Here is a 71,614-nt window from a genome sequence, read left to right as displayed (position 1 = left end):
ACCAGCCTCATCGCCATGGGCATGCTCCACAGAAAGAGGCTCCAATCTCCCTCCAAGAAGCCTTCCTTCGCCAAAAATCTCAATTCTCTCCAACTCCTCGCCGAGGGATGGTTCAAGCTTCCCGGCAGCAAGAACATCCCACCGGACGGCACCGGCGCCGACGAAGCCGACGCCGAGATCCGCGCACGGATGGAGGATCTCCTCGACGCCAAGCACCGAGAGGATCCGTTCTCCGACTACTTCGCCGAAGAGTCTCCGGCGTATTGGTCGGGAGGAGACAACGAGAAAGGCAACAACTCCGGCGACGACAAGTCGTCGGCGGGCGGCGGGATGCAGAAGCCTATAAAGGGAATCCTCAAGTGCCCATCGACAACGTTGAACCGGAGCGAGTCGTGTAGGTCGCCGGTGGGGGCTCTATCGACAACGTTGAATCGGAGCGAGTCGTGTAGGTCGCCGGTGGGGACTTTATCGCCGTCGCCGAGTCAGAAACTGAAAAGGGCAAATTCAAAAGGGTGCAACGTAAGGTTTAACTTCCAATAGCCATAGGTGGCTAGTTGATTAAATGATTAGGCAACAATATCACTTTCCTTAATTTGCTCTCGTCTATGTAGAGTTGCTGCATTTTTTTTTCTAACTGTTCCTTTATATTTTCAAACACATTACCGAAAAAATAAATGTTCTACTAGTTGTTATGGAACGTGCGCATGGTACGTTGATTTATGTAGTTTGTTTTATTTTTGAGGAACAGATTAATGTGTTTGGCTAAGAGAAGAGTTTTGTAATCTGTAATTTCTATACGTTATGATTTATATTAATCATAGAATTATCTTTAGTAGAATGTCTTTTTTTTTGTTCGAAACACAATAAGAGTAAAAGTGGGTACTGTATTACCGAATTGGCGAATCCCAATTTTCATTGAAGGATGCTTTAAAGGCCCATTTCATTGAACTGAGTAGGTGTGTTTTACTAAAGGCCCATTTTCAACTCACTGGGTCCAAATAAGTGTAGCATAATTAGACCAACAAATAAATGGTTAAAGAAGGTACTATGGAAATGAAGATTCACAAAAGTACGTCATTAAGAATGTAATCTTAATGATTTATCACAAGAAACTTATTAAGGTCCCTACCAATTAAATAAAGTGGTGCCTCAATTTCAAAATTTATATATGTGTTTAAGGACTTTTAATTGATTATGTTTTCTTCCAAAAATAATATAAGTGTGCATTAGTCAATATATGAAATATTATTAAGGATCAAAAAACCAAAAATCATAAAATTGGATATAGAAACTGATTTGAAAAAAAAAAGAGGTAAAGAATTATGATGAATCCGCGAATTTCTGATGTTAGTAAATGCTGGTAGAGAATAAAGACTACGACACAATGAATTTACGTGGTTCGATTTACTGAAGTAAATCTACGTCCACGGGAAGAAGGGAGGGCAAGATTGTATTGCTTGATCTGGGATTACAGCTTACAACACAGACTTGCTATATGATATTTTATCTCTAGAGAGCTTAACCTTTTTCTATCAGCTCTAAGTTCTATTTATATATTGAACTAAGATCGTGGCTTGCAGCCCCACTAACAAGATCGTGGGTGAGCAATAACTGCTCAATAACTGCTTCGTACCACTAAATAGATCGTGGGTATAGTGGAGGTCGTGGAGGCCTTTCATGAGTCCACTAACTCCTAGTTCGGTCGAATGCTGAGACCGAACTGCTGGACTTTACCGATCAGCTCTTGCCGATCTGAGAGGAGAGCTTGACTGGTCGGCTTTTACCGAGCTGTAGGCTGAGTCCGAACTCTTTGGTCGTGCCGAACTCTTTGGTGCCGAACAGATACTCTTTCTTGGGCTCTGGGCTGATGGGCCGTCACTGTTATTGGGCTTGCCATTAGGGTTTAGTTCGTACCCCATCACTACCCCCCCCGAAAAGCGAAGTGAATCACTTCGGCGAGGTGAGTCACTTCGGCATTCTGGATAACGGTAAGGGGGAGGCTGACGTCAGGGGACGTGCCTTGCGCGTGCCTGCATTAAATGCGACAGTAAAATCCGGCCGTTGAATCCTGAAAAGGTGGGATTCGAAACGGCGCAACGATTTCGAAATCTTTCCCGAATCTGATAAATATGCTCTTTCTTCCTCATTTGAACACTTTTGCTGTTGCGTCTTCTATACTCTCTCTTTCTCGAGAAATTTTCTTCCGCTTTCAAGAGCTTCCTCAGACTTCCTTCACCTTCAAAAAGTAAGAAAAATGGCTTCTATTTCTTCTTCGGAGTCGGGTAGCGGTAGGAGAGGCGGTAAGGGGTCTTCTGGCCGGAAAGAGTCCGGGGAGAAGACCGTAGAGTATTTCCATAGTATTTTGAGTAAGGATACTGTGATATCCCTACCCGAAAAATACTTTTTTCCTGGGGGGAAGGCGGTGGTACCTGACGGTGATCATAGGGCTGACTCCCCGCCGGAGGGTTACGCCACCGTGTACGAGGCCTGCTTAGAATGCGGGCTTCGTTTCCCCCTCCCTTCTGCCTTTATAGATTTACTAGATTTTTTTCAGCTTCCTTTAGGCCAGGTGACTCCGAACTCTTGGAGGCACTTGTCGGCCTTCGCTGCCGAACTCCGTAGGTTAGGAAGGGATTTGTCTTTGAAGGCGATCCTTAAATTCTTTCAATTTAAGAGGAAGGGGTCTTGGTTCTACTTGATCCCTGTACAGCCCTTTAGGGCCTTTTGTAAAACGAAGTGGCCGAAGTGGCAAAACCGCTTCTTCTACTATGATAGGACCGCGGCTCCTAGTTTTCCCTGGAGAGGGCCGAAGTCCGTTATCCGTCATCCTCGGCCTGAACCGTTGGACGAGCTCGATGGCGAGCTCAACAAGATTCCCATAGTTAGGAAACAATACACGGAGTCTGAGCTCGTCAAGGGCGACGTCATGTTCGACATCTCGTCTTCGGACGAAGAGGCCGAGGGTGAGGCTTTCTCTTTCTTTATGCTCTACTGCTTTAACGAAGAAAATCTGACTTTGTTTTTTTTTTATTTTTTGACAGTGAACTTGCTGAACAAGGCCGTCCGCAAATCCTCCGAGCTTGTGGGGCCGGAGAGGCAGAGAGCCCCTCGGTCGGCGTCTGAAGCCGAAAAGAATCCGAAGAGGCAAAAAACCTCTTCTTCGGATCCGAAAGAGCCGGAGCCGTCTTCGGCTAAAGGGAAGGGGAAAATTCATGAGTCCCCAAGAGTGCCGGGGAAAGACCTGGTCATCTCCGAGGTGGTTGCAGACATCCCGGAACACGTCCCTGAGCCTTTTCAATGGCCGACGAATTTTGTGGAGGTAAGCTTTCTGACTTGGCTTCTTTTCCACATTTTTTGATGGCCCTTCTGTTGACTTTTTTCCTTGTTCATCTTCAGAGAGCGAAGCTCGTCTCCGTGGAGCTCTCCAAAGCATCCCACGACTACGAGGAGATGCAGAAGAAGTTGCATCTTGCTCGTAGTCTGGCCGAACAGGCTGAGGCCAAATTTGAGAGGGCCCGAGCTGCTAGGATCTCGGCTCAGGATGAAGCTCGGTCAGCCAAAAACCAGCTCATCATCCTGCGAGAGCAGACGAAGCACCGGGAGGCTCAGAAGGAGGCAGCCGCCGTGGCTGCCCAGGGGGAGGCTCTCCGTGTTTACACGGAGAAACTCTTTTTGAGCAGCCAGTTCTCGGCCTTTGTCGGTAGTCTGGTAAGGCTAATTACCGATAAGGGCGAGCAGGGGGCCGACGTCGTGCTGCCTCTGTACAGCCGAGAGATAGCAGCTCGGCTTCAGAATCTGCCGCTCCTTGAGGAGCTCGCTTCATCCTCGGTCCTGCTTTCTGCAGACCGAGTCCGGAGTTGTCGAGCTGATCGGGACGAGAACCTGGAGGCTATCTTTGCCTCCGTGGGACCCGTTTCACCCGCTTCGACTTACAACGGAGAGGGTGAGGCCGAGCCGCTGGAGCGGGAGGCCGAAGTCGAGCGGGCCGGTCATCCGGAGAAGGAAGCCGATCAGGAGGCGGAGGCGAGGCCGGCAGGATGCGAGGCCGAGGCTGAGGTAGCTCAGGAGAAAGAAGCTGAACCAGGCCGAGGAGCCGGAGACGAAGCTGGCGGAGTATGATTTCGTCTCCCTTCTCTTAGTCTAGTTTCTTCCTTGTAAAATGGCCTTGAAGCCCTCCTAGTGTAGAAAATTTTCCTTGTGAATGAAAAATTCTCTACACTTGTCTTCGTATAGCTTTTCGTACTCGCCTTTATTCCTGTTGTATTTTACTATCTGCTCGGTACAGCTGCCGAACTAATATAGCTGCTTTGTACTCAAGGAGATGGAGATACTTCACTGGAAACGGCTGTACTCTTCGGCTTTAGACGAAGCTGAGAAAAGAGCTATAGCCGATCAGACGAAGAATGACGAGCTTCTGGCTCGTTTAGTGAAGCTGGAGGCCGATAATAAGGACTTAGAGTCCGATAAGAAGGATCTGGAGGCCGAGCTGAATACGACCATTGCTGAGAGGACTGCGTACGAGGATTACATCCGTGTGCGCGGGGGAGTGACCATATCAGATGTTCAGAGTCGAGTTGACGAACTGTGGGAGGAATATCATGTACTCCGGAGGAACAATGCGCTGGAGAGCTCGGCTTGCCAACAAGTTGTGAAATCATTACGGCGCTGGGCTTCTCGGTACGACATCATTCTTTCCCGGCGTCCCTCAATCGGGAGATTCCTTAGGCATTTCCCGCCAACAGATGCTCGCACTCCAGATCAAGCCTCTGGTTCCCTTGTTCAAAATCCTACTTCCAGTCAACAACGAGCTCCGGAACAGCCGGAAACGTCAAGACGAGAACGGGCTCAGGAGCAACCGGAATCGTCAAGACAGGGACGGACTGAAATTCGCCGAGGAGTTGTGACTATGAGCGAGCAAGATCAGCAGATGCTTATTGCAGAGACTCTTCATCGCCGAGGGGTTAGAGCTTCTCGGGCTCGGGGAAGAGGCGTTGGGTCGAGGATAGCATTTCGTCGACCTGCTTATTCTTCATCTGCTAGGAGCAACCGAACTCGGCTTCCAGAGGATTTTGCAGATAGGTGGCTTAACTTTAGCAACCGCGGACAGTAGAATAGTCCTTTGTAATGGCGTAATGCCTTCTCGTAGGGGAGCTGAATTGTCTGCCGAACGAGATTTAATAAATGAAATTTTTTCCTTTCGCTTTTATCACTGCTTACTTACAGTTCTGCGAAACAATTTCATCGTGCTCGTCCTCGGTCTTATGAAGTGAGCTTCTTTGATCGGACTCGTCTTTGATCTTATGAAGGAAACTTCTTTGACCGGACTTGGTTTGTGTTCTAATTTGGCGATTTTTGTCGCCGGGATCGAACTTTCCCTTGTCCTAATTCGGCGAGTTTTATCGCGTGGATCGGACTTTCCCAGTTAACCGAAGTGGTCTTATGAAGTAAACCTCTTTGACTGGACATGGTCGTCCTCGGTCTTATGAAGTAAACTTCTTTGACCGAACTTGGTCGTCCTAATTCGGCGAGGTTTATCGCATGGATCGGACTTTCCCTTATTGCAGTTCGTTTCAGACGAAGTGCTTATTTCTTAAGCCGAATTATGGTCTTGTATCTTCCTGAGAATCTTGGACTCACAATCGTTGGCTTATTGTAGTTCGTTTCAGACGAACTGCTTGTTAAGCTGAATTGTGGTCTTATATCCTCCTTAGAAGCTTGGACTCACAATAGTCTTTAATAATCGATCTAAAAAGGGGATCAGTCTTTGAAGAACGATATACCTTGGTACCATTTGTAAGAGACGACAAGCACATAGAGACAAAACACATAGAGAAAAAATGAAAAAGACGAAAGAAAAAAAAACTTTAAACTTTTTTTAAAAAACGACAAGTAAAAGGTACAAGTAAAAAACAAACAAATAAAAACATGTACCCCTATGACCGAACTAGACACAAGACAGACTGACCGGACTTTGTCTCTTACAAGTGGAACTTCTTGAGGTTGGAGACGTGCCATGTTCGGGGTACTTGTTCTCCTGACATGTGAGTCAATTTATAAGACCCTTTGCCGAGGACTTCTGACACCCGATACGGACCCTCCCATGTGGGCTCAAGTTTGCCCAGCTTTTCTGCTCGGCTTACTTCGTTGTTTCTCAAGACGAGATCTCCCACTTGAAATTGAAGCTTTTTCGCCCTTTGGTTATAATACCGGGCTACTTGCTCCTTATACTTGGCTGCTTTTATGCACGCCAACTCTCTTCTTTCTTCGGCGAGATCTAGTTCTGCTCTCAGTCCGTCGTCATTCATTTCTGAGGAGAAATTTAGAGTTCGGGGACTGGGTACGCCGATCTCCACCGGAATTACGGCTTCAGTGCCGTACACCAGACTATACGGAGTTTCACCGTTGGAGGTTTTGGGTGTGGTTCGGTAGGACCATAGGACTTGAGGGAGATTTTCTACCCATTGTCCTTTGGCTTGTTCTAACCGAGCTTTTAACCCTTTCACCAGAATCCGGTTCGTTACTTCCGTTTGTCCGTTTGCTTGGGGATGGGAGACCGAAGTGAACCGCTGTTGAATGTTCAGCTCTTGGCACCAATTCTTGAACGTCTTGTCGGTGAACTGAGTCCCATTATCCGAAATGAGGATGTGGGGTATGCCAAATCGGCACACTATGTTCTTCCAGACGAAGTCCAATGCCTTTGAGCTCGTTATCGTAGCTAATGGTTCAGCCTCCACCCACTTCGTGAAGTAGTCCACGGCAACGATAAGGAATTTCATTTGCCGAGGAGCTTGAGGAAGTGGTCCCACTATGTCTATGCCCCATTGCATGAAAGGCCAAGGGCTTTGCATAGTGTATAGATCGGTCTGCGGCATCCTTGGGACATTTGCATGAATTTGGCACTTCGTACACTTCTTGACGAGCTGCACTGCCTCTTGTACCATGGTTGGCCAATAATATCCCCATCTCAGAACTTTTTTAGCTAAAGCTCTGGCTCCGATGTGGCTACCGCACGATCCTTCATGAACTTCTCTGAGGATGTAGTCCGTCTCTTCTGGTCCTACGCACCGCAATAACGGCTGGAGGTAAGACTTTCTAAAGAGAACTCCTTCATGAAGTTCGTACCGAAGTGCTCGGCACGTGATCTTCCGAGCTTCTCTCTTATCCTCGGGCAATTGTCCTTGATCCAGATACTGCAAGATCGGCGTCATCCAGTTCGGCGAGCTGGATACTGAATGTACCTCGGCTTCATCAATGCTTCGATGCATTAATTCTTCCGCCTTTGAGCTCGGATCTGAGGCCAACTTACTTAAGGTATCTGCTCGGCTATTTTCCGCTCTGGGAATGCGGATTATCCGAAAATAGGAGAAACTTCGGCTGATGCTTTGCGCTTTGTCCAAATACTTCTTCATTCTCTCGTCACGAGCTTCACTTGTACCCAACATGTGATTTACTATGACTTGTGAATCACAATGGACTTTGAGAGATTTGACGAGCAGACTTTGCGCTAACTGGAGTCCGGCCAGGAGGGCTTCGTACTCGGCTTCATTATTAGTAGTGGGGAATAGGAACCGAAGTGAGTAGGCTACCTCGTGTCCGTCGGGAGCGACAAGTAAAATACCAGCTCCACTTCCCATCTTGTTCGAAGCTCCATCTACGAACCCGCTCCAGCAGTCCGGCGGCTCTACTTCGGATTCCAAGGGCTGTGCTAGTTCGGCACTGGCAGAATTCTTCTGTTCGGCAATAACAGGAATTGCTTGATCGAACTTCGCTTCTGCAAGAAAATCTGCCAAGGCTTGTCCCTTGATGGCTTTCCGAGGTAGATATTCAATTGTGTGCTCTCCCAACTCTATAGCCCACTTGGCGATTCTGCCTGATGCTTCTGGTTTGGTCAACACTTGCCGAAGTGGCAGATCAGTTAAGACGCATACCTTGTGAGCATAGAAGTATGGCCGCAGTCTCCTTGCTGCATTTACTAATGCCAGAGCAATCTTTTCCAGAGGTTGATACCTGGTTTCTGGACCTCTTAATGCTCGGCTTGTAAAGTAGATGGGAAGCTGCTTTAGGCCTTCTTCTCGTACAAGCACCGCGCTGATGGTTTGATCCGATGCCGCTAAGTATAAGAATATTACTTCGGCTTCGGTTGGAGCAGAGAGAATAGGAAGCTCGGCTAGATAACTTTTGAGCTCGTCAAAGGCCTTTTTCTGCTCGGCTCCCCACTCGAACTTTGGTGCCTTTTTCAACACCGTGAAGAACGGCAGTTGCTTTTCGGCTGCTTGAGAAAGGAATCGATTCAGTGCGGCTAGACATCCGGTTAGCCTTTGCACGTCATGTATGGACTTCGGCATCGCCATGTTTTGAACAACTTGAACTTTTGAGGGGTTTGCCTTGAGTCCGTCCTTTGAAACCCAACAACCCAGAAACTTTCCCGAATCTACCAAAAAGGTACACTTTTGGGGATTAAGTTTGAGGTTGGCTTTCTTGAGCACGTTGAGAGTGGACTTGAGGTTGTGCTCGTACTCCGAAGTGCTTTTGCTTTTGACGACTATATCGTCAACATACACTTCGACCTCCTTTCCAATCAGGTGCTGAAAAAGCTTGTCTACCATCCTTTGATAAGTGGCTCCGGCATTCTTTAAACCGAATGGCATCTTTTTATAAGCGAAAATGCCGAAATCAGTAATGAAGGCCGTTTTTGAAGCGTCAATCTCATCCATTAAAACTTGATGGTATCCTTTGTACAGATCAAGAAAACAAAAAATTTCAAAGCCTATCAAAGCTTCTACTTTTTTATCTATGTTCGGAAGGGGATAGCAATCTTTGGGACAGTGCTTATTTAGATCGGTGAAATCTATGCACCTCCGCCATCCTCCTTCCTTTTTCTTGATCATGACAGGATTGGCCACCCACGAAGGATACTTCACTTCGAATAACACATCCGCCTTCAATAATTGACGGACTTCGTCATGGATGACTTGACTTCGTTCTGCCGCAAAGAGTCTTTGCTTCTGTTTTATCGGCCGGACTGAAGGATCAATATTTAACCGATGAGTGATTACCTCGGGGGGCACTCCGGTCATGTCCAACGGAGACCATGCAAAGACGTCTTTATACTCCTTGAGGAGCTGGATGGTTTTTTCCCGAAGTAGGGGCGTTCCCGCGAAGCCGATCTTAACCGTTCTGGATGGATCGTCTTCGTACAGCTGAATTGTCATCGAGTTCGGCTCCGGTATGACTTCGGTCATCGCCTCTGACTCCGGCTGCTGTGATTGCTATGCTTGGTGGTGCCGATCTGACTGCTCGGCACTTCTAAGCGCAATTTGCAGACATTCCTTTGCTCTCTTTTGGTCACCTCGGATGACCGCTATCCCTCCTTTAGTAGGGATCTTGATGGTGAGGTGATAAGTGGAGCAAACGGCCCGAACTGTGTTGAGCCAGTCTCTTCCCAGGATGATGTTGTACGGGGACCGAGCTTTCACCACGAAAAACTCAATCATCGTACTGGAGCTAGTAGGCGCTTTCCCCACCGTGATCGGAAGGCTGATAATACCTTCAGGGCGGGTGTCCTCCTGGGCGAAGCTCTTCAGGGGAAGCGGAGCCGGACTGAGCCGAGCTGGGTCCACTTCTAGTTTGTCAAAGCACTCTTTAAAAAGAATGCTAACCGACGCTCCTGTATCCACAAACACCCTGTGGATCAGTTTGTTTGCCACTCCGGCTTGGATGACAATGGCGTCTTGGTGAGGAGAGATGGCCGGGACGGGATCAGCATCCGAGAACGTAATCACTTCGTCCTGCTTCAGCCTTTTATGCGTTGGCTCCTCTCGATTGGAGCCTCTGCGCTCTGACTTCAGGGACGACTTGGTCTTCCCGGCAGGGAGAGCGTCAATAGTCTGGATTACTCCATCATATTGCGGCTCGTCATCGTCTTCGGGATCCGGCTGCCTTTTCGGATCCTGAGGAGCGCAGTTCGCACCACTCTGCTTCTTATTCTTCTTTGGCTGCTTGCTTTGGTATTTTTTCAATGTCCCTGCCTTCACAAGAACATCGATACCTGCAGCCAAGTTTCTGCACTCCTCAGTATCGTGACCGTGGTCTTGATGGTAGGAGCAGTAGCTATCCTGTGGTCGGCGCGCGGCTGATTTCGTCATCCGCTTTGGCTTTTCGAATAGGTCAGAGTGCAGTTCGAAAATTTCCGCTCTCGGCTTGTTCAGCGGTACGAACTGAGCGGGCGGCTTCTCGGGATTGAGACGGGGTCCCAATCTGTCTTGCACCGGAGCCCTTTGAATTCTTTCAAATGGAGTCCGGCGAGGATGCCCCTGATCGCTATGATCGGGCTTCCTTCTGTCTCCTCGGGTCGATGAGCTGTCTAACGACCGTTTGCGACGGTCTGCCTCATCGGCCCGGGAGTACTGGTCCGCAATGTCCCACATTTCCTGAGCTGTCTGCGGACCGCACTCAACGAGCTTCCTGTAGAGAGCTCCGGGCAGGATTCCATTTTGGAATGCCGAGATGACAAGCAGATCGTTGAGATCGTCTACTTGCAGGCATTCCTTGTGGAATCTTGTCATAAAGTCGCTGATTTTTTCGTCGCGACCTTGACGAATGGAAAGCAGCTGAGCCGAAGTGATTCGGGCTTCCGCTTTCTGAAAGAACCTCCTGTGGAAGGCATCCATTAGATCTCGGTAAGATCTGATGCTGCCCTGGGGGAGGCTATCGAACCACCTTCTCGCGTTCCCGATGAGCAGCTCGGGAAACAGCTTGCACATGTGGACCTCGTTGAGACCCTGGTTCGCCATGTTATATTGATAGCGCCCCAAGAAATCGTGAGGGTCCACGAGCCCGTCGTAAGTCATCGACGGAGTTCGGTAGTTCTGTGGTAGGGGAGTTCGGGTGATGTCGTCCGAGAACGGAGTCTTCAGTGCTCCGTACACGGCGAATCCGATATCTCGTCGGTATGGAGGAGATTGAGTTCTCCTGTGATTCCGGTACCGAGGAGGAACTGGAACATGTTGGGGACGGGGATTCTTTCTCCTGGGAGATGCGACACTACTGCGGTAGTGACTTTCTTGTGCGGAGGGAGAAGGAGAATCCGCCGTTTTCGTCTCCGGCTGCTTTTGGCTTTTTTGCAGGAAGGTTAAGAATTCCTCCTGCTTCGCCGCCAAAAACTGCTTGACAGCCTCATTCAAATCGGGCTGCTGGGAAGACTCAGTGGGACGATTTTTGGAGCGGCTTGTTCCTTCGCCATGAGAACTGGTGGTGGATTTATCCCTAGGCTGTTTTCCAGACCTATGGGATGGATTGGCTTCCTCCTGGTTCTCACGGGCAGGAATACGGGTACTCTGCGATCTGGTATGCATTTTTTGGGTGGAAAAAATGGATCAAAAATTCGCTTTATCACAAATTTTGTTCTCTGTTTCCCACAGACGGCGCCAGTGATGAATCCGCGAATTTCTGATGTTAGTAAATGCTGGTAGAGAATAAAGACTACGACACAATGAATTTACGTGGTTCGATTTACTGAAGTAAATCTACGTCCACGGGAAGAAGGGAGGGCAAGATTGTATTGCTTGATCTGGGATTACAGCTTACAACACAGACTTGCTATATGATATTTTATCTCTAGAGAGCTTAACCTTTTTCTATCAGCTCTAAGTTCTATTTATATATTGAACTAAGATCGTGGCTTGCAGCCCCACTAACAAGATCGTGGGTGAGCAATAACTGCTCAATAACTGCTTCGTACCACTAAATAGATCGTGGGTATAGTGGAGGTCGTGGAGGCCTTTCATGAGTCCACTAACTCCTAGTTCGGTCGAATGCTGAGACCGAACTGCTGGACTTTACCGATCAGCTCTTGCCGATCTGAGAGGAGAGCTTGACTGGTCGGCTTTTACCGAGCTGTAGGCTGAGTCCGAACTCTTTGGTCGTGCCGAACTCTTTGGTGCCGAACAGATACTCTTTCTTGGGCTCTGGGCTGATGGGCCGTCACTGTTATTGGGCTTGCCATTAGGGTTTAGTTCGTACCCCATCAAATTACGTGACAAAAATCATCCCCTAATAATATAGTATACTGTACAGTTACAACATCACAATCTTAACTAACTCAGTGACAATTATCTACCTGCCTCATAAAAGTGAAAGAGTAATCCAACTACGTGACTACATTCCATTCGCTTATATGTTGAAATAATAAACGAAGCATATAATACTCCATTGGTCTCTAAATTAGACAATATTTAAAATGTAAACGGTTTTAATACACAATTAATAAAGCAAGAGCGAGATAAAAAGAAAAAGTTATTGAAGTATTATTAGTAATGAATGAAACTCACCTCATTATTAGAGAGAAAAAAGTTACTTTAAATATAAATTATTTATTTTTAAGAGACGGGGGAGTATATAATAATGAACCCTCGTAAACGATGTGGAGTTATTTTGTCATTTTGGTACGTTACAGAGTAGTTGAGTCATTTCTTTTTTTATTAAAAGTCAACACATTTATTCCCACTTACTTTTTTTTCTCTCTTACTTTATTCTATCTACTTTTCTTATCTCTTACTTTATTATCTTTTTATTTAATACATTACACACATTTTTCTTAATCTCCGTGCCAAAAGCAATGCATCAACTACTATGGAACATATGGATTAGTACGTTTTAAAAATAGTGATTAACCGGATTATATATTATTATAAAACTAACAATTGATTAAAATATATTTATTCTAGCAAAAATTATTAGTATAAAAATCGAAACTAACAAATTGTAATTTGTAAATTAGATTTGTGAAATTAACACATCAAATTATAAATTGATAAATGTACAATTTACTACTACTATTATTATTATAAAATTATGATAAGAGCATCCAGAATAGGGCGCCCTATAGCCCGCCCTATAGGGCGTCCTATCATCCGTTACATCAGCATATTATCCTCCACCACATCCACCTGTAGTGGGACGTCCTATAGCTCGTCATATAGTTTTAACTTCTATTTTATATTTATTTTTTATGTTTACAAATATATCAATTAGCAAAAATAAATATAAAAACACCACAAATTAAAGGCAAATTCAATTGTGATAATTTATTATCTTTTTTTATATTTTGTGTTTGCAAATATGGAAAATTGTCGGAATTCATTATTGAATTTAGAGAGAAATTGAGATGGGGAAGAGAGTGGAGTGAAATGAAGTACAAAAATTGGTGATATATATAGAAGAAAATACAAAAAAAAAATTTGTGTTGCATCGTCCGGACCTATCGTCTGAACCCCCGCAATGGGGCAAAGGATAGTCCGGAGGGTGCACAAATTGCATGATCATCCACGGACGATGGATAGGGTGCGGAGGATGGGGCGAGCATCGTCCGCCCACCTGCAGTGGCGGACGATAGAGCGGAGGATGCATCGTGCGGCAGTAACGGATCCACATTGGAACAAAGGGGTACAAAAGTGTACCCCAAATTAACTTGGTGTAGTTAGTGTTGCGGTATCCTTCTCCGTCTTTTACAGTAGAGACCTGAGTTTGATACTCCTTGCCAGCAGCGCCTCTTTTATTTTTTGAAGCTTTATTTTTGCCGCTTTACTTTTTGCTTTCTAAGATTTTCTGTTTACCAATCATATGTAATTTTTATACTCCATATTTTATCATTTTAGTTTTATTTAAAATATTCTATTTCGTTTAAAACCAACATAATTATATACTCCTACATATTTTTTTGTTTCCAAAAAACTGGACGCATTTTTATATATTTATTATTTTAGTTTTTTAATATTTTAATAGACTTTAATTCTCTTCTAATGCATTTTATTCATCATAATATAACTTCTCTTTCCGATTTTCTTCTAATATAAATTTATGTGATATTTTTTATAATAAAAATAAAATTATACATTTTGAGTGAGAAAACAAATTAAATTAAATAAAAAACAATTGGTCAGATTTTGATGCTTCGAATGATTATAGTTATATATCGCACCCCGAACAAAAATTCTTGGATCCGCCTCTGTCGTACCTGCTATCCTCCGCCTCAGTATGGATGCTCTAAATAGTGGGCATTGCAATAATAAATAAAGGAATGTACGAAAATGTGTGACGATTAAATAATGAGGCCAATCTGGAAAATAAAAGTACAAAAATAGCATCAGCTACGCTATATTTATAGCCACTAAATAAGCTTCTAGAGAAGGGGCAGACACAGTCAATGCCCTCTGTTTTAAAGCAGGGTTTTCATTTTTCGTGACAAATCTGACATTACATTTAATAGAATACCATTTTCATTTCATTTTATTAACGAGATGATTTTCCTGTTGGATAATTTCTTAATTCCGACAGTTTCACTATTTTATCCTCTTCATGGATTAGTTGGGAAAAATTCAACATAAAAGTCTGCGCTATTATCAAAATTGCCCGTTTGAGAAGTTTTGGTGAGGTTCAGATTGTCCTACTTTTACGACTTCCAAAAGTTGTATAAACAGCAATAGCGAAATATACTTCATATATAGCTTTTGCATAATGCATGTCTCTATATTTAGTATGTTAGTGGACAGACAAACTTTTCAGGTAATTACATAAATTTACTTGATAATTATTTCACTGCTCTCTACAAAAAATATACAGTAGGAGTTAGTTATCAACGTGGTGCCATTAATTCCTATACTTGATAAGATACATATCATTTATCTCAATCTGTTTCAAACCATAAATCAAGCAAGCTTCTTTTATTTAATTATTCTAAAATTGTGTATGTATATATATCATAAATACAATCAAATCTTATTTGCAGATATGGTATGTTACAGCCTTAATGTATAATTTCCATTATTTATTGAACTGTTTCTCCCTGTATTTATATACTCTAATTTCTTAGAAATATATATACATGAATACTAACAGATTATTTACCTTTTTCAGGATTAAATTGCATTGGAAACATAGTTATTACTTTAGAAAATTGCTTAGCAAGAAAGATTGGTGTATTTATTAAACTCTCTCCCCTCTCTCTCTCCCTGTCTCTCTCTCTCAATCTGTGTCTCTATCTCTATCATCATCTCGTTCACTCTCTCTCTCTCTCTATCTCCATCTCTTACCCCATAAATTTGTTTATCTGGATTTCTCTGTCTCTCTATCCTGTTTTTCATTTTTTAATTTGTGATCTGATTATCTTCCATTTACCTTTGCATTTTAATTTACAGAAAATTGTGATATTAGTTGAATAAGGATTTCAATAGCATGAGATAAGATCTATGAAATAAAGATACCGATACAAATAATTAAATGGATTCATCATCATTATTTCTTACTTACAGAATCATAATACATAAAAATGTGATTATATTTCCTTGCATACCTGGGAATTATATTATAGAAAATTCACTCATTTCAAGCATTGGGAAAAGGGATTTCTTCTTGATTGTCTCATTTTCACAGTTTCACATGTGGAATAAAATTATTTTCTAAACTACTTTAATATAACAGTGACAAAGAAATAGCAAGAATAATAAAATAAAATAAAAATACACAGCAGTTTCTCATTTCCTGCCCAAAAGGGTATTATAGTAACTTCCACCAACTGCCACTTTTAAGTAGTATAGATTTGTATCTATTTATTTTAAATTTTTCTATAAAATTAAGTGGATTTATTTTTTATTAATACTAATATTCAGGGACGGACTAAAAAAGAAAGAGTTTATATTTTTTAGAAACGGAAGGAGATTTTTTTTCTTCAATTCTCTTTTATTTATCAAATTTTATAAAAACAACATACAGTTCACTATCAAAAATATGTGTTATGGACGGAAGGAGTATTTTGAGTTCAATTATTCTTAAAAGCATGGATATCAATGTAGCCTAAAACTTTCAACTAAAATTTTAGCTTAATAATTTTTTTTTCATCAAATTACCCCTCATCAAATTTACCCGCAACCCAAATAGCTTACCCAGAACTAGATGGGTAAAACTTTCAACATTGACACCTCGATTATGATTTTAATAAAATAAATAGCTTCACAGAATAAAATAAAATGAATACTCTAATTTATATTTATTATATACTCCACGTACTTTAGCTTTATTAATAAAATTGGAAATAATAATAGATATAGAATTGAAAATGTTAAATTGACTATAAGAAATCATCCTAATTCAAAAACACCATTTAATGTATCGAAATGGATTTATATTTCTCTGTTCTACAATCTTAAGCTATTCATATGTGCAACTCAAAATTTATGAAACATCATTACTATCAAATGCAATTTTTTAAAAAAATCTTTCATTATTAATTGTAAGTACTCCTATATATGTGTTTTTGAGTTTAATATTTATTCTCAAATTCTTCCAATCAAATATTAGAATATAATATGAGTGTTTTTTTTCAATATGTATTGAAGAAATAATATACTTATTTCTTTTTGGAATTTTCTACTTGCAATGAATTTTATATTATTATATAATCTATATCTTCAATTTTTATACTCTATGCTTATATATTAATTAGAAATATATGGTCCTTAAGAATGAAGAAACACATGTTAATTTTTATCATAAACTGTTATGTTTTTTAGAAAATCAAATTCCAAATTACATTTGCTAGATATATGTTGAGATTCATAGATGACCATTTTGACTTTGAAAATATTGTTCTCTCCGTCTCGAGTCAAAACTTTTAGGCACGAAGATTAAGAAATTGTATTGAAAAGTAAACTAAGTTGAGTCAAAAATTTTAGACATGAAGATTAAGAAATTGTATTAAAAAGTAAGAAAGAGGAATAAAGAAGAAAAGATAAAGAGAGAGTAAAGTAGGTGATAGAATAAAGTAGAAGTGATTGAATGTTTTATTTTTTTTTAAAATTAGTTGGGACATCCCAAAAAGGAATATGACTCAACTTAATTAGGACGGAATATTTACTTATGTGATTCTACTAAACCTTTTTACACTCTCCATTCAATAGAAATAGGCCGAATTTCCTTTTTATTCCCTCACATAGAAATTTCATATCCATTTATATAAACATTTTTCTCCCTTTTTACTTTACGGTTTATGAGCCTCACCATCCAATACAGTTTTTCAACTATTTATTCTCCTCTTCTCTTATTTTAAATCATCAATAGTATGGGCAATCATAATTTAAAAAGCGGGGAAGTTCATAAAAAGTTAGTTTATTTTAGCGACACAGCATTATTATATCAACAGGCAAAAGCCTTGTATATATTTTTTTTGTCTAAAAGGGACAATAATGAGAGGATAAATTTCGAAATAAAAAGACTGTACTGCGTTGTATTTATAATGTCCTTTTGGTGGTTGATCGAACTCATGACATGGTATTTCCAGAGCATTATTACCATAAATTCTATACGTAATTACTTTGGATTTTCCATTTCCCGTACATTCTTCGATAAATATTAAAAGATTGCTAATATATGTTATTGAGAAAATAGCACTGGCAGTTTTCACATTATATAAAGAATAGTTGATGAACTACACTGCCTTCGTCCCTCCATTATGTGTCCTACTATTCCGAACATGCCCGACAACCACCATGTCCGTCGGAAAAGAGCTTAAATAGTTACTAGTATAATGTTAGAAATTGAAGTGCAGGCAGAATCAAGATTTTTTTTTTCTAATTAAGCATGAAAATTCCACAAAATCCATATAACCAAAATTGTGTAAACTAGGGGAGGCAAATCATGAGTGTCGGGTCGTTATCGTGTCGACACGATAACGACACGAACACGATAACAACAAACACGAACACGACCCGCTACCCTCAGACACGAACACGACAAGAACCCATTAACGACACGAACCACTTCGGGTCAACACGACACGATAACAACACGTACATGAGATGACACGATAACGACTCAATAACAACACGACCTGATAACGGTTAAACCTATTAAAAACATCCAATTGCTAATTAAAAAATCTGATCTAAACATTAAAACATCAATAATTTCTTAGTAACAAAATCCAACAAAAATCCAACAAAATTTAACAAAAATGAAAATAATAAGAATTAATAATATTATAATATTATTTCTTAACGGATAACACGAACCCGACACGAACACGACACGAAATTTTCGTGTCCTTAACAGGTCGACCCGATAAGGACACGAACCCAATAAACTCTGACTCAAACCCATTAATTTCGTGCTGGTTCGTGTCGTGTTATCGTGTCGTGTCAAAAATTGTCAGCCCTAGTGTAAACGTGAGACAAAAGAATAAATTGACAGAGGTCGATCATATGTTACTATTGTGATATGACACGATATACTATATTATATTTACTCCTATAACACATTTTTACATGCATCAAAGATGGTAATGAACCCAAGAGATTGCGATAGTATTTATATCACATTTAGCTTACTGTCACATTTAGTATTTATGGTAGTAGTATTTAGTAATTAAGACTAGTGTGGCCCTTTTGGTAGTACAAATACGTCGCTTTCATATTCATAACTAATAGTAACAATTAATTATTTGAAGTGTTGTCACTTCAAAAGCGATTGGTTATAAAGAGAACGGCTAGTATATATTTATAGGGCAGTTCCAGCTCTTTGTTTACAACCTCTGTCGGCATAGTAATCTCCCATTTAATTAAATACTTACTATATATTGACTATCTTTATTTCGTGTAAAAGCTCTATCTCGAACGATGGAGTAATATGCAATATTGTCATTTTAAAAAACAATATGCAGTATTGAGAAAATTGAAGATGAAGAAGTTGGTACAAAAATATCGAAATAAATTAAAAGTTCCAATGTCAGTGTGTGTGCATATGATCAGAGAGAAAGAAATGATTCAAAATTAACAAACTAGAATAAAGCTTTAAAATATAGTATAAGTATTTGAATTAAGTACCTTTCAAGTTTTAAAGGTTAAACTTGGAGAATTGGTATAGATATGTCATTAGTTATATTTTGTTGAAGTAATTTTTTTTAAAAACGAATGCTCAAAATGAAACGCATATACTATATTGGAACAGAAAGAGTATAGTACAATATAATTTATTTCTCTAGTGGTCAATTCGAACTCCAATAGTACTCTCTCCGCTTGATAATCACAGAGGTGTTTTATTTTTTATATTCAGTTTAGAAGGAAGTACATTTTCATATCTTAATTAAACTAGCTAACATTGATCAACACTTGCATCTAGATTAACTTGCAATAAAATTTTAGTTTTGACAAATTCATAAGGTTTCAACTAGGACTTAAATGTTGAGATAATTAGTGCTAATATAGGTGAGCGTGGGCATGCGATGATATAGTGAGAGAGAGAGAGAGAAGGAGGGTTTCGGGAATGCCCGCGAAAAAGTGGAGGGGGTCTGAGCTCTCTGCTAAAAAGCCCTTTCTCATCTCTACTTGTCTTTTTGATGCCATTCTTTTCCAACTTTCTCTCTCCTCCCTTCTAATTATTTATTCCTCCATTATTTATCTTATAAATTTTCTTTACTTTTTACCATTATATTTCATTTTATCTATTTCACTAATTATTACTCCCTATTTATTTGAAATAATAATGAAATCATATCTTTGCTGTTTGTAATTTAAATTTAGATCACTACTACTCCATTAAAGTAGTTCTAAAATAATATAGTCTCAATATTTTCATAAGTTATTTCAATTATATTTTTGAAACACACTATTTTTAGGTGCATATGTGCTGAATAATAAGTAGTAAATTATTTATCTTAAAACTATGTTTATGTAAGACTATTTTGTTAGTACTCTTTTTTCTATACTTCGATTTGACATTTTCTTCTTCTTTTCTAAAACTTATTAAATTCTTTCTTTGTAGCAATATTTCTTCGATTGGTACTCCAATTTCAGTCCCTACTAGGCGTCCAAACTTTGACATTTTACTAGGCATTTTACTAGGCATTCAATAATAAGTAGTAAATTATTTATTTTATGGTTCTGCGGCGGCCTATTGTGAGCCACCGACACCTCTGCGGCGGTAAAAAATGCTAGTACTCCGTAGTATTTTTTTTAAAAAAATTTTAATTTATTTTGTGATGATGTGGCATAAGAGTTTTTTGTGGCTGTGCTGACTAGGCGGACAAGTTTTTTTAGCTATGGCGTGACTATTCCGCCTCATTGTGGAATGTGGATACTCTAAAGGCTGGATCGGTCGACCACCCTGATCCAGTGATCCAGACTAAGTTGGTCGTCAGTAGTAGTGGCAAAGTTTTACTAATAATTTATAATTGTGAATATAAGTTGTTGAATGAAATTGGAATGATGAAATATCTAGTACTAGTAAGATACTATAAGATGCGTGATGAGTTTTGCAACGACGGAAACCAGCTTTTTGTGAAAGATTTACATTTATGGATTACACAACTTCCAAATCTTTATATTAATAGTGCTATGATTAGTACTTTAATTTAGCATGCATCGGTCACTAAATTTCTCTAGTAGTACTCCTATTTACCACTTGGTACATTTGTAAAACGTTTTTCAACTACCTATTAAATACTTGAAGACAAAATTTATGATTGCAAATTTCTAATGCATGGTTTCAGCGCTTCATTCTGTTAAATAAAGACAAATGTAATTTAAGTTTAACTGAATCAAATATTTCTAGTAAACAAAGATAAATGTCATTTTCACTATGCCTCTCTCATTTAGTTGAGTCATTTAGATATCTGCCCCATTGCATACATAGACTCATTTATTAACAATTACTAAATCGAAGTGTCGTTTATTAAAAAATAAATAAAATTCTGGAGCCTCGTGATAACATAAAAAGCATATGCTTTCGCTCGAAACTTTTCTATCTTCATTTTGGACCACTTTAAAGTTTAAACAACTGAATCATCACTTCTATTTGTGTCTAGTGATGTTGCTGTAAGCATTTATATATCTACAGATACACCTCAAATGAAATTTCTTGACTTTTAAAGTTTAAGCCTTTCGGAACATTATTGGTGCAAATAAAGATCAAAATTTTTATTTCTAATAGAAAAATAAATAAAATTGTAAAGAAAAATAAGGGTTAATTGGTTGTTATACGTACAAAACCAAAATTGGATTACTTAGTCGTCACTATATATATTCCTTAACAACGAATAAAAAAAAATCGTGTGGAATGGATAAGTCGAACGTTTCGAAAAAAACAAAAATAGCTTTGAGTGGAAAAGTAATTTAATAAGTATTCATTTGATAACAACATGCATGCTGAAATTTGGTCAAAGACATGATTATGTGGATGGTTAAGGTAAAGTTAATGTGAAATCATGACAACTAATAGAACAGAATGATTCTTAAGCATAATTAGATTTCCATAAAATTTGCTTTAAACGAGACTGCACGTAAGTTCAATTTGCGGCTAACACTTTCATCATTACATATGCCGATCTGTCAACCCCTAAATTGCTTTCTTGTATGTATCACTACTATTATTTTGATTGTTTCCTTAAAATTTGGCCAATACTTTATAATTTGTCATCATGAAATTTTGTTTCTTTTTGTTTTAGGTAAGCTCCTGTTTAAGAATAATGTCCAAATATGCATCTGAGTTAGTCAAATTTTTAAATGTGGATGATTTTTTAGGATTTAAACTACCCATAATATTCAAACAATTGTTGAAGTATAAAAACCTAATACAGTAGTATTAAAATTAGAGGCACTACTAGTACTAACAGTGTAACCCAGCCATGCATTCATGTTATTTAAATATGCAAAAAAGGTTTTCGATCAAACTCTTCCAATTGATGTTTCAATAATTTTATAAATTAGTTGATTAATTTTCACGAGTAAGAAAAGAAAAAATAAAATTGAAATTCAGTTTGTGTCGCACATATATGTTCAAAACTTTGTAATCGAGTTTTTGGTATTTTGTATGGAATCATTATGCAATTAACTCATGTCATCACAATTGATGAAACGTAAGAATATTCATTCACTTAAGATCCTGAGCCTCTGCTATATGCAGTACATATATTAGGATTATCGATTGCATTAGCTTCTAATTTCCATCATTATCCAAGGTGGGATGAATTTGTAATTCAATAATTTACTTCAATGTCCAATACAATCGGAAAATATAGGATACCAGTACTTGAGTCCCTTATCCTTAACTGATTATACGAAAGAAGTTATTGCTGAATTAGGTACATGATTAATTTTGTTATATTTCAAATGAATAACTTAGTACATTGATATAGTTATACACGGCAGATTGAATATAGTGTTTCCCAAACAACTAGAATTATTCATAAACATCCACCTAGGATGTATGAAAATGTAGAATAAATTACTAGTAGTACTCTACTAGACATGATAATATAAATATTTTAATCTCAGTAGTAAGACCTTTGTCTTCTTAATAAGGTTAATTAATGATTCCTCTCAAATCTACAATGCTACCGCCTCGTACGGGTAGATGTATTTTTAATAAATAATTGAACGACCATACTAATAATTTTAATGACATGAATCTCCAATCTTGTCGTTGCCCTATATTTCAATTATTTTTCTCAGAAACCGTGAAATTGAGATCAGTGAATAATTATTGGTTGATCCAAGCGAATTGTCGAGCTCCGAGTTTTTCCATATAAGTATTTCTTTTTTATGTATTAGTACTAGGTTATTTAGTATTCTGGTGTAATGACGTATGTGCCCTTATCGTAATGTCCTGCTTGGGTTATATATAGAAATATATGTAGGCCAATTTCGGTAAACTTCCCCTATTTGAAAGTAAAGAATATTCTGCCGTTCATTTACCCCTAACCATATAAAAATTACTAGATCCGGGCGGTGATGCAAATAGAAGCTTATAAAATGTTGAATTGTGTCACTATAATTAGTGTTTCCTTTTCCACTTTTTTTAATACAGTTTTACAGACTTAATAACTGACGATATCTTAAAAATGGCAAGTGTAAATGAAGGCTTTTGGAAGACGAGGGGCAGTCTTGACTTTACCCACCAGGAGCGACATGGGGCATCCTAAATTGTCAATTTATTGCAAGGCTTTATTATTTGCTAGTTAAAGAGCTCTTTTTCCTCAGTGTGTGCAGTGAATTAAAAGCATGAATGCGCTGATGCGATTTCAGAGCGCGTGTAAAGCGTGCTTTTCTTTCATGTGATCCGTGAGCAGGATCATTTTTGCTAGTATTTCCTTTTTCAGACACCAGCCAAATGCTTGTACAATTTATTAAGTTCATTATTTTTAACTATATGTGTATATATCTATCATTATTGTGACGAACGAGTTTATTTTACAAATTTTGAAATATTTTGGAATATACTAGTTTAGTACTTTATCCGTTTATAATAGTAGAGTCATTTTGGCATTTTGATACATTCCATAGTAGTGGCATCATTTCCTTTTTTTAGTAAAATTCAACATATTTCTTCTCACTTAATTTACTTTCACTTACTATAATCTCTCTACATCTGTCCACCTTTTTCATTTTTTTCATTTATTGCATTACTTAACTCAGTTAACATAATTTTTATTAAATCGAATGCAGAAAAGAAAAAATAGTACTTAAATAATTTGATACTCTATAAATCCAGAATGTAAGAATAGAAGGTTTGGAAAGGCGCGTGGGGAAGAAAGCTATCCGAAAAAGGATAAAAGAAGTATGTCTATGTTGGGTCATTATCAGTTGGGCCTTGTGTAGTAACCCGTTTTGTCCGGGTTACTATCCTAACAATTCATTGCCCCGCTCTGACAACTAACTTCCTCTTTTCTCCTCCCTCTTTCTCTATAATTACCACCATATCCTTTTCTTTTTCCTTTCCCCTATTTAATTTTGAAGCCGGGGGTATTTCTGTCCTTTAACCGTTACTAATAAATCTAATCCCAACAATATTATGTAGCGATTAATGATTAATGCACTAGGTGGGGCCGCTCTTTTTTTCTACTTCTAAAAATTCCTTTACCTCCCTCCTTTTGCATTGCTTTGTCTGTATCCCTATTTCTTTTTCGGTAACATTTTTTACATGTTTTATTTGCTCATTTGTGCCTCCAAATTCAATCCACTCTGTATTGATATTTAAGATGATATTATATTGAGTTGAAACTATATAATAGTAGCTATTTGTTAGTAGGGCTGGGGAAAAATAGCGGAATATCGAAATACCGGTCTTATCGTACCAAAAAAATACCGAAAATATCAAATTTTCGATATACCGTAATTTTCGGTACAGTATGATACCTTACCGAAAGATTTTGGTAAGGTAACGGTATGAATTTTCATATACCGGGGTATACCGCGGCATATCGAAATTTGGTATATACCGTAAATTAAGGTATATACCTTACAATATAAATATAAATTAAGGTATTTTTAAATTATAAAATATATTGAGAAATATAAATTTAATTATGAATAAATTATATTTAATATATTTTTTAAATTATAAAATATAAATAATATTCTAAAAACTCAAATATTTTATTTACATTGATGTTGAAAGTGAGGTATACTGCAAAAGTACGGTATACCGAACTTCGGTAAGGTATACCGAAAATGAGGTACGGTATTGATATGGAAATTCGTCATACCGAAAATAAGGTATACCGAAGTTCGGTATACCGAAAATTTTGGTGAGGTAAAGATATGATATTTTCGCATACCAAATTTACGGTAAGATATACGGTATAGTGGTTTCGATAAGGTATACCGTACCTACACACCCCTATTTGTTATGACCTTCCCTATTGTCGGCTTGCGGGCATCTCTCTAGAGGGCTTTTATGGACCTTAATCTAATCATAGCTCTGCTCGACCAAATTTATAATAATAAAAATAATAACAATAATAAAACACGTGATGCATATTAATATCGTAAAATTAGATAATGGGGCATCAATGCAGTTCATATTTGGTTATTCAATTATAGTTGACATATTTTGAATATTATCGAAAATAAATCGAACTTTAATATAAAGAGGAAATTCTCATTTATTTATACTCCTATTTTTTTTAACAAAATTAATAGTTTTGCCTAGACTCCTGCTCATAGTTGATTTGGAATATTGCCCAGTTCAATTTTAGAAGTTTTTTAAATTGAAAAAATTGTGTGATCCAAACTCTCTTTTTCGATCTTATGATGATTTATTAGTTTTTCGAGAATTTTTATAAATTCCAGAATCAAGAATATTAACGTTATTGACTTGGTGAGAAATTGCAGCAATTTTTTATATTTTGTTTTATTTTTCATACAATTAAAAACTCTTAAGATATTTTATATCACAACATCTCATGTGCACAATTTGGTTGCAACAAAATACAAGGTGGTAAAGGAATCAAAAAATTGGGACCATCTTTTCCTACTGAAAATATGGCCTAATTGCCATCCTTAGGGCATCATTAACTCCGGCCCGGTTTCAGGCCCCAAGTCCCCTCCACGTCATCATTCCTCTACAGTTGCGGCCCAGGCCCCAACTGCTCTAACCCTACAGGCCACAACCTGGGCCGCAACTAATAAATGACATTATTCACAACTTCAACATATTTGACTCGTAAATGCAATTCGTTGAACAATTCAAACCGGGAAAATAAATTGTTCATTCGAAAAAAGAAATTACAAATCCTAGAAAAAAAATACAAATGCAAAAAAACTAAAAATTATAACATAAAAAATGCAAAAAATACAAAAAAACTAAAAATTATAACATAAAAAAATGCAAAAAAATTAAAAATTAGCAAATTGGATCCGCCTTCCCTCTTCTTCATCTTCCTCCCTCTTCTTCCTCTCCCTCTCCCTCTCCCTCTTATTCCTCTTCCACATGCAAAAGCAATCAGAAAATTGGGCTCCGTCACCCATCTCTCTCTCTCTCCCTCTTCTTCCTCTTCTTCCTCTTCCTCCCTCTTCTTCCTCTTCCAATTTTTGGCAAAAATTGCTTCCTCCGTGACGGCCCCGAACCATCCAACGCCGGCCAGGCCGGACCGCGGGAGCGTCACCGGGCAGCAACTGCGGCCCCGGGACCGGCCTGGGCCGGTACTCGCGTTTTGCGGCCCGGCCTCCCCCGTTAACGATGCTCTTGTTGATCCAACAAAAAAAGATAATATCAACTGCGGTCACCTAAAACTAATAGTCCCTGAGAATTTACAAAAAAGAAAAACCCTAAACCATTAAAACTTGCGAGGCCAAACTTATTAGATTTGTGGAAACAAAGTACTCCCTTCATTCCATAGTAATGGAGGCATTTCTTTTTGGCACATAGATTAAGAAAAATTATGTTAGGTGAGTTAAGTAATGAGATAATAAAGTGAAAAATGAAAAAGGTAGAGAGATGAAGAAATAATAAAGTAAGAAAGAGTAAAATAGGTGTGGAGAAATGTGTTGACTTTTACTGAAAAAGAGAAATGATTCTATTACTATAGAATGTACCAAAATGACAAAATTACTCCATTACTATGGAACGAAGTGGTTAGGAGGAATTAGAAGAAAATGGAATAAGCAATTAAACATTTTAGGTAACGTAACTTTCGTACCTAGACAAATTTGACAGCTAAAAGAAACTTTACCAAACTTTCACTTTAAATATCATACTTGGGAGTATTAAATTGCTGCGTTTGTTTCTTGTTGCACCATTAGTACTGCCAAGCGGTGCTGATGCAACTTAATCCTCCTACTAATATTTATTCAATATTTCTTGCATTTTCTGTGAGATTATTTAAGAATTATCTTGAAGACGATTAAAAGGAGATCTGGATTAAATCTTGAACTAGTTTTCTTGGTCTATTATGGTCCATCATTGGTCCCTTACGTATGATGTGTTCAAATCAATATTTAAGACATCTAGCCATCTAGTCACCACTCTAATTAAGTTAAAGAAACAACCAAACATATGTGAGTTCTCTTTTTTTTTTTTTTGGTTGATGTGGGTCAACTATTATCCTACTACTCTAGTATGCTTGAAAATTGAAACAAGTAAGTTATCGAAAATTAAAAAAAATGAAAGTGAATTAAATAAGGCAAAGGACAGGAGGGAGATTTGTTGAAGTGGAAGGGGACAGAATAGACATCCCCCGAAAATAAAGGGGGCTTTTGTACACAGAGATGATCACAATACATACAGTTGGGTATATCTAATTATAATTATTTAATTTCTCACACATTCACTCTCTGCCACACACATACATCATCAGAAGTGTAGCTGTTTCCTTCGCCCAGCAGTTGCAGCGCTGCTCTTTTGCAGGCCCCTCATATTTATACATAAATTTATATCGAAGATCAAAGTAGTGTTATCCAATTTGAATATAAATTGTGCGTAGGGGTAGGGAGTAGCGTCCTTTAAAATATTTCCAGTTTTGTATTAATACAGCTTAAATACACGAGTTAATAATAAAGTCTGATTTGATGTACAGAGCGGAGAAAGGCAAAGGCAGCCCCATTTTAGTGAGAGAGAGAGAAAGCTAATGCTGCGCTGCTAAGTTAAATAAAGGTTTCCCTTCTCTCTCATCCTCAGCTCACATTTTGTATGCTTGTATATGGAAAGTAGAAGCAACACGCATCACCTCATAATTCCCTGTTAATCATCGGAATTCTCCTCGATTAGGTTTCGAATATGGTGTGTGGTATGATCGATTTGAACACTGTGAACAATGATGATGAAACGGCGTCGCCCTGTGGCTCGCCGTCGTCGGCAGCGGCCTCCGGGAGCTTCGAATTGGCTGCGCCGCCATCGGTGTCTATGGAGCTCTGGCACGCATGTGCGGGGCCGCTGATTTCGCTGCCGAGGAAAGGGAGCGCCGTCGTCTATTTCCCCCAGGGACATGTGGAGCACCTCCCTGAGCATCCTGCCGTAGCTTATGATCTCCCTCCCCACGTCTTTTGCCGTGTTGTTGATGTTAAACTCCATGTATGTTCTGTTTTTTTACCTCTTTTCTGGTGTTGAATTGTTGAATTTTGGTGTTCGGTTGTATTGAAATGTTGGAGGTTCTGTTGGTAGGCGGATGCGGCTAGTGATGAGGTGTATGCACAGGTTTCACTCATTTCGGATCAACAGGTACAGCTAGATGATCCTCTTTGTATGACTGCACCTGCGGTTCTGTTTGCTATTAATGTTGATTTTTGGAAAAATAATTGTAGAAGGTTTAAGTTCTACTTCTGATTAATTATTGCTACTTTCTTTTTTTTTTGGCATTATAAATCAATTTTTGTAATGTAATGCTGGTGTTCAATCCCTCTCGCTAGTTTAAGTTTATATGGAAGATTGCTTAGGTTCCGCTCTAATTCTGTATTTTGATTTGGTAATCGGCAAATTTAGGAGTTTTGTCTTTCTTGGGAATGAGTTTGATGTTAATCTTGGACATGTGGTTTTCTTTTTTCTTTTCAAGGGAGTTGATCCTTCTTCCTCCGAATTAGAAAGGAGTATCATTTTCCTTCTTGCGCAAATTTCTATTTTTGGGTAACTTAGTTATCAGTAATGGTCTGCCTTCTTTTGTGGAGTATCATTATCAAGATACTCCTGTGATCTAAAGAGAATTTTTATCAAGTAAATTTATTTCAGCAGATAGAGCAAAAATGGAGGGAAGGCATAATAGAATCTGAGACAGAAGACGAAGATCATGAAAGTGTGGGGAAGACTATGACACCCCACATGTTCTGTAAAACTCTTACCGCATCAGATACCAGTACACATGGTGGATTTTCTGTTCCTCGTCGCGCTGCCGAGGACTGCTTTCCTGCACTGGTAGCTAAAGCCACAGTACCCCCCCCCCAAAAAAAAAGATGTTAAATTGATTAGATCACAATGCATGTCCAATTGCTGACCCCTTGTGTTATGTTTGTAGGATTATAAACAACAGAGACCTTCACAAGAGCTTGTCGCTAAGGATTTACATGGAATTGAGTGGAAGTTCCGGCATATCTACAGAGGTGAGTGATAATGCTTACTTAGGTGGTCACAATGCATGTGAGCGCTATTCAATCACTTTGTATTCGAAAAAGAATCTCAATAGTTTTTGTTTTACAGGTCAGCCTCGAAGGCATTTACTCACTACTGGTTGGAGTGCATTTGTCAATAAGAAGAAGCTGGTGTCTGGAGATGCTGTCCTATTTCTAAGGTTGGAAGATTATGCAATTACTTAGGCTATAGTTAAATTGATGGACTCTTACATAGGAATATTGTTGCAGAGGTGGTGATGGGGAACTGAGGCTTGGAATTCGTAGAGCTACGCAAATCAAAACTGGTGCTACCACCCTCCCCCCCACTAGCCAACAGTTCAACGCTAGTAGCATTGCTGCAGTAGTGAATGCAATAACCACTCAGAGCACATTTGATATTTGTTATAATCCAAGGTATATTAGTTACTATATGACTTTTGCTGACTGTTTTTAAATCACTTGATTTTCTATTATGTTCCCTAAGCTTGCTGGAGGAAGTAATGCCATATAGAAAGAGCCTACTGAATGTTTTTCTTTTTTTTTATCAGTGCTGAATCAGTTTTGGATACCATTATTTTTTCCATTTTTGTTCTTTTAAAATGTTATCTGAATTCAGACAACAGAGGCGTCTGCAAACACAGCCCATGTTTACCTTTTTGTGATTATGGCTGGATTAGTATTTTCTTCTTACTGTAACATAGCAGAATCCTTTATTGCTGTAAATCTTCATTTGGTTGTGGGTGTACTATTTCTGTTACCAAATTTTTACATATCTTCAACAATTTGTTACTTATCTTACTAAGATTATATGCTTGTCTTCTCATAGTACTTATTTTTTGACCTCATGTGTCTGAATCTATAGTCACGTTATGCAGAGTGCGGTCTTCAGATATTATTGTGCCTCATCACAAGTTCTGCAAGAGCCTTACACAAAGTTTTTCATGTGGAATGAGGTTCAAAATTCGTTTTGAAGCAGAAGATTCTTCTGAGAGAAGGTTGGTTTCTTTTATTTTAAGTTTTTCGTTCTTATCTGATACTATTAGGTGACTAATTTTACTTTGGCAGGTGCAGTGGCCTCATTGTTGGTGTCAGTGATGTGGATCCTGCAAGTTGGCCTGGTTCAAAGTGGAAATGCTTACTGGTTAGTTTCTGGTTGATTTAGGCTTTTATATCATACTATACTATCTTTGTTTATGCTTTATCTGGAGCAAATTTGACTAGAGGCGTCTTGCCACATACATCATAGTCTGAGTCAGTTAACCTATTTGAGAGATGGATTTAATTAAGTTTTTCTGTTTCTGATTGTGTCGAAAATACCATGTTATATCCTGGGCTGTATTTTTATATTAGAAACTTTAAATGATTGGTGCAGGTTAGATGGGATGATATGGAGGTTAATCGTCTTAATAGGGTATCTCCTTGGGAGATTGAGCTGGCTGGTCCTATGTCTGGATCCAACGGCTTTGCGTTGCCTGGAACCAAAAGAAATAGGACAGGCTTCCCAGCAGCGAAGCCCGATGCTCCCATTCACAGAGGTTTGCACCTTATTCATCCAGGCTGGAGCTTGGTTTTTCTCCCCATTTGTTACTATTCCACCGGAATGGCAAATGCTTCTTTGAGACTAATTGCTAGTATCCATATGCTTCTTACAGATGGGAACGATGTTTCAGACTTTGGAGAGCCTCTAAGGTTCCAAAAGGTCTTGCAAGGTCAAGAAGTATTTCCTTTCGGTTCTCCATATGCCGGAGGTGAAGGTTCCCGGAATCACCTATCAGACATTAGGGGATATCCCAACCTCAGCGGCTTTCATGCTGGCGGAAACAGCATCAGGCAACATCATGCAGATACTCGGAATTCGTTGGAGAGAACTGTTGCAGGTGAATCCTTTCAATTCCGTAAGGTCTTGCAAGGTCAAGAAACAACACCAATCCTGTCTTATGGAAGAGGCCCACAGGAAAAGAATGCTAGTAATGTGTTTAATGGGATGCAGTTCCCCAGGAATGGGAGTTGCTGGTCCACCGCACCCCAGTACAATGTTAGTCCCCACCTTTCACCATCAATGATTCGAGGGTTATCACCTTCAATACCGTTGTTGCAGCAGGCAAATCCTCAAAGCTCTCAAATTACGTCCCTGCTTTACGGCCATCAGAATATGCATGATACTAGCAATCCGGATTCGTACCGTGTTTCTCAAAGAATTCCAAAGAAGTTTGCACCATACGAAATCAACACCAAGGACAATCTGCAGCATGGATACAGATCCCCCGAAGCCCCTAGCCCAACAGTGTCAGCTCATCGTCCTCTCCTTACTCAACCGCTATTCAGGGACAGCAATAATTTTGTGTCCATGTATAAAGACAGTTGTAGGCTCTTCGGATTCCCTCTGACTGAGGGGATGAATGCAATTGGAAAGGCAGATAATCAGGTTGCTCCGTCTGCTTCTGCTTATGGTCATGGGAGCAATGAAGAACAACTGTATCAGCCTCCATTAGTGACCAAGGTTATGGCTAGCAGCTGTACTAAGCCTAGCGACATGCACGCTGTGAGAGACAGGCTTCTCGATATCGCTCTCTAAACATATGCGGAGGCTGAGAAGTGAGCAGGCAGCAGCTCTTTCCACCGCAGGTACCCTTGCTTTTGCTGCTTTTACTTTTGAATTGAAGATACATGCAAGGATGAGAAGAGTGGGATGTTTTTGTTTGGGGTGGAATTGAAGAGGTGCCTCTGGACAAGTAGTTGGCTGATGACAATGCTTTTCTATGTGTGTATTATTATTTCTAGATCCTAATATCTCAGTGCTGAAATCACACCACTGACTACTGAATCCTATTTTAAGTGTAAATCATCACTTAATTATCTGAATGGATAATAATTGTGTACACTCTGGTTGCAACTAAGGTGGTTCGATTACTACTGTATGAACTATCAAGTATGAGCAAAGTTTAGAAAATTATCTACTTCCCAATTTATTTACTACTAATATATTTTCAGTACATTAAATTAAACGCTTTTTTTATATTTTTCAGTACATTAAATTAAACTCTTTTTTTTTCCTACTCATTGGTTTTTAACAGTAGAAAATAAAATTCGGTGATACCTACGGCTACCCTATATGAAAATGGAAATACGTTACGTTGAATTTCGTAATTGGGAATAAAAGTGCAATTCGATTTCCTTATACGGCAACTAACCTATAGGAGCCAGTGATAATAATAACACTAAGAATGGAAAATGATTAGACCACTTAACAAACATACAGAAAGGCTACCTAAATTATTCAAACCGTTCTCATTTGTATGATTGGAGTTTATTTTTTGCAAAAGCTCCGAGCACGAATATGGGATCTTCTTCTTTTTTGGTAGCAGCAAATGAACGTTAAAAAATAATAAATCCCTAGAAAGTTTGTATAGTTAGGATGAAATTCCGCGTTGTACAGTGGCACGTGATTTTGGAAAGTTCACAACTTGGTACGACGACGAATCAATTGATCGAGTTCCGAATATGTGCATGATTTTGCTTTGAACTTTGATGGACCCCACTCCACTCCTTTTGACCAATATATACATACTCCGTATTTCAAAGGAGCTTCTCTAAATTATTTGTGTGCAGTTTTAAAAAATATCTGCGACGGAGAAATGGCTGGTGAAAGTGACGGAGAAGAAAGTGCGAGTCTTGAGAGGACGCCGACATGGGCGGTCGCTACTGTTTGCTTCCTTCTTATTTCGATTTCCATTCTTTTGGAGCACGGCCTTCATTTGCTTGCCAAGGTTACATTTTGCAATCCCCCTTTTTTTTATACTCCAATTTCATCATGTTTGTAAATGCTTATTGATTATTACTTCATACTTCGCTTGAAGTATTTGGGGAGGAAGAGGAGAAAATCACTCCTTGGAGCACTCAACAAGATCAAATCAGGTTCTTGTCTTTTCCTTTTCATGAATCCAGATACTCGTGGATATAGATACATACTGTATGATTCATTTGGAGAGAGTTTATCGGAACATAAAGAGTCATTTCCAACTAGTCTTCGATTGACTAGTCTGAGGTTATCGATAAAAAAAGATTTCTTTTTGTCCAAGTTCAAGGCACAAGATCCTTTGACAAATGATAGTACTATTTCACAAAGACAATTGGCTGAATCCCGTGAAACTGTTAAAAATGATAATGCAGACTTACTGCTTTTGGGGTTTATCTCGTTCTCGCTGGTGATGCTGGAGAAGCCAATTGCAACTATATGCATACCTAGAAGCGCCGTAGAATCCTTTCTTCCTTGCAAGAGCCTCACAACTGATGAAGACGAGGAACCTAAATGTGAAGAAAATGTATTAACCTCCTCTCCATCTTTATTGAGTTTGATTAGAGTTATCATGATTGAAGATGGTTGTCGAATGCAGGGGAAGATGTCGTTGATGTCGAGGGGAGGTGTCCAGGAGCTTCAGGTCTTGATCTTTTTCTTGGCTTTCTTCCACGTTTTGTCCACTTTACTCACCTTCACTCTTGGTGCTGCAAAGGTATTCTACAACAATTAAACTCTGTTTTTCAGTTGAGTTTCATGACTAGTTATGACCTTTTTGGCTCATTTAATTTGAGTATTGCAGATGAAGAGATGGGAACATTGGGAGGCAGAAACAAGGACCTTGGAATATCAATTTTCAAACGGTATGTTTATTTTTTCCTTCTTTGACATATGCTTTATTTGACATATAAAATTTACAAGAGTCTTTATTTTGTTATGATATAGATCCAAGGAGGTTCCAATTCATTCATCAAACCTCATTTGGAAGGAGGCATCTTAGATATTGGAGTCAATACAGATTGTTGCGACTGCCGGTATAATATACTCCATTTAAAACTTTTAAGACTATGGTTGGATCAGTGTTTGATATTTTGAAAATTTTGGCAGGTTAATTTTCTTCGACAGTTCTTTCGATCAGTCTACCAAGTAGACTATCTCACTCTTCGACATGGCTTCATCACAGTACGTACTTTCTCGGTTTCACTTGTACAATATTTCAGAATGTTACTACTGAATTATCTTGTCACCTTCTTTTGCTATCATTGTTTTTATTCAGGCTCATTTCTCTGAAGGAAATAGCTTCGATTTCCAGAAGTATATCAAGAGAGCACTTGAGAAAGATTTTGAGGTGGCGGTTGGTATGCGGTAATTCTTCCCCTTCCAACAGTCATTGCTAATCGAACGACTAACTACGAATTTCATGACTGACAATGCCAGCTTCTGTTTTTCAGCCTCTGGATTTGGGTGTTCTCTGTGCTCTTCATATTCTTCAATGCATATGGTAAGGCTTAAACACAAATCCAATTGTACACTGCAAATTCCAATAGCTAAAGCTAACATAATTCCCTTCTCTAAATGCAGTATTCCGTAACTATGTTTGGCTTCCCTTCATCCCATTAGTGGTAAGATATGAACATAGATCATACTTTCATGCTATAGTAATCCGATATACTGCCTATTGAAAAACATTCTGTCGCAGATGCTGCTCATTGCTGGCACTAAGCTGCAAGGCATCATCACGAAAATGTGCTTAGACACTAGTGATAAGTCCCATGTAATCCAAGGAACATTGCTTGTTAGACCAAGCGATCACTTCTTCTGGTTCGATCGTCCCAGATTCCTCCTCCACCTCATGCACCTCCTCTTGTTTCAGGTACTACTTGTCTTCTTTTTCTTGATCATGATCATCTAGCTACTCTACTTTTGTTCACATCAGATTATGAATGGTTCATCTTCGTTTGCAGAACTCGTTTCAACTGGCATTCTTCGCATGGTCTTGGGTGAGCATCAAAACAGTCACTTTCTCTGTCTTTAGAGTTTATAGCACTTACTCACTTGTGACTAACATAGTAGTATGTATGGATAGTACAAATTTGGCCTGAGGTCGTGCTTCCACCGCAAAAATGAAGATATCGTGATCAAGATCGCAATGGGAGTGCTGATTCCCATCCTCTGCGGCTATGTCACTCTCCCCTTGTATGCTTTAGTCACTCAGGTAAGCATAGATGAAGCAATGCCATCTCCTAAAGTTGCCGGTTTCTCGCCACAGTATTCATTCAGCTGGTTGTTATTGACAGATGGGAACATCCATGGGAAACTCTGTGTTCCCTGAAAAAGTGGTTGGAGGGCTCAAGAGATGGTGCGCGAAGGCCAGGAGAAACTTGGCTGCGAGGAGAGGAGACTTGACATCGCGTTCCTTGGATGCATCGGTGGAATCATCTCCCTCATTTGCTAATCTTGATGCCTCACTGCCTTTAGATCTGGATTATACGAGCGATGATGATGGCATTGAGAGGTCAGACCACCACCACCAGCAGCTCGGATCTTTTCATGGTATCGAGCCGAGCAGAGTCTAGTTTTCGGCATTGTACAGCTCTATCTTTTGGATCATGTCTCTTAATTTTTTTATCATCTTTTTTTCATTATTAGTATTATTTGTACATGGTTGGTGATAACCACTGCTGAAATTTATATATGATGGAGAGGTCATTATAGAGGTATTTATTTAGTAGTATTTGCTAATGTGAACAATGAAAAGAAGATTCAAAGACTTTTCAAATTTTTTCAGGAAAAACAGTAGCATAAAGGAATAAAAAAACAAATGCTTTGGGTTTGAATGCTTTTGTGCTAACTGACGCCTATTTTGAATAAATGAGAAGCATGACAAGGAAATTTGGTATGTGACATGTAAATTACCACATGTAATTTAATCAACATTGTACGTATAAACGATATGAAAATAAAAGATGTGACGCAATTAACAGTAGATGATCTCATGACATATTCCACGTGGTGAGGCTTGCTTGGAATGACAAAATGTGTAAACATATTTTATCAACAAATTGAGGTGATGTTGTGCAATTTTCTTATGTTTTATTGTCATGAAGTAGTAAGTTAAAGAATTGCAGAGTAGGTAGGCATCTTTCTCATAGAAATTGTGAATTAATTTACACTGAATCTTGAATTCCTTATAGTCATAGATTTGTTTGGAAATTCATGTCGAAACTTGTAGTAAGAGATTGATTAATAAGAAGATCCATGGAAATTGCTAAGAAAACTCTACGCATATATCATTATTCTTTGCTGCCAATGATTCTCAATCATTAAAGTACTACTAGTATTTTTCTTCTTCCTCCACTTAAATATAATCAGTTTTTTTCTACACAACTTTTACTATTTTATCTATAAAACCGAACACCACTAAAGTGAATATGATACGTGAATATCTCCACAAATATCCCCAAATCTCTCTTATTTAGTTTAGCATTGATTTAGCATATCATTTCATATCTTTTGCTTATTATAAATAGGGCTATTGTTATTCTCTTTAATCAATCAAGAAAATACATATTATTTGCACTAGTTTTTTTACGTTTCTTTCCTTTTCCGCAAACACAAACGGAGCTGATCTCGGGGAAAGCCCGAGACGTCCACTTTTATTTTCTCGCCGTCGACCACCCGTCGACGTCGATATCTTGTTAAGGGAAATCATCCCTTAACTATTGGTGCTTTCATTGTTGAACTCACCATGTCTGATTTTCACGTCGGAGTTGGGCGCACAGACTCGCTGCCCTCAATTTCAGATCCGGCGTCCTCCCTCGATCCGATTAAGGTGATGATCGAGCATATTCTGGTGCGTATGGCTCGGCTACAGACTCGCATGGACGAGTATGATCGCCGCCAATCCTCACGCCATACGCTGCAACCGGATCCGGAGCCACCGCACAGCCGCGGACACTCACGCCCGCTGGAGGGTCCCTTGCTGTTCACACAGCCGTTTGCGGCTGTATCAGTCACTACGCCTCCACCACCAGCCCCGATCTCCCTGCCGCGCAGCCCAGATATAGGGTATGGTTCAATGAAGTCCCTTGCCGGTGATATTGATAATCGTGAATCAGTGCAATCTCGTCAAATTTATTATGATGATATTGTAATTGATCAATTACTTAATCAAGATCCAATCGGTGAGGAAGAGGTTTTGACAGAAGTTGAGGAATTTTGGCAAGTATCCGATGAACCACAATTTGATCTGGATCTGTCGAATGTGATGGCACAGACAAAAGATGTTATTCACTCTAGTGTTGATGTTAGTGGATCAATTCATGGCAATAATGATTCATGTACTGCCGCTGGATTGATTCTTGCACGCCGCCAACATGATGTGGAGCATGATAGGGTGTATAGTACATTGCTAAGCAATTGGATTGATCCTTTTTTGTTGAAAAGGGACAGAGGGGGTCTCATTGAGGAAGTTAAGAAGGTAATTGCCTATGTATATGTGGATTTTCTTGTCAGCAATGTTGCAAGTATTGTTCGCCATTCAACAAGGGTCGACGCCGATGCTCGATTAATCCCTCCGCGCAAGGACACGCCGTCACCACAGTCGTGGTTGGGCATTCAAGGATGTTTAGACATGCTCTCTGTTTTGGGGCTGAATAATAGGAGGCACGATAGGGATAGACATAAGTCACCATTCACTCTCGCAATAGCCACACACCATGGTTCATCCAATCTTCAATTTGGGTTCCAAGGGGTTCGTGATTTACAGTCTGCTCTTTTTTCACTTGATAAGGGTGGCAGGTTCCATTTGAGGTGGCAATGGAGACAAATCCTTTTGTTGAGGGAAATGCATATGTACAAAATCTTATGGTTGGTAAAGTATACAGTGGTGTCAGTGCTAAAGCGGCTGAATGTAGGCTTTCAACTATCCTGTTATGTGCGACCCAAGAATCTGGTGCATTTGACCCGGGGGAGGCATCGCCAAAGCTTCTGTTCACGATGTTCGTCGTTGTGTCGTGGTTCCCACCTTGAGGACAAGGTGGATTTCAACCGTGTGGGAGTTGATACGTGAATATCTCCACAAATATCCCCAAATCTCTCTTATTTAGTTTAGCATTGATTTAGCATATCATTTCATATCTTTTGCTTATTATAAATAGGGCTATTGTTATTCTCTTTAATCAATCAAGAAAATACATATTATTTGCACTAGTTTTTTACGTTTCTTTCCTTTTCCGCAAACACAAACGGAGCTGATCTCGGGGAAAGCCCGAGACGTCCACTTTTATTTTCTCGCCGTCGACCACCCGTCGACGTCGATATCTTGTTAAGGGAAATCATCCCTTAACAATTACGTGAATATCTCCACAAATATCCCCAAATCTCTCTTATTTAGTTTAGCATTGATTTAGCATATCATTTCATATCTTTTGCTTATTATAAATAGGGCTATTGTTATTCTCTTTAATCAATCAAGAAAATACATATTATTTGCACTAGTTTTTTACGTTTCTTTCCTTTTCCGCAAACACAAACGGAGCTGATCTCGGGGAAAGCCCGAGACGTCCACTTTTATTTTCTCGCCGTCGACCACCCGTCGACGTCGATATCTTGTTAAGGGAAATCATCCATTAACAATTGGTGCTTTCATCTTCGTAATTGTTAAGGGATGATTTCCCTTAACAAGATATCGACGTCGACGGGTGGTCGACGGCGAGAAAATAAAAGTGGACGTCTCGGGCTTTCCCCGAGATCAGCTCCGTTTGTGTTTGCGGAAAAGGAAAGAAACGTAAAAAACTAGTGCAAATAATATGTATTTTCTTGATTGATTAAAGAGAATAACAATAGCCCTATTTATAATAAGCAAAAGATATGAAATGATATGCTAAATCAATGCTAAACTAAATAAGAGAGATTTGGGGATATTTGTGGAGATATTCACGTATCAGAATATATTTATAATGGACGGTCTCACAAATAGTTTCTCACCCTGTCTTACTCTATTAAAGCTTGATAGTTCAAATATTATTATACATGAATCACAAAAATTAATCCCACAATTTGTAACTCATTGTCTCGGCTCCGGCAGCAAGCAAATCTTCTATGCAATTTTTCCCCTTAATTTTAAATAATTAAATAACATGCTTGAAATTTTAACAAAAAGCATGAACTGTTAATCAATCTTCTTTATTCTATCAATTCTCTGAGTTCACCCTCGATGTAATCTCTGTTTTTTTTTCTTCCATAACTCCCACCTTGTTCGTCAGCAGAGCAAATGGTGATGTAAATTGTTTCCTCAAGTCTCTCAATTGATGTGAATTTTATTGAACTCCATCCCCACCAACGACTTACTCACCACACTACGAACATATATTTTGTTGTACTTCTTTCTTCAATGATGAAATGTCACATAAGTTTTAAAAGATAGTATAAAAAAAGAGAAGGTAATGGAGTGTAATAAAATGTGATTGGAAGTGAATTAATGGAGTATAGGGAGGTCTTTCTTCTTTTGTTCTAAGCAAGTAATGGAATTCCAATTTAATGAAGGAGAATAGATTTATTCTGAATGAGGGAGTGATGCATAATAGTTGTGCGTCGTTATTAATGAAACTCACAACCCTTGTGTGTCGTTCTTTAATGACGCACAAGGATTATGCGTCGGTTAACGACGCATAAGGGTTATGCGTCGTTCTTTAACGACGGACAAGGGTTATGCGTCGTTCAGTCGGCTTTTAACCCCCTGCAGGCAGACGCAGCGCACAGAACACACTTTCATTTCCTCTCTTGGTGATTTCCGGCGTTTTCAGGCGATTTCCGGCGATTTCTCCATAAGATCCGGTAATTTGTTCATCAATTTAGCTACATTCATCATTATTCATGTTTATTGTGTTTCATTTGTTAGTTTTACCCAATTTATACAAATTAGGGCTTGTAGGAAAAATGTCCATAATTGTCGTTGTTTTAAATGTTTTTGATGCAGAAATCATGCAAGTATTTGTGAGTTTGTATTGGGGTGGTAGAGTAGTTCAACTACCACATATGGGTATTGGTTATGAACTTATGAACCACCTCGTGCGAGGAGCTCCATCATATTAAATTCATGTGTTTCATATGCTAAATTGGTAGCAATGATCTGTGATGCGGTGAGAATAGATATGAACCAACACACAATTGAATTATTATGGAGACAATGTATAGTCTTTGCTTCCGGTATGGGTTATACATGTTCTGTGATTTGCAATGATGAAAGTGTAATGTTTATGTTCAACAATGCTCAAAATTCAAGTGGGTGTATTGAATTATTTGTTGAGTATTCACCGGTGAGGAGTGCAAAAATCCCACCAGTTGTTGATTATGGTATTGGGAGCTTTCTGCCCTCTTAAGCTCGATTTATAGACGTATAACTCTTATGCGTCATTCTTAAACGACGCATATTTCTTATGCGTCATTCATTAACGACGCATAACCTTTGTGCGTCGTTCTTTAAAGACGCATAACCTTTGTGCGTCGTTCTTTAAAGACGCATAACTGTTGTGCGTTTCATTAATAACGACGCACAACAGTTATGCGTCACTCACTGAGCCGGAATATATCTAATGCTCTTAATTAAATTGGAATTCTTTTAACATGCATTAAAAAAAAGAAATTTTCTGGAGTATAGGCCCATCTCTTAAAATAATATTACTACTAAGAAATGAGACATTTATAATTCACATTTTATGATAAAAAGAACTCGGACACCTAAAAAACATTCTACTTTTTTGTAATTGAAATCAAATTTCATTAATTCGTTGTATCTATATTTTATTATAAAGTTAGTAACTAAAGTAAAAAAAAGAAAATATTTATTCAATTGAAATAACATGGTTTTAAACCTCAGCAAATTCATTGTTTTGTACACGTTTGTGAACATTGATATTTAGTTATATATTACGAAATTAATTAGAATTTTACCAAATTTTAAATCTTTTTGTATAATGACATGATGACATACGAAATGAGTGCAGTACAGAAGATCGAAATCGCTCTTGAAAACTCCATCATTGACAGCACTAGATTAACAAAAACAATTATCGCCATCATTATTGTATTGATTAACCACTAATCACCAATTGACCGTATCCAATTGCCGTCGCCTATACGGTGGGATCCTCCAAATGACGTAGTGACACGTCGTGAACAGTGACCCTGACATCCCATATTACGTCACAGTCGTTGACGTTAGCGTCTACCCCTTACCTCCAAATTATTTATACCCAACCCCACTCACATTTTCAATTCCCCCCTTTCCCCTTTCCCCTCTCTCTCACACCATGCAAAAGGCGCTACACTACCGGAATCTGCTCCCCTCCTCCGCCGGCGGATCCGCCATTCCGCCGCCCGGAGACAACCAATCCGGCTCCGTTAATTTGAGAAAATTAGTGGCGGACAACGCGGTGGTGGTGTTCGCGCGGAAGGGCTGCTGCATGTGCCACGTGGTCAAGCTCCTTCTGAACGGCCACGGCGTCAATCCCACCGTTGTCGACGTCGACGACCACAACGAAGGCGACGTCACCGATCAATTGTCGAGGATCGTCGGCGCCGCGCCGCAGTTCCCGGCCGTGTTCGTCGGCGGAGAACTTTTCGGAGGGCTGGAGCAGGTGATGGGAGCTCATATCTCCGGCGAATTGGTGCCGCGGTTAAGAGAAGCTAGGGCTTTATGGCTTTGACGGAGATCTCTTTCGATTTAATACTCTCTATTTTCCCCCTTTTTTTCTTTTTTCAATTTAATGAAAACGTTTACTTCGAGATTGACTAGAGCATAAATGGAGATCGGAAAAATGATGTAGATAATCGTGGGTTGATTTTTGTACATAGTGTTTGCATTAGTTTATATAGGGAGTCTTCATCAACTATAATTTTTAATAATTTTGATTTAGATATTCATCTTAGATCATGGCGTGTATAAATATCAAGACGGCGTCACTACCAATACGTACTAAATTAAACTACTAACTAATTTTGAATATGTAGGTGAAATAAAACTTTATACGACCAAGTCGTCACTAGTGAAAACAAATAAATCGTGTATACATATGTTTCTCAATTACGATTACAGTATTTAATTAAATTTGATTATTTTATCAAAATAATCAGGGGACTTGGTGTGATGCATGTAATTAAAAAACTGATAGGATTGGACAAATGATTAAATAATTAACTCAATTTTAATCATCAAATTGAATTGGTACTACTCCAAACATTAGAGTGTGGGTGCTCGAATCATATGAATCAAGCATTAAACAAAGTTTGGTTATTTATCAATCACTCATTATCCAAATTGTTTCTGAGGGCATTTCTGAAGGACTATCCACTTCAAAAAAAAATCTATTATTTGTATACAGTATATATGGAGAAACGCAAGATGAGTTTCGGTTTTTGCGATTTAGTGATTTGAAGGATTCCAATTATAAATGTTAATTGACGAGGGTTTCTTTGTATGTTGCAATTCTACGTGAATAGCAACAATTATCTTCTTGAGTTCAACTTTCTACGTATGAATTTTCACTCATGTTTTAATTTTTTTTTTTAAAATGACGACTTCGTAAGCTCTACTTGATAAATTTCACTCTTTTTAATCCGATATTAGAAAGAGAAACTTTCTTAGTTATAGTGTGGCGTGAATTAAGTGTGTTAGATATATATGTATTATCGTATAAGGATTATTTTATTAACTAACTAGTTAGTCAAGTTAAAAAACTTTATATTATCCGAGGCATGTATTCAACTATATATATGTGGTTGGTCAAATAAAATATGATCATGAATATCCGTAATTCAGTTCATAAGATTTCATTAAATTAAATTTGAGATTAGAGTTATTTGGGATGTAATTAAAAAATTAATCTGAAAAAGGAAAGGAAGTAAGTACTACTCCCTCGGTTCCCAAAGAGTATGAACTTTGGGTTCGGCACGGGTTTTAATGCATTATTGGTAAAGTAAGAGATATATAGAGAAAGTTTTTTTAATTATTGTTAATGGAGAATGAGTCTCACCTCATTAGAGAGAATATAGTTTCTAAAATTGAAAGTTCATACTCTTTAGGGACGAACGAAAAAGGAAATAGTGCATACTCTTCGGGAACGGAGGGGGTTTAATTAAGCAATGTCATTTCACATAGTAGTAGAATTTTACGAATATTGAGTACAAATTAAAAGATGAAGATAATGTCACCGACAAGTTTTATATAGTACTCCCTCCGTCCCGCTTTAGCAGTCCCGGTTGAGTCGGGCACATGTTTTAAGGAGTGTTTAAGTGTGTAATAAATAAATGATGTAGTGGAGGTTGGGTCCCACTTTTAAACAACTTTTTTGCTTTTATTTTCGTCACCAAAGTGACTGACTGTTCACTTGCATTCATTTTTTTTAACTCCATGCAACACATTAATTACTGTAGTTGGTACCAAATTTAAATTTTCATTACCAAAATGGAGGGAATACAATCTGCCAAAACAGTGGGAAAAGAAGATTAAGTGAAATCAACATTCAATTTTTCATTACCAAAATGGAGAGAATACATTCTGCCAAAATAACCTCCCTAAATTTTGGGAGGGAAATTTTGAAGTTCTACATTGAAATCTTAAGTACAATAAACACAATATAAATACATCCATCACCTACATTTTCTCCTTCCATCTACCACTACCATCAAAAACACTAAAAACGCACACTGCATTAGTTTCAAAATAGGAATCCCTCAGAAAAATTTCATCATCGGGAATGGCGGAGCAGCGGGTGAATCAATACTTCACCACCAACATGAAGAACAACATTGTGCAGCATCTACTGAAGAACAGTCAATGTGGTGTTCTTCGAAAAGGAGCAGTGTGTGAGGCAGCCGAAGCTTTTGCTGTCAATAGGAAGACCATTTCCAGACTTTGGAAGGCAGCCACAAAGATGATGGAGAATGGAGAACCTGCACACATGGTTGGAAAAGTTAAAGGATACAAACGTGGAGAAAAGAAAAAAAGTTGACGAAGTAAAGGTTAGATCACTCTCTGTCCTTGAAAGATCCTCCTATAGGGTGATGGCACCAAAGCTTGGAGTTAGTAAAACTACAATTTGTAGGTGGGTAAAGGATAAACAGCTTAGGCCCCATACTAGGACATTGGGGATCTGGCCACTGCATTTGGCTACTAGGACAGAGATCACTCAGGCTGCATTTGGTTTTGTTGCATTAGTTTTTTTAATGTAATGCATTGAATATGTAAGGAACATCTAAGTAATGCATACTTTTTGTAAAACAAGAATCCCATCAGAGCATTCTCATCATTGGGTAAGCAACAGGAACCAAAACGCAGCAAGCAATCAACAATCATGAAGCACAATGCAAAAAACCAGGTTCCTTCAGAGAAATCTCATCATTGGGTAAGTATTCATCCTCCAACAAATTAACCATCACACATTAATATCATAGGCAATAACCAAAAGACCAGGAACCAACTCAATTACATCAAGTATTGGAGCACAATGTAATGAAGCAGCAGGTAAGCAATCACCAAGTCAATCACACCAGCAACCCACAACACAAAGAAGCCACAACACCACCAACCCAAAACACCACCATCCACAATACCATCAACCAATTCACAGCACCATAACACCACAACACCATCAAACCAAAAACACCACCAAGGCAGAACAATCACCACATAGCGTATAAACCTCCAAACCCAAAAAAATAGGGGTGGCTTAAACACAAAACATCAGAAAGGTTGCAATTTTTCATCACAGTGATGCCCGAAGGCCAATCCCTCAAAATGCATAGAATTGAAAACCATACTCACAGATTTAGAGGAGCTTTAAAAAACATGGGAATTGAATGGCCATAAACCGAATGTAACGCTCCTCTTCCTCTGTGTACCGAGCCTTTGGTGTCGTCAGTGGTGTTTCAGGGACAACGCCATAAATTGGGAACGGGTCGACATCACTACCAAGGTCAACCGGCTCCACGGTTGAGTTAAATGATAGATCGGCCGACGGAGAGAGCGGAGGGAGAGGGGAGCAGCTAGGGTTCACAGAGAACTGAGTTTCAGGGATGACGATGGATATGGAGTCCGTTTTCTCCCACGAATACGTTGGAATAGGGGAGTCATGGGTGGCGATCACACTCTCAGTCGACCCATAGCTTTTTTCGAATGACCAATAGACCGACGGATATGGTGGTGTTGGCGGCGGAGATGGTGGTGTCTGTGGAGATTGTGGGTTTAGGGTTCCCATTTAAGCACGAGAGAGGGAGGATTCAACACAGGGTTCGGGAGTGGGGCTGATCTTGTTCTCCAGATCTAGGGTTCTCAGGGAAGGGCGAGTACTTTCAGAGAGAGAAATGAGGGGAGAGAATTTGCTTCCTGGTTTTAAAATTGTAATGACATCAATTTGTATGTTACCGAGTTCAACCGGGAACTCCTAAAGCGGGACACCCGAAATTGATCAACCGGGACTGCTAAAGCGGGACGGAGGGAGTAACTTCTTTGGCTGTGATCTCAATGACTGATTAGTGATTTCACTAAAAAGAGTAATATATTAAAAATGCATGAATACACGTGTTTAATAAATATAAGATATTTTGATATTATCACACTATTCAATTTGCTTATAAAGTTATAAACCTGTGCTCTCTGCTTTCAGCATCCAGATTATTTGAAATATGGAGTAATAGGCATTTAACTCGTTTACGCCACTTCTAAGAATCTAGCTTGTTCAATAATCGCTCAGCTAGGACAATTTTACGTTTTCTAGATGTATCATTTGATTCATTTTGTGTATTATAAAGTAATACTAATATACTATATAATGCATATAGTGTTATTATCAGAGACGCACATATTGTCTGACAAACAGGCCAATAGGCTCTATACATTTCAAAATAATACTACCACCTGTTAAACGAATTAAACACCTTTCATTTAGTCAAACTCAGATAACTATCTCATTTCCAATCTACACTACTTGTCATATTAATAACATAGTTAAAGACACTCTAGCTAGTTTTATTATATGTTGTTTTACAACTCTAGGGTAACTATTTATTGTTTAGAGTTTAGGCTTACTTTGCTCAAGATATGATGATATTTGAACCTTAGATATATATGGCTCTGATAAATTGAATGAATCTTTTCGTTCATAAATTACCTACTTCGTCGAGATTGGTACAAATTATAAAACACTTTTAATCTCTCAATAAAATTGACATCAACAAGTTTAGGATATTTTATCTTCTTGATTTTATTGTTTTTTGTTGTTATTAGATTTCTTAGTTTTGGGAAGATTATGTTTTTCACTTTGTGAGTACAATTTGTTTGGATATGGTGTGTGTTGCAAGCGATCAATACTTCTTCTAGAAGAGGATGTTCGACGTGATATTACTGGTGTGTGTTGTTATCGTTTGTTGTACGTACATTAACTGATTTTAATATTTTATCCTTTATTAGTTTTTATGTTGCTTTTTTGGTGTTGTTTTATTTGGCTAATACCATTTTTGATGGATTTTGGTGAATATTTCATGGCTTCGAATATTTTATATTTATTGAAGAGATAATAACTTTAGACTTTGGTCGATTTGGTCGATTTGGTCGATGTTAAATAAGTATAACAGATTTATGACATTCTAATTTTATTTACTTGGTATTTTACAATTTTAGGATGACTTTGGTCATGTGAAGACAGCTTATGTTTCTATTTTGATACACATTAGTCTCATTTCAAAATATTTTTCATTTTTATTAATGATTTAAGAGATAATATTAATTGAATGATTAGATAGTATTGTGATATCAAAAAGTGAGGTATGAGCCCACAAATTTTAGCCTAAAATCAGACAATGTAAATATGATAAATCAAAATCTAAAATTGGAATATAATTAAAAGAATGTAAAAGAAAAATGAATGGCATTATATTTATTTCCTCATAAATATGATTTTACAATAAAAATAATCTCAAAAGTCAAAACACACTTTTTAATATATGAACCCAGGATATCTTTCAAAATATGATTCACGAGTCCCCGTATATTATTAATATATACTCCACTAATTTAATTTTCATTACCAAAATCAGTGTTAAGTCTTTACTATGTAGTACATGAAAGTAATGAATAGTGATAATAACGTGTAATGATGATAAGACCAAAATGTATTGTTGAGTAGGCCGATATCAAATCGTCAATTACGTAACCAAAATGTTATTTGCTCGTTTATGTATACTACCAATTCCAAATGTCGTTATTGCGAGTTGACCAATCTAGTGGGGAATTGTTTTAATAAATTCTACTACTAGTATTTAATTATTTTTTCTGTCTTTTTTCCTTTTTTTGAGGGGAGGAACAACAATCAAAATAACGCGTCTCGTACAATTAATATTACTTTCTATAAAATCCACTAATCCCAAGTTGACTTTAATTGGCCGGTTCACAATCTCTAGATTGCCACAATCGGAATTGCCTTTTCAAAATGAGGGCAAAAACTATTGATAATTGGAATTGTTAGTAGGAGTATTTCTTTTGGACCTAATCTTTCACAGCCTTAGTTTGTTCGAGATTAATTAGAACTAGAGTCTTTTAGGTTGTTATTTTGAAGTTCGATCCATAATAATATATCATGGTTTGTCTTTATAATTTCAAAAATCTTATTTCCATCAATTAAATCTTACATAATCTCATTTTAGTTTATCCCATATTGTATTTACCGTTATCTTGTCTAACAAACCGAACACTACCTAAAGTTATGACAAACGAGGAGATACAAATTTAGAATAAGTTATAAATTTGATTTGATTTAAAGTTCTCTTTGATGTAGGTGAAATTGAAATGGAACTAGAAACTTCAAAAAAAATAAAGAAATCAAATTAATAACCACCACCATTACAGATTAGATAATGTTTGGTCTCTTAAAAATTAAACGAAAAAGGGAGATTTCAAAATGGTGGTGTAGGGAGGTCAACTAAAAACTGTAAATACATGGAATTGGTTGATAATGAATTGATGACCATTCGAGGTGGGCTTACGAAACCTATTGTTGCCTCTTTAATATGACTATTACGTAATTTCAAACGTAATCATATTTTTCTTGAAAATTTGATTACGTCACTCCAACTTTGAATTCGTTGATCATATTTTTAAAAAAATGAGAGAGATTTTATACACTTATTTTAGTTAGTACTACTCGTATAAAAAGAGAGAACAAAAATTAATACTACTACTCTGTATTTACAATTTTTGAAATAGGTAATCTTTATTTAGTGAAATACCGAAAAAAAAAGTGAGGCATTTTCTTTAAAAAATGAAAACAATAAGAATATTAACTCCGTTTAAAATTTTACTCAAATCAGTGAGCATTAAGTTACTATGAGAATATCGGAAATATAGCAATATAAGTAATTAGCATTATCGCGCTATGAAATGCTACTATTTGAATACGAAAGTATATTAATAAGAGTTACTTATATCACAGATATATTATTAGATACTATAAATTTAAATTCAATTCTGAATCGCTCTTCCCACGAGAGGGTGTCAAAAAACACTTATCGAATCCCCATATAAAGATTTGTAGCCTAAAATTTTTATTTTGTTAGGTCCACAGTCCACTATATTAGGATAATGAAAGAAAGGGAACCAAGATAATGAAATATTATATTAAATTATAGTCACAATATTATTATTGCTCCATTGGTTCGACTTTATGTTGTGAAGTAATGTCCTTTCATCAACTAAAGACACCCACTCCCGCACATTTGAGGTCGTGTGTATAATGGGTAAAAAAATGGATCTACTTGATTTATAAACAAGTTTAAAATTAAGTGACTTCAGATTGTAATAATTGGATCTACTTGATTTATAAACAAGTTTATAATTAAGTAATTGAAATTCAAGTTGAACGTAACAATCAAGTAAAGGAATAGTTCAAAAATCAAAACACAGTCTTGATTTTCTAAATATAGTAGTCTCTTTAGCGGAAAATTTCCACGAATGCGTATGTTATTCGCATAAAAGAGAGACAAAAACATCTCAGCATTTTAAACTATGGATCTGAGTCCAATTTGAAATTAGTGGGCTGATCCAAATCTTTCTCTAATTTTAGAGGAATGTTAACATTAAAGCTTTTAACCGATTAAAATATAATTCGAATATCTATCTTAAAGTAGAGACTAGAAACAATATTTTAAAACATGGATCTGAGTCCAATTTGAAATTAGTGGGCTGATCCAAATCGTTCTCTAATTTTAGAGGAATGTTGACATTAAAGTTTTGAACCGATAAAATTATAATTCGAATAGCATGCAATTCGACTAGAACTAACCCGGATCCGATAGATTTGGGTTTATGTTGATTCTAGATGCAACCATTGCATATTCTTCTACTTTATTTGGTAAATTTGATATATGATATGACACTTCAATGATAATTTTTATAAAATAAACAACTGCATAAAAATAAAATTAAATTAATAATATAATATTAAATAACTGAATTCAAGTTTACAATTAAAATATCCCGTTGTTTCCTAAAAGTAGGAACTTTTGTAACGACACAGATTTTTTATATAAAAAACAGTACCCTATAGAATGATTTTTTGAATTTGAAAATAAATAAAAACAGCAGAGTTCATATATACTAACATGAATTTTTCTCAATAGAAGTTTATAAAAAATAACCACTTAGTCGGATAGGATTTAGAGTTGGGGTCTAGTTTTTATGATATATATATTAATCAAACATGGAAAAGAAGAAAAAAAAATACATTTAAGAATATTGATCACAAAAAGTTTGGAAGTAAAATATGATACTCAAGATATTCATTTCAATGTAAACTCTAAAGTGGATTGTAATTTTTTTCATTTTTATCACGATATATATTATATTCAGCTTAACATAAAATATAGCATCGTGAAAAAAATATTTCATACTCAAGATCTGTATCACATTAATACTAATCATAAAACGGGTCTCGTACATGTGATGAGACTCCAAAGTTGAAAGAGGTGCAGGTGGTCCTGGTGGCACCTTGGGCCCTAGTTATCCCCACCTTGAGTCTCTCTACTTCCTTCCTAAGCCTCGAGTTATCGATCAACACACTCTCGAGTTGCATCTGCAAGCCCTTGTGCTCCATCTCTAGCCCTTGGATTTTGTCACGCGCCCGCTTGTTTTGGTACCATATCGCCACTTGCCTAGGCAGGATACCGAGCTCAAGTGCTAGGCGGGACCTGTGGTCGGAGTCCAACTTCTTATTGAAGTTGAAATTCCATTCCAATAGCCTCACTTGCTCCTCACTCAGCCTTTTCTTCTCTTTGGTTTGTTGCTTTGGATTTGCGGGATAAGCGAATTGATCCATTTGCAGTATATATATATATATGATCTCTAATTATACATACTTTATTAAATTGGAAATGGATAGGAATTTATAATTGAACAAACATAGATAAGTTAGTTGCGAGGCAAACTTTTCTGGTGTTGCGTCATTAATAATTAATAGGTACTTAATGACTACTAAAAATGTCAACTGATCAACTACGCCGACAATAAATTACCATAAAACATACCATTTGTTACTCGCAATTTTTCTTAGAGTTCAAACTTAGGCTTAGAATTTTGATCCACTAATTGAATTAAGGACAACATTTGATGCATTATTGCTAAAAGTTAACCACGGTTAATTTATTCCCAAAACTCAATTATTGCTTACCATGGTTTATTGTGTGATATGCATTTTAAATAATACTGTAATAGTTGTATTATATACTTGTTGACGAGTCAGATGCATTAATATTACACTGGAACGGTCTGTAGGAGCATCCACAATGGCGGCGAGCGGATCGGCTAGCCGATCTCCGGCGCTCGCCGGTTCGCTCGCCGAACCATTGTAACCGGCGAGCGCTATTTCGGCGAAAAAATTGGCAAGCGCACGCCGATTCGCGAGCGCTAGGCGATGCGCTCGCCGGTCCGCTCGCCGCCATTGCAGGCACCGGACCGGCGAGCAATCGGCGAACGAATTTTTTTTTTTTTAATTTTCGAAACACTATATATACGCGCTTTGCATGCCATTTTCATTCGCACCACTTGTTTTAACGAGTACTCTCTCTATCTTAATTTCTGTACGAGATCAACAACGTGAAATGGAGAACAACAACGAAGGTACTCCAATGACGAGCGGGTCTCAAACTCCCCGGTACCCTTGGGAGTGTATGGGGTCCGATGCCCGGGTACTACAACATGTACCCGTGGCAGCAGATGATGCCCGGGATGGCAGCCGGGGGTTACCGGCGATGCCGGGGTGGGCACCCGGAATGCAGATGATGCCGGGAGGGGTACCGGCGACGCAGGGGACGCCGGGGGGGGGACGTCTATCGCCTCAGTTTTGATTTTTCGACTGCTTCTTCGCACACATCGACCCCAGCGGAGGCGCAGTTTACGCAATATGAGACTTTCTCCTTATAGGAGTTGGGGTTTGATCTTCTCGGTGTTTCGGAAACTCCCGTTCAAACAGGGGGAGTAGGGCGGGGTCGGGGCCCCCAAAGGGGAAGGGCAAGAGGGTCGGCGAGTTGTCGCAGCCAGTTGAGGACGACTGCTCGGTACGGAGGAGGTGGACGGATGCGGAGAACGTCGCGCTGTCCAAGGCGTGGGTGAGTGTTTGCGATGATCCCCTCACTTTGAACAATCAGAGGATCGTCAACATGTGGGCCAAAATAGCACCAGCCTACAAGGCATTTTGCCCGGAGGAGAGGCCGCGCAATGGGAAAGAGTGCCGGAAGGCGTGGGACCGAATCAGGGCTGGGGTCTCTCGATTTTCGGGCTTGTATGCCAACGCCCTCCGCATGCAGAGTAGTGGCCAAACGGAGGATGACTGCAGGAGGATAGCGGAGAAAGCCTTCCCCCAACCCGGGTTGTATAAGGAGTTCACCTACTGGAACTGCTATGAGGTGCTGAACGACTCCGAGAAGTTTCGGGCAGGTGTCGACGCTGGCTGGCCGAAGAAGCAACGACTGAACTATACCGGTGATTACAGCGGCAGCAGCGGTGGTTCCCACGACCTCCCCGAGGGTGCTCAGGAGCTCCCGTCCCCTCCATCGTTCGTTCGCCGAACTCACCGGGTTGGTCAAAGGCGGGCGCAACGGGAGGCAAGGGGGGCGCCGGGGGGTCCGGGAGGTCCAGTCAGCATCCCCCATTGGCCAGTCGACAGAGGATCTCAAATTCTTCGCGCGTCAACAAACGCGTGCTCAGATGGTCAAGATCTTAGCCGATTGGAAGTCGGCAGAGGACCCCGAGGAGAAGAGCTTTCTTCACGCATTGCTCGTGAGCATGCGTAGCGATTTGAAGACCGGGGGGCACGGGGGGTACCGGCGGCGACGGAGACGAGGAACTGAGGCGGAGGTCGGTTTTTTTTTAAATAATGTAATTTTTTTTAAATTATTGTATTTTTTTATTGTACTTTTTTTAAATTAATATAGTTTTTTAATGTACTTTTTTAATTTAAATAATATTATTGAATTTTCGAGTATCTGTGTCGTAAATTTAATTCCGTATTTTGTGTGATTGCCAACTATTTGTTTTATATAATTAGGAGTGATGAGGCTAGGCTATTGCTGGGTTATTTGCTTGTCTTGATGATGTGGCAGGAGGATTTTTAGTGCTTATGATATTGCAGGAGGAGTTTTTGGTTGGGCTATGACTGGACTATTGCTGGGCGAAAGCCATTATGGATGCTCTAGAAGATAGCTTGATAGAGAAAATGTCAATGGAGTTGTTTTGGATGTCAATGGAGTTGTTTTGGATAGATTTGCACTTTGAATTTAAAGTTAAAACCTAAGAGTTGAGATTATAGGCGGCTGGTCTCATTCTTTCATCTATTTTCCTCCTACTTTTTTATCATGTATATTTATTTATTTTAAGAGCATCCACGACTCGGGGACGGATGTCCCGACGGACATCCCAAAACACGTCCTGCCACGTCATAAGGACATCCCACAGCACTGCCACGTCATAAAGACATCTCACTCCACATTAGCGGACGTATCCAAGGACAACCCAATAATCAAAATTCACAAATTCACAAATATGCAATTTTACAGAATTAAAATTTCGACAGGAATACGGAGAAAATGCAACCATTTTATTTAAAAAAAACATACATAATTAAATAAAAAAATACATAGTTAAAAAAATACATAGTTCAAATTTAAAAAACATCCCAAAGCTTCGACACACGCGACCCCCGCCTCACTCCTCGTCGTCCCCTTGGCAAGACCCGCCGTCACTCCCGGGCAGGGGTGCGAGACCCAACTCGCGCCTCATACTGTCGATGACCCCATTCAACATCTCCTTGTATAAGGGGACAGTCGCCTCCCGCCACTTTTCTATGGTGTCGAGTAAAGTATGATTGTGCTGCATGCGCGCGAGGTGGGTGAGTTCGGCCTTGCCCTGGCTAGGAGCTGCCAATTGGACCTCGTGGGACCCGCTGGCGCTTCCCCTAGCCGTCCGCATCGCGGTCTTTTGTCCAACCAGACGACGGCGGGAGAACGATGGAGGGGTCGGGATCTCTGCAGCGGCTTCGGGGAGGTCGTGGGAACCGGCACTGCTGTTGTACTCGCCGGAGGCGTTGAGCTTCGTCCGCTTCGGCCATCCAGCTTCAACACCCGCATGAAACTTGGCGGAATCCTACAGCACAAGATAGACATCCCAATATTTGAAGACGCCGAACTTCTTCTTCTTGTCGATGAACTCCTGCATGGACAAACTCTTCACATCCTCCATGGACATGCCGCTGGTTGCTGTACGGACGTTGTTTTCGTAGATGCCGGAAAATCGGGTGAGCGATCTCCTTAGCCGCTCCCACTGTTTCCGACATTGCTCTCCATCGTGAGGCTTCCCACCTGCTGGGCTGAATTTGATGTAGTTCTTGCTAATGCGCCACCACATCCTGTCGATAGTCTGGTTAGTCCCGACGTAGGGATCCTCGACTATACTCATCCAGGCCTTTGCCAGGGAGACGCACTCCGCCTCGCTCCAAAAGGTCATTCTTCCCTCGCCGGCCTCCTCCTCCCCCTCTCCCTCGTCTGTCACCCCCTCGTCGAAGAGGACACACGAGGACTCACTAGTGCCCTTGCCCTTTCCTTTGCCCTTCTTCTTCGACTTCCCTACCACCGGTGGTTTCTCAGTGGGAGACCCCCTGACCGGAGATATCCCCAACTCCTACAAAGAGAAAGTCTCAATGCTGGTGAACTGAGTTTCAAGTGGAGTACTTTGGGAATCACTAGACAATAAATCCATGTAGGGGCGATACACATTGTCCCCAGGTGATTGGGGGACCCCCACTCTGCTACCCCCGCAGGAGCAGGCATGCCTTGCATCATACCAGGCATCATTCCCCCCATCACGGGCATCATTTGGGGCACCATCCCTCCACTCCCCCTTCCCCCCGGGCATCACCATCCCCCCACTCCCCCCGGGCATCATCATCCCTCCACCCCCGGGCATTTGGGGCACCATCCAAGGGCACATATTATAGTACCCACCCATCATCGCCGGCATTCCAGGCATCATCGCCGCCATTTCGGGCATCATCCCGGGCATCCCCGCAGTTCCGTCGGCGTTTGTGACTCGCTCGTGGCGGGAGAATCACTGTCATGCTCCATTTATCTTCACAAGAAATGAAAGTAGAGAGAGAGAAACTTGTTAATACAAGTGGTGCGAATGAAATGAAGTTCAACGAGCCGTATATATAGAGTTTTTTTAAAAAAAATCAAACAATAGGACGTCCGTCGGATGACCTCTCGTCCGCAAGGGACGTCCGTGTCCGCCTGTTCCGCTGCAATAGCGGACGTCCCCGACGGATGACTGGCTCGCCGGTCAGACCTCCGCTATTGCGGATGCTCTAAGTAGTTCCTAGCTATGATCAATAGGTTGATGTTTTCTTTATTACGTCATCAAATTGGAGATGAAATGCTTTTATTTGTAAACTAAGGAAAACCAATCCCGGAATTCATTTGAGCTCCCAGTTATATTTTAAATATCATGATAATTCCATCCCTATGCGATACTCGGCGGGTAATGGGTGCCCGCTACGCGATAGAAGCAGGAAACGGGTCAGGTGCGGGTATTTAAAATCTAATGTTTGCGGGTTTCGGGTATACCCGATACACCCGCATAATACACGACAATTTTGTAAATTATATTAGGAATTTAGGGTTTATTAACATATTTCTCTTTCATTCCATTCTATATATTTGAATATATTTATTCCAAGTACACACACGTATATATCAATGGCGGATCTAGTTAAGAACAAAGGGGTATAAGGGTATGGTGTACTCCTAGAATAGCAAATAGTCTAATGGTAAAATGCTCTCTGTTATAACCTTGACCCAGGTTCGTCTCCTCCCAAGTGCGTTTTCCTGCTATTTTGCCTTGGATATCTATATTTTTGTTTTAATTTGTTATCTATATACAATTGTTACGTATGAATATGATTGAATATAATACTCCAATAATTTGTTCTCTCATTTGTTTTATACCCATTAAAGTATATATAATTGAATATAATCTTTATAATTTATGGTTTTTAATTATGCTCATATTTGGAATTATATAAAATATTATGTATTTTGTTTTAGTTAAAATATAATACTCCAATAATTTGTTCTCTCATTTGTTTTATACCCATTTTAAATAGTAGTAGTATTTTTTCAAGTAATAACAATAAAAAATAATTTTCTTTTTATATACAATGAAGTGATTCATTGAAAAAAATGATTGAGATAATAGAATAAAAAGATTGATTGAATGTTAAATCTTTCGATAGGTGTAACTATTTATCGTACCCCTATTATAATATTCATGGATATGCCATTGGTATATATACATCTTATGAGGAATGATATGCTACATACCTTATGTGAGCTCCTTATGTGAGCATCACTTTCGGTTGACGTACGTTTAACGTTGTTCTTTTATTCTATATATTTAGTTTGATTCTAATACATTAAAAAATATTGTTGAAATTTTTAATTTCACAAAATTCATAAAAATCAAAACTTGATTTGTTATCTTATTAATTTATTTGAAATATAGAGAAAACGAGCGAATCGGACTTTGATTTTTATGAATTTTGTGAAATTAAAAATTTCAATAATATTTTTTAATGTATTAGAATCAAACTAAATATATAAATCGGAACGAACAATACTAAATGTGCGTCAAAGTGGAGCTCACATAGGGTACGTAGCATATCATTTCTCTACATTTGATATGTCATAGTACATACATATGTATTGGATATGTCACAGGCTCATGTAGACGCACATATAGTATATATTGGATATGTCAAGACTCAAGATTCGGGTACCCGGGACGTTGGATGCGGGATACCTGACTCGGGTATCAAGACTACCCGATATGGTGCGGGAAGGGTATCAGGACTGCGCATTTGGTCAAAATCGGGTGTGAGTGCCTACTCGTCTATGGCCCATAGACTATGGGTGCAGCAGGGTTACCCGTTTCGCCGACTCTATGATTGTGCTTATTTGTTTTTTGAATTATTAATACTAATTTTTTTAGTGTATATTTTCATATACAATACATCCTACTTAGTATATATGAGAGGCATACAGTGTAAATATGGGAGAACAGGGGCGGATCTACACTATAAGAGGGTAGGGCTTAAGCCCTTACCCATTTTTTTTAATTTTTTTATTTTGTATTTATAAATTTTTAAAAATTTTAAAAAATCATGTTAAGCCCTTATTAAGGTGATGCTAATGTAGAACAAATTATCTTGAAATAATTAATAGAAAGGGCTGAGATTAATGAAAGAAGTAAAAATTTGCAGAGCATTAACAATGGTGGATGATTATTGTGAGGAAGAAGATGACTTTAAGTTAAATAATACATATATAATTACAAAAAATTAAGCCCATCACAGGAAATAAATAAAATTCAGCCCAAGAAGTGTTAGACAAGTGAGTATAAATAAAATTCAGCCCATAAAAAGGTCCAAAATAAAATTTGATTTCAGCCCAAAATAAAAAATACTACTCAAAATAACTAATTAAAAATAACTCAGTAACAAAAAGTAAATAAAAAAAATGAGAAAAGCAGCAAAACTGAAAATCCTCAATTCCAAAATATCTCTGAAACGTCTCTTCGCCGGCGGTGCCGCATCGCTCTATCGAGGCGAGGCACGACGCTGCGGACAGCCGCCGCCCGTGCCATCCGAAGGCCCGGAATGCCGCTTCTTTGTTCTACACGGCGACACCAGCCCTGCTGCACGGAGACACGGCGACACCAACGCGGCAACGCTCCTCTGCTCGACTGCACCTCAAGCCCTAGTGGAGCCCTTACTGGCAATTTTTTCTGGATCCGCCTCTGTGGGAGAATATAATCCTATTTCTAGTCATACCAATTTCATATTAATGCTCCAATCTTTTCCTTATATTCAGTGATTTGCCTTCCTTGTTTACGGTAAATGATTTCCTTGATTATCTCTTGACATTCTAAACTTTCTAAAAATGATCTCTAGTAGTATTATCTGTTCCTTCAAATCAAATTTGATAAGCCTCCAAAGTCCAAAGCTGCCCGTCTGAAAAATTTGGCCTACCGTTTATAAGCATTTGCATACGTAGGCTGGCCCAATGGGCTACAAAACTGAGGCCCAGCAGAAATGCAATGCACACCAGACCCATTTATTGGTGTATCTATCTAACACTCTCTAAATTAATCAAATTGTTTAAAATATTGGGTCTCTTCAAAAAGGTAAGTGTTGTCAATTTAAAATATTGAATGTTAATAATATTATTAATATCATGATGATTGATAAGGAAGAAAATGAATCTCGAAGTAATCTCTATGACATTTAATTTAACTCAATTAAAAAAAATTATCCTAGATTGTTATTCATTTGATGTCTTAGTTATACATGGCACCACACCACTTTTAACCATTTTTCACAATCATTCATCCCCATATTTATCAAATCCCATCTCTTCTGGAGAAAATTCGGAATAAGGGGTTAAATTCGCTGATCTTTCGTAATTAGGGATTCAATTCGCTGACATTTCGTAATTTGGGATCGAGGCATGCATATTCTTCAGAATAAGGGATTTGTGATATTTTATCTTATTTATGTTCTTTTTTAATATTATTTCCCTCTAACCATTTATCAATTGCCTAAATTACCCCTTCAAATTTTTATCTAAATTCTACAATTTTAAAGATCCAACGTTCAAATTTCAAATTCCTTAATAATATTGAGGATGAAGATGACTTGCCAATAAAGGCTGACAGCATAAAGGCGAAACCAACCTGAGAAATAAAACAACAAATTATTTTATTACTCAGAATCTCCTTGTGCATTTTTCACAAGTCAAGACTTGGAAACAGATGTGAACTGATGAAGTTTCGTGCTGGGATCAAACCTACCATACTCAATTGGAAAAGGTAAAACAAGAGGAAGACAACTGTGAAACTGTTGTTCAAAAAGAAATCAAATCCGAACATCATCCCAAAAAGTACTGTTAGAAGGGATGAAATAAAGGTTAGTATTCCCTCTCATGTGAACCATGATTACCAATATGCGGTATCATAAAGACCCATCATCGTCATAGTTTGTTATGAAAAGAACACAAAAGAACATGGATTAGTACCGAGCATTTCCAAGCTCATAATACAATTGCTCTTTTTAGCTGAAACGAATACCTGGCGAAGTTTGAGCTCATTTTCCATTATCAAAGCACTAATTTGGAAGACAAAGGAAAACATGGAAATGGCCAGGAAAAAGGTCGGCCCTGCCCTCAGCATAGCAGAAGTTAGTTCAAATGTGGGGTGAGCGAATTCCTTTATACTTACAACCCAACTAAAATGGCATCTGAAATGTATGTAGTCAGATAATGAAGATACACTTCAGGTGAAGGTCAGATTAGAAACAAGTGTACATATTCGATGTAATGAGATGAATGAATGTAGTAGATGTCGTACCTCCCACTAGAGATCTTGCAATTTCTCGCTCTGCAGCATTTTGCAGATGAAATTTGAACGTTGGATCTTCAAAATTCTGAAGTAGAATTTAGGTAAAAATTTGAAGGGGTAATTTATACAACTGATAAATGGTTAGAGGAAAATAATATTAAAAATAATATAAATAAGATAAAATATCACAAATCCCTTATTCTGAAGAATACACATGCCTCGATCCCAAATTACGAAAGGTCAGCGAATTGAATCCCTAATTACGAAAAGTCAACGAATTTAACCCCTTATTCCGAAATTTCTCCTTCTGTTTATGACTCACAACACTTCATTCTTTAATTTAAAAATATAATTAAGAAAAAATCATTTCATTAATAAAAATTCATTAAAATTTTGAAAATTCATACAAAATAAAATTATATAATTAAAATCCTAAAAATAAAAAATCATAAAAAAATAACTTGGGCGGAGTCGATATTTAAACGAGACATGAGGTGCTCAATTGTCTGGTAATGTGACTATGACCGCATCGTACGGAAAGTGCCGGTTGTTATAGCGGTGAACAACATTCCCATTAAAACATATGTGGGAGTTTGAAGGGTCGCTTAGTTTGGTCTATCTCGTCCCATGCCTCTAGCCATACTGAAAATGCAAATGAAAATTTTTAAAGAGAATGAGGTATTTATAGACGAGTTAGAGGTTAAAGAGGGAACATTGGTTATATTGGAGGAAATATTGTTTTTTTAAAAAAATTTATTTTTCTCATATTTTCACCGACTTTTTAAAGAAAAATAAAAATAAAAATGGTTAAACGGACGCTCACTCTGTGAGTGGGTGTGTGTCAACCCCTCTACAAAGGATGCTGATGCTGGGAAGAGATAACTACAACAGTATCCCTTACCATTTCATCCCTGCAAGCGGGGGCTCCATGATAAGAACATCTCTAATAGCAATAGCCCAGCCATAGCCCAGTCACAAACTCCTCCTGCCACATCATCAACACTAAAATTCCTCCTGCCACATCATTCGGACAAGCAACTGCACAAGCAATAGCCCAGCCATAGTCCAGCCATAATAAACAAAATTATAAAAATAACAATCACACAAAATACAGAATTCAACTTACGACACATATACGGGAAAATGCAATAATTTCATTTAAATTTAAAAAGGTACATTAAAAAAATTACAAAATTAAAAAAAAAACTAACGCCGTGTAGTCCTCTGCGCCCACAACTCTTCAATTAAATCCTTTTGGAGTCGAATATGAGCTTCCACTTGGCGCATGTCGGCATGTGCTTGGAGGCGACTGGCTTCATCGTGAGGTACCCCACTTCGTACGCTGGGGGTGGCCACGCCGTGGCTTGGACCGGCTTCATTATCGTCGTTGGCCCAACTAGTCAGTTGTACACCTTCATCTTCGACAATCATGTTGTGCATGATAATACATGCGTACATTATATCAGCAATGCAGTCGACATGCTACAAACGCGTTGGACCCCTAATTGCCGCTCATCGAGACTGGAGCACGCCAAATGCGCGCTCCACGTCCTTGCGCGCCGACTCCTGTCGTTCCGCAAAGTAGGCCTTCCTCTCATCTGATGCGCATCTGATCGTCTTCACAAAGACGGGCCACCTAGGATATATCCCATCCGCCAAGTAGTAGCCCATATCATGCTGGTTCCCGTTTGCGACAAAACTGATGGTCGGACGACGCCCTGGCATTGCTCGTTGAAAAGGGGCGACGAGTTGAGGACGTTGAGGTCGTTGTTCGACCCGGCTACCCCAAAATATGCATGCCAAATCCATAGCCGGTAATCAGCTACGGCCTCGAGGATCATCGTGGGATTCTTTCCCTTGTAGCCGGTCGTGTAGAACCCTTTCCAGGCAGCGGGGCAGTTCTTCCACTCCCAATGCATACAATCTATGCTGCCTAACATACCCGGGAACCCATGCTTCGCCCCGTGCATCTGCATCAGCTCCTGACAGTCTTCGGGGGTAGGGCTTCGAAAGTACTGATCACCGAATATTTCAACCACGCCTAGGGCTGTCAAATCGGGTACCCGATCTCGAAAATCCTAAATTTTGCTACCCGATACCCGATCCGAAAATGATTTCGGGTACCCGGATACCCGATTCGGGTATCCAGTCCTGAAAAATCGAGTACCCGGATACCCGATTAAAAAAAATTAATTTCATCTTTTTAGTTATGAATCGATTAAGCTCAAATCATTATTTTTCTTTTTCTTTAACTTCAAACTAACTACACCCCTTAAATTTAGTAATGAAATCAATTAAACAATCATTAACTGGATGTGACTCTAATCACCACTACAAAGAAAAAATGCAAAAATCATCAGCTGTTTACAATGAAATTATATACTAAGTACAACATAAATCCCCAAAACAGCTCCAAATTCATATACCAAAAAATCTTTCTTTGCAGCTGAAGCTGAAACAGAAGAAACAAATACTCTTTCTTTTTCGAAAACAAGATCAGCCGACTCTATTCCGTACCAAAATACATTCACCAACATAAAATTATATATATATTTCGGATTTTTGGGTATTACCCGGTCGGGTATCGGGTAACCAGATACCCAAAAATCCCAATAACCCAATACCCGATCCCGACCCGAAACCCGATTTTTCGGGTATCGGGTATCCAATTACCCGATTTTTTCGGGTTCGGGTATCGGGTATTATCCAATACCCGATATCCATTTTGACAGCCCTAACCACGTCCTGACAGAAATACTTCATACATTCAAGGGCAGTCGACTCGCCGATGTGGATGTACTCGTCCCACATGTCTGCCGCGCCTCCGTAGGCCAACTGCCTGATTGCCGCAGTGCACTTTTGAATAGGTGTGTGGCCGGGTCTGCCAGCCGCATCGTGCCTGAAGCGGAAACACAGATATCGACGCTCCAAAGCGTCAACAATACGCATAAACAGAGTCCTGCTCATCCTAAAACGCCGCCTGAAAATGTTGGCGTTAAACCGCGGCTCCGGTGCGAAGTAGTCGTCAAATAGCCGCTGATGTGCAGCTACGTGATCCCGATCAATCACTGCTCGGCGGTGGACAACGGGTCGAGGTCGAGGTACCGCCGGCTGCAAGGCCCGTTGTATCATCCGGTAGATCTCTCGGGACGTATAGGCCTCCAACTGTTCGTTCAAACGCCGTTCGAACTCCTCAGCATCCCCACCACTACCACCACTATTACCACCCGCGTTACTCATTTCGTGTTGTTGATCTTGTACAGAAATTAAGATAGAGAGAAAACTCGTTAAAACAAGTGGTGCAAATGAAAATGACGTGCATATCACGTATATATAGTGTTTCGAAAATCAAATAAATAATAAAAAAATCCCGCTCGCCTATCGCTCGCCGATTGGAGTCTGCAATGGCGGCTAGGAGATCGGCGAGCGCATCGCCGAGCGCTCGGGAATCGGCGTGCGCTCGCCGTTTTTCTCGCCGATTTAGCGCTCGCCGGCTACAATGGTTCAGCGAGCGGACCGACGAGTGCCAAGAATCGGCTAGCCGGTGCATTCGCCGCTATTGGAGATGCTCTACGGGACACCAATATGACTGCTATAATAGGACTATAAAATAAATATGGAAAGTTAACAATACAGACAGTTGGCTAAAGATCGCCTTCCTCCAAACCAAGCTGTCATTTGATATAGATTATAACTTTCCAAAAATACCCTCGGTTAACAAAATCCCGGAGGTACAAAATAGTAATTTCAGCATTCCTTTGGCGAGAACATTTTCCCCTTTCCATCTCTTTAATTTCCCTCTCTTCCGTTTAAAAAGTGAGTGGAGACGCTTTCCCACATTTCGCCTCACAATCAACAATTTCAAAGGAACGATTTCGATAATATGATGCGATTATTCGGCCGAAGCTCGGCCGCAGAATCTCCGCACGCGGCGTCTCCGTCGACTCCACTTCCCGCCGCTTCGCCCAATATGTCTGCCGGCCCGCCGAGGCCAATCCGCCTTGTCTACACCGACGAGAAGGGTAGGTTTCACATGGATCCTGAGGCGGTGGCGCTTCTGCAGTTGGTGAAGCAGCCCGTCGGGGTGGTTTCCGTCTGTGGCCGCGCTCGTCAAGGAAAGAGCTTTATATTAAATCAGGTACAGTTGGTTTGGCAGGGTTTGAGTCAGTCTCGGCAATTTGACAGTATTTTATTCCACCGTGACTTGTTGCCTAGGGTTTCAGTAGTGCTGGAAGACTGGTTGACTGAGAATAGTTTTGTGATTGACTTCGTAGCTTTCTGCTTGATTGGAAATTTTTGTCGTGCATTAGGGTTTTCGGTAGTCTGTTTGATTAATTTAGGGTTTTGGGATCATTGCCTGATGTGCAGTGGGTTTTGTTACTAGTTCAGGCGCTGTTCATACTTCAACATATGATAATAAGCAAAAAGAGTTTACTTATTTCGTAGCATTGTACTTTTCAGGGATTGACAGACCCCGCTTTCAAAGGAAAATACCATTCCTGATAATACTATCTATTCACAGTATTTTTGGTAGCTACTTATACTGTAGAAGAATTCCTAACACCGAGCAATCCATTTAGGATACTTATTACTTATCAATTAGTGGATTATTAGGCCTCTTGAGATGGATAAGAAAATGACTGGTTGTTTCTCTTACTACATTGTCGAATGGTTAGTAAAGCTGGTAACTTATTGTTGCCTTTCAAAGTAATTGTCATGTCATCATCATTAACTGCAAATCAGGTTTAATCAGGGCTGTGCTACTCTTTAATGTACAGTTTACAGTATCATTTTGATGTTTGGGTGAACTCTTAGCTTCTAAAGGAATTTTTTTGGAGTTGGGTAGAAAAATTGCACAATTTCACTATTCCCTATCTGTGCAATTCAACATCATAGCTTGCTTCTTTCGCTGTTGATTGATTGGGCTCAAGTATATCTTGATTGAAGAATAAAAGAAACCAATGAAAATATTTTGGCCTTAAGGTTTGTTTTGAGCATTTTTCCTGCACTAAAAATGTTTTCCAATGTGGTAATGGTGCATTTGTTTTGTTTCTCGTTTATTTTGTGTTACGTCAGTTATTTCTGAGTGAAGAAGGTTTGCATTTTTGGTGAATTGATTTGGCTCAAGTATATCTTGATTGAAGAATAAAAGAAACCAATGAAAATATTTTGGCCTTAAGGTTTGTTTTGAGCATTTTTCCTGCACTAAAAATGTTTTCCAATGTGGTAATGGTGCATTTGTTTTGTTTCTCGGTACGTCAGTTATTTCTGAGTGAAGAAGGTTTACATTTTTGGTGAATTGATTTGGTTCAACTGTCTTTAAAAAATTGAGCTCGAAAATTAAGTGGTTTCAAGATTTTCTTTTATTTTATGTGATCTTGGCCCTTTCATTTGTGTGAAAAGAAGGCTATTAATGTGAAATAACTACTTTAAGCATACATACTATTTGAGTAGCTTGCTGAGATAATATTTTGCAGCTTCTTGGGAGGAGCAGTGGATTTCAAGTGGCTTCTACACATCGTCCTTGTACAAAAGGACTTTGGCTGTGGAGTACCCCCATACGGAGAACTGCTCTAGATGGAACAGAGTACAGCCTCTTACTGTTGGACTCAGAAGGAATTGATGCTTATGATCAAACGGTCAGGTTTTGTTTCCTTTATTGCTCTGGATTGGTATTTGTAATTGAATATTTTTAGTGTTATTTGTTCTAATCGTGGTTTAGAAAGACGTTCTTGAGGCTCGCCGCAGCGTGAGGCCCCTGGGAAATGCCTTTGTAGCCTTATTAGCACTTCTTGAAGATTTAATTATGGGCATTTGATTATTTGACTTTAGTTCTATCATTCCAGTTTTATTTGGAGATGTTCTAGACTGAGAGCTAGTAGTTAAGAACTTATGATTCGTATGCGTTTAACTCCCTCCGTCCCAATGTAGTTTAGTCATATTCCTTTTTTGGTCGTCCCACTATAGTAGTCATTCTTCATGGAAAAATCAACACATTTAATCTCTTAAGTTATCTGTTTTATTCTCTCTTAACTTATCTATTGTATTCTCTCACCTAGTGTATTCTCACTCCACTTAACTCGGTAACACCATTTTTTAAAATCTTGTGCCCAAACAAACGGCTCAACTAAGGTGGGAAGGAGGGGGTATTATAGTTGCTATGTCTTCTTTTTTTTAAAATCATTTTATGTGTTTCGCTGTTTTGTTATAATTGCTATTATATCCATGTGTTTTTATCATTTACTCCCAGGGCTCATGCCTTGGACCACCTTGAGGATTAAGCCTTCTGGGTCCATCGGAAAAGGCCTTGAGGCATAAAAATGCTGTTGTTCAAAACCTTGGTCCTATTACATGAATATCATCTGCACCCTTGCTTGCAGTGAACATATTCCCCATATTTACTGATCTTAAATCATGTATAACCATTTCTTAGTTATATGCATAGCTATAAGTGCATAATCTATCCCAGATTGTATTCTCATCTTGTCAGTCTGGACTTTATTTTTTGACAGGGAACATACAGTACACAAATATTCTCATTGGCTGTGCTCTTATCAAGCATGTTCATATATAACCAGGTAATTAAATTGTTGAATGCATTCTCTCAATGTCTAGCAGTAGATAACATTGATCTTTATCGTGTATTCTGTTATCCATGCCCTCTTTGGTCCAAATTTTTATCATTCAACGAAATTGCTTCAAGGAAAATGACATTTTATGCCAAGAAAATAAGCATAATGATATTTTGATTCTGTGGCTTAGATGGGTGGTATTGATGAGGCTGCACTTGACCGCCTCTCTCTTGTGACCGAGATGACCAAACACATTCGCGTTAGGGCATCCGGAGGTAGGAGTACTGCTTCAGAGCTTGGACAGTTCTCACCAATATTTGTTTGGCTGTTGAGAGTAAGTAATTGAATAAAGACACACGTTTTCAACTATTGGCCATGTTTTACTGCTTAGTAGGAATTAGGAGCTCCACAATATTTTGTTGCTTCTCTACTTTGCAGAACATATAACTGTTCAAATGCATGTGTAGGACTTCTATCTAGACTTAATGGAGGATAACCGGAAAATTACCCCGCGTGACTACCTGGAGCTTGCTTTGATGCCGGTTCAAGGAGGCGGAAGAGATGTATCGGCAAAGAATGAGGTTATTCTTTTATTTCTTGTCTATGCCTATGCAGCATTACTGGATATTGTAATGTGTATTTTTAAACTGTAATGTTGTACTCATGTAATTCTTTCAACAACATACTCAAATTCCTCACACACTCTAAGATTCCCTCTCTATATAATATATGCTGAGCTGTTTATTGGCTGAAATACTTGACTAGATTCGAGAGTCCATCCGAGCTCTTTTTCCAGACAGAGAATGCTACACTCTTGTACGACCCCTAAGCAATGAGAATGATCTTCAACGACTCGATCAGATTCCTGTAAGTGGTTATCTGAGACAACTGTTCATATTCACTTTTTATATTTTGTGTGCTATCTATATCAACAGCCTTCTTTCTTTCTCCTTTGATTATTATGCTAACTTTTCTATGTATTGCAGCTGGATAAATTAAGGCCAGTATTTAAATCCGGTTTGGATTCTTTTACAAAATTTGTATTTGAGAGGACTAGGCCCAAGCAAATGGGCGCAACTGTGATGACAGGACCTCTTTTTGCTCGTATTACTCAGTCATTCCTTGATGCTCTAAATAATGGTGCTGTGCCTACAATAACATCTTCATGGCGGGTTAGCATGCTCTTTATCTGTGCAAGTTGCTTTCGCTGGAATTTGAGATATTCCACTTATAACCTTTTAGTATATGATCTGAAGATATAATTGGCAATGCCGCAACATTTATGTTATGTTATATTGCACTGCAACTTGCTGCTTAATGATATTGTTCATTGCTATACAATCTAAGGTATTCCACATACATATAATCTTTTACATATAATATGCAGATATAGTTGTCAATGCTGTAACATTTATGTACATTATATTGCACTGCAATTTGCTGTTTAATGATATTACTCATTGCTCTCAATCAGAAGAGAATCTAAAATTTGGTTGACAGGCTATTTGAAACTTTCTCATATAGTTTAAATGTTTCGATAATTCTTAAGTACCTCCACTATTTATGTGCATTAAGTTTCCATTGGAGTAACACTATGTCATGAGTAGTTTCTTTTTTGGTGGTGCCACATCTTGTTTCCCTTAATGAGAGGACAGCTTCTTCTACAGTCACATTTTAATCTATTTAATTAGTTATATCTATCTTTATATTTTTCATTCAGAGTGTTGAGGAAGCAGAATGCCAGAGAGCATATGAAATGAGTACTGAAGTGTATATGTCTGCTTTTGACTATTCCAAACCCCCTGAAGAAGTAAGTATTTGTTTTCTTGTGGATGTTGTGCATCTCTTTTTTATTATTTGCTAAACTTTGGAACCTGTGTAGGCTGCCTTAAGAGAGGCACATGAAGATGCAGTTCAGAGGTCAATGGCCTCGTTTAATGATAGTGCTGTAGGTGCTGGTCAAGTGAGACAAAAGTATGAAAAACGTCTTCAGACTTTCTTGAAGAAAGCATTTGAGGTTCATGTTCCTAGCTTAACACTATAAATATCTTCAATACTTCTATAGGTTTCAATTTTCATAATCTGTTACGTTTAGCTTATAATTGAATTGTTGTAATTTACGGATAGATTAAGATCTTTGGATGTTGTTTATTACGTTTTCTAATTAACGAATGTCGTTTTGGGTCTATTTGGCTCTATTATTGATTAAAATTGCATGTTAATTGCAGGATATTAAAAAAGATGCTTTCCGGGAAGCTTATCTGCATTGTACACGTACCATAGAAAATATGGAAAGGGAGTTGAGAACAGCTTGTCATGCTCCTGATGCAAAAGTAGACACAGTTCTAAAGGCAGGTTATCATTGTTGATAGATGTTTTCTTTTGAGAATATCTTTCATGGTCTAGTTCAAATGCTTATATTTTAGATTTAAGCTCTTATTGCAAAATTAAGATATTGTAAGATTCTATTCAAAAGTCCTTTACTTGATGCTATTAAGAAATGCAATTTGTGTGATCTCACTCATTCCTATCACCAGTATCCTTATATCTATTTGTTGTCTTCATTACAATTATTTAATTAACATTTTGTTTAAACGCAAGATTTTTTATATTTACAAGCTAGCTTCACAGATATATACATAGTTTTTGGTATTATATTGCTAAGGCATGCAACCAAAGTTTCATTTATTTGTTCCTCTTGTGTAGAAATTCTTATTATGACTTCACTTTCTTCTTGTTGTGCAACTTGAGCAAGTATAAACCAAATTCTCAACCGAAACAGTTATAGAAGGCCTAAATACTCCTGTTCTGGCAGGTTCTTGATGGGCTCTTGAGCAAGTATGAATCCTCTTGTCATGGACCAGAGAAGTGGCGGAAAGTAGTTCTTTTTCTTCAACAAAGGTTCTTGTATCCTGTGTTACTCTTTATGATGTATGGTGGTTGCATATGAAGTTCTTTTCTAATATTATTTGATTTGTCCAGCTTGGAGGGTCCACTTCTGGACTTCATCAAAAAGCAAATCAACCATATTGGAGCAGAAAAGAGTTCTCTTGCACTGAAATGCCGTTCAATTGAAGACAAGATAGAATTGCTTAACAAGCAACTGGAAGCTAGTGAGAAGTATAAATCTGAGTACCTGAACCGCTATCAAGATGCTATCAAAGACAAGGAAAATCTTACAGATGACTACATGAACCGTATAAACAATTTGCAAAAAAAATATAGTTCCTTGGAAGAGAAGTCCTCTAACTTATCAAAAACACTTGATATAGCAAGACAGGAATGTATGGATTGGAAAAGGAAATATGAGTTGGTTTTATCAAAGCAGAAGGCTGAAGAAGATCAGTTTGGTGCAGAAGTTGCGATGCTCAGATCGAAAAGTTCTGCTGCTGAAGCAAGATTGGCAGCAGCTCAGGAGAAAGCTCAATCTGCTCATGAAGAGGCAGAGGAGTGGAAGCGTAAATATGATATTGCTGTCAGAGAAACAAAAAATGCTCTAGAGAAAGCTTCTGCTGTCCAAGAACGCACAAATTATCAAACTCAATCAAGAGAAGCTGCTCTTAGAGAAGAATTTTCAAGTGCACTGGCAGAAAAGGTGAAAATTCCTTCCTCCTGGAGGAAATTATACATTTGTTTGCATCTCATTATGCTGGGACCAGTTATGTGACTTTATTCTCTGTAATAATAATATCAACAGGAGGAAGAAATGAAGGAGAAGACGTCAAGGATTGAGGAAGCTGAGCAGCGTTTGACAACTTTAAGTTTGGAGTTGAAGGTAAGGTTTAGACAAGAGTACTCATTTGATTAATATTTGATACCTTTGTGCATATTCCTCCCCATTTTGGCTTAACTATCCTCCTTTCACAATGTGGTCGAATTAGTATCGCTGTAAATCAGTCTATTTTTTTGGTTAAGGTACTTGTAAGTAGCTGCCAAATGTATTGACTCTTATGCCCAGGAAAATTCCAGCTTTTAAACTTCTGCCTGTTTTTTTTTCTGAAAAGAGAAGCTGACATTAACTTCCTGTGGGAGGGGGAGCTAGTTGGTTTATATGCTATATTTTGTTAAGCCGAACCTTGTTCCTGACAGATTCATTGTTTTTTTGTTTGTTTGTTTTCTTTTCTTTTCTTTTCTGTTTTCTTGCTTGAGGGTGCACCTGTCATTCGGATCTCTACCAGAATCCATATCTGTAAGGAATATTTATGTAAATTAGTGCCTGCAACTTATTTTGTCTGATGTTACTGGCTATAGGCTGCTGAATATAAGCTTAAGAACTTTGATCTGGAGACATCAAGATTAAAGCTTGAAATCAGGGAGCTAGGTGAGAAGGTAGAGGGAGCTAATGTGGCTGCTCTTTCAGCACAAAGCAAAGCCAGGAGTCTGGAACAGGAAAAAATACATCTTGAGCAGAAGTATCAAGACCAGTTTGACAGATTTGAGGAAATTCAAGAAAGGTGTAAAGCAGCTGAAAAAGAAGCTAAAAGGACAATGGAATTAGCTGATGAAGCCAGAGCTGAAGCAGCTTCTGCCCAGAAGGATAAAAGTGATTTCCAGCGTGTAGCAATGGAAAGATTGGCACAGATTGAGAGGGCTGAACGGCATGCTGAGACTTTGGAGAGGCAAAGGGTTGACTTGGTTAATGAAGTTGAGAGGTACAGAGCATCTGAAAGGGATGCCTTGTTTAAGGTAGAAATGCTGGAAAACAGAATTAGAGAAAAGGAAACAGAAATTGACTCACTGTTACAGTCAAATAACAACCAGAGGAAGACCACTGTTCAGGTACTTGAGACTCTATTGGCAAGTGAGCGTGCTGCTCATACAGAGGCAAATAACAGAGCTGAAGCCCTCTCTGTTCAGCTGCAAGCTACTCAGGGGAAGCTTGATGAAGTTTCTCAGGAATTGACTGCTCTTCGATTCAGTGAAAAATCCACAATAGATGGCAGACTGAGAACTGCTTCCCATGCTAAACGTGGTAGGACCAATGATTATGAAATGGGTGCTGACTCGGTACAAGATACGGTCATGAATGACAAAGTAATCAGAGGAAACAAAAGGACCAAGAGTACCAACAGCCCTATGAAGTTTGGGAGTCCAGAGGATGGTGGTTCTGTGTTTAGGGGGGGTGATGAGCCAACCAATAGCGAACAAACAAACCAGGAGGATTACACTAGTTTCACGGTGCAGAAATTGAGGCATGAGCTTACAAGTCACAATTTTGGAGCTGAGCTGTTGCAACTAAGGAATCCTAACAAAAAGGACATTGTAGCTTTGTATGAGAGATGTGTTCTCAAGAAACCATAGTATCATCAAGAGTAGCTCCTTATGTACATTGGTGAACTTTCTAGAACATTCAGATGTTGGCTTGTTGGTATTAGTTTCTTAGTTTCAGTGAGAGAGTAGAAATTATGTCTGGATATGATAATTTGTTAGGTCTTAAGTGTGGAGTGATGTTCATCCTGCATTATTTAGTGTCAAATGTTTCCTTTTTAAACATTGCTGTTCCTGGGCTTGTTTTACTGTTGTTACAGGACAGTGATGAGTGATGTGTGCTGTAAAATTTCATGTTGATGAAAAGTCTTGTAGGTTGTGTTTTAGAGTATTTGATCTTGTGTATGGCATTGCCATGGATGAATGGTGTTATAAGAATCTTGTTTATAATTTGGGGCTTTTGCTGGTATTTGAAAATAATTTATTTTTTTGACGATATGATTTTCTTCATTCAATCATTGCATTCTTTATATTATTACTATGAGAATCTGCAATTCTTGTCCCTTAGCAGTTACCCGACAGCTTCAAATTGTTTCCTTGATTTTTCATAATCTCTTTTCTTTAAGGGATGTTTGGTTTGTAAGATTGTATTCGAGATTAAATTTGAAGTGTATTTGGTTTATGAGATTTAATTCCACAACTCAATCCTAGATAGATGAATAATCATGGAATAATTAGTCATATGGATTAGCTATGACTAATTATATCTTGGTATTATTTTATCTTAAAAACCGAACACCACCTTAAAGTATTATAGTAATATCTTTAAAGCTGCTGGTCTTTTTGAGCGATCCATAAAAAAATTACAAAAATTTGAAAAAAAAAACATAGATTGCTTGTCTTTTCGAGCTGAATCTTTTCACCTCTATGCAAGGATGCCTCTAAAACATGTTTTGTGATTGTTGTCATTCTCCAAATAAAGCCTTAGACCATCTTCAACGGTACACTAAAACCTAAAATGGAATAGGTCATTAGCTCCAATAGTACTCAAAAACTAATCTCATTTTTTATTTTTGAAAAAAAATATCTGTATTTAGGTTTATACTAAACCAAAACCTAAAAGTTTTTCAAATTTTATGAGTAAAAGAGGCATAATATAGAGAATATTTTTTTAAGTTTGTGTTTA

The 71,614-nt window shown here is 38.6% G+C and overlaps 6 protein-coding genes across 12 annotated transcripts in view; 5 read left to right on the top strand and 1 right to left on the bottom strand.

Moving 5' to 3' along the window:
* Positions 1-832, top strand: part of LOC121744144 — a 2,218-nt gene extending 1,386 nt beyond the window's left edge. Inside the window, exon 2 of the mRNA XM_042137583.1 lies at positions 1-832. This exon is cut by the window's left edge and continues 271 nt beyond it. Coding sequence (XP_041993517.1) covers positions 1-540 — 540 coding nt within the window. The 3' untranslated portion in view covers positions 541-832.
* A 26,268-nt stretch (positions 833-27,100) lies between these two features.
* Positions 27,101-31,819, top strand: LOC121742974 (auxin response factor 3-like). 7 transcript variants are annotated; one of them, XM_042136129.1, is made up of 12 exons: positions 27,101-27,249; positions 27,341-27,417; positions 27,532-27,834; positions 27,925-27,981; positions 28,486-28,668; positions 28,769-28,853; positions 28,951-29,041; positions 29,112-29,276; positions 29,738-29,857; positions 29,928-30,003; positions 30,235-30,397; positions 30,515-31,819. In XM_042136129.1, exons 3-12 carry the CDS (start codon positions 27,541-27,543, stop codon positions 31,435-31,437), a joined length of 2,157 nt encoding a protein of 718 aa, XP_041992063.1. In that variant the 5' UTR covers positions 27,101-27,249; positions 27,341-27,417; positions 27,532-27,540; the 3' UTR covers positions 31,438-31,819. The 7 variants fall into 7 exon arrangements, with proteins under 7 accessions (XP_041992063.1, XP_041992069.1, XP_041992067.1 ...); XM_042136132.1 differs by having other exon boundaries at positions 27,119-27,239; XM_042136135.1 differs by having other exon boundaries at positions 27,341-27,834; positions 28,489-28,668; positions 29,934-30,003.
* A 413-nt stretch (positions 31,820-32,232) lies between these two features.
* On the top strand, positions 32,233-35,378 carry LOC121742923 (MLO-like protein 12). The gene is made up of 15 exons (XM_042136059.1): positions 32,233-32,329; positions 32,472-32,629; positions 32,720-32,777; positions 33,033-33,184; positions 33,257-33,373; positions 33,461-33,521; positions 33,604-33,692; positions 33,766-33,840; positions 33,935-34,023; positions 34,110-34,159; positions 34,240-34,280; positions 34,358-34,531; positions 34,623-34,658; positions 34,745-34,873; positions 34,956-35,378. Exons 1-15 carry the CDS (start codon positions 32,278-32,280, stop codon positions 35,232-35,234), a joined length of 1,560 nt encoding a protein of 519 aa, XP_041991993.1. The 5' UTR covers positions 32,233-32,277; the 3' UTR covers positions 35,235-35,378.
* Positions 35,379-40,950: 5,572 nt separating this feature from the next.
* Positions 40,951-41,575, top strand: LOC121743849 (monothiol glutaredoxin-S5-like). Its single transcript, XM_042137227.1, has one exon. The coding sequence runs from the start codon at positions 40,971-40,973 to the stop codon at positions 41,364-41,366; it is 396 nt and encodes a 131-aa protein (XP_041993161.1). The 5' UTR covers positions 40,951-40,970; the 3' UTR covers positions 41,367-41,575.
* A 7,941-nt stretch (positions 41,576-49,516) lies between these two features.
* On the bottom strand, positions 49,517-50,024 carry LOC121744234 (homeobox-leucine zipper protein ATHB-52-like). The gene has a single exon (XM_042137716.1). The coding sequence runs from the start codon at positions 50,022-50,024 to the stop codon at positions 49,623-49,625; it is 402 nt and encodes a 133-aa protein (XP_041993650.1). The 3' UTR covers positions 49,517-49,622.
* A 12,421-nt stretch (positions 50,025-62,445) lies between these two features.
* On the top strand, positions 62,446-70,924 carry LOC121744648 (guanylate-binding protein 4-like). Its single transcript, XM_042138242.1, has 14 exons — positions 62,446-62,786; positions 64,126-64,287; positions 65,161-65,226; positions 65,411-65,554; positions 65,688-65,801; positions 65,986-66,087; positions 66,207-66,392; positions 66,941-67,030; positions 67,103-67,237; positions 67,449-67,571; positions 68,036-68,121; positions 68,203-68,815; positions 68,918-68,995; positions 69,472-70,924. Exons 1-14 carry the CDS (start codon positions 62,532-62,534, stop codon positions 70,519-70,521), a joined length of 3,204 nt encoding a protein of 1,067 aa, XP_041994176.1. The 5' UTR covers positions 62,446-62,531; the 3' UTR covers positions 70,522-70,924.
* The last annotated feature ends 690 nt before the right edge of the window (positions 70,925-71,614 follow it).

The sequence above is a fragment of the Salvia splendens genome, chromosome 8 (genome assembly GCF_004379255.2).
Source record: "Salvia splendens isolate huo1 chromosome 8, SspV2, whole genome shotgun sequence".
Lineage (NCBI taxonomy): Eukaryota > Viridiplantae > Streptophyta > Magnoliopsida > Lamiales > Lamiaceae > Salvia > Salvia splendens.
This window is presented reverse-complemented; position numbering and strand designations above follow the sequence as displayed.

What these genes read in the sequence shown, in the direction of transcription:
- LOC121743849 (XM_042137227.1), top strand. Translation starts at nt 40,971, where the DNA reads ATGCAAAAGGCGCTACACTACCGGAATCTGCTCCCCTCCTCCGCCGGC.
- LOC121744234 (XM_042137716.1), bottom strand. Translation starts at nt 50,024, where the DNA reads ATGGATCAATTCGCTTATCCCGCAAATCCAAAGCAACAAACCAAAGAG.
- LOC121744648 (XM_042138242.1), top strand. Translation starts at nt 62,532, where the DNA reads ATGATGCGATTATTCGGCCGAAGCTCGGCCGCAGAATCTCCGCACGCG. An exon ending in ATGTATCGGCAAAGAATGAG is followed by an intron (nt 65,802 to 65,985) that starts GTTATTCTTTTA and finishes ATACTTGACTAG; the next exon opens with ATTCGAGAGTCCATCCGAGC. An exon ending in TCTTGAAGAAAGCATTTGAG is followed by an intron (nt 67,238 to 67,448) that starts GTTCATGTTCCT and finishes TGTTAATTGCAG; the next exon opens with GATATTAAAAAAGATGCTTT.
- LOC121742974 (XM_042136129.1), top strand. Translation starts at nt 27,541, where the DNA reads ATGGTGTGTGGTATGATCGATTTGAACACTGTGAACAATGATGATGAA. An exon ending in AGGACTGCTTTCCTGCACTG is followed by an intron (nt 28,669 to 28,768) that starts GTAGCTAAAGCC and finishes TTATGTTTGTAG; the next exon opens with GATTATAAACAACAGAGACC. An exon ending in CAAAGTGGAAATGCTTACTG is followed by an intron (nt 30,004 to 30,234) that starts GTTAGTTTCTGG and finishes TGATTGGTGCAG; the next exon opens with GTTAGATGGGATGATATGGA.
- LOC121742923 (XM_042136059.1), top strand. Translation starts at nt 32,278, where the DNA reads ATGAAATTCCGCGTTGTACAGTGGCACGTGATTTTGGAAAGTTCACAA. An exon ending in ACTCAACAAGATCAAATCAG is followed by an intron (nt 32,778 to 33,032) that starts GTTCTTGTCTTT and finishes ATGATAATGCAG; the next exon opens with ACTTACTGCTTTTGGGGTTT. An exon ending in TCACTCTTGGTGCTGCAAAG is followed by an intron (nt 33,374 to 33,460) that starts GTATTCTACAAC and finishes TGAGTATTGCAG; the next exon opens with ATGAAGAGATGGGAACATTG.